We start from the raw sequence: 72,089 nt of genomic DNA, 5'->3' as shown, positions 1-72,089 counted from the left end.
CACATATATGAGACACACACACACATATATGAGACACACACACACATATATGGGACACACACACACATATATGGGACACACACACACATATATGGGACACACACACACATACAGATGAAGTCGAAAGTTTACATACACTAAGGTTGGATTAATTAAAACTAGTTTTTCAACCACTCCACAAATTTCTTGTTAACAAACTCTAGTGGGACACACACACACATACAGATGAAGTCGAAAGTTTACATACACTAAGGTTGGATTAATTAAAACTAGTTTTTCAACCACTCCACAAATTTCTTGTTAACAAACTCTAGTTTTGGCAAGTCGGTTAATTAAGACAAGTACTTTGTGCATGACACAAGTCATTTTCCCAACAATTGTTTACAGACAGATTATTTCACTTATAATTCACTGTATCACAATTCCAGTGAGTCAGAAGTTTACATACACTAAGTTGACTGTGCCTTTAAACAGCTTGGAAAATTCCAGAAAATGATGTCATTGCTTTAGAAGACTCTGATAGGCTAATTGACATCATTTGAGTCAATTGGAGGTGTACCTGTGAATGTATTTCAAGGCCTACCTTCAAACTCAGTGCCTCTTTGCTTGACATCATGGGAAATTCAAAAGAAATCACCCAAGACCTCAGAAAACAAACTGTAGACCTCCACAAGTCTGGTTCATCCTTGGGAGCAATTTCCAAATGCCTGAAGGTACCACTTTCATCTGTACAAACAATAGTACGCAAGTATAAACACCATGGGACCACGCAGCCGTCATACCGCCCAGGAAGGAGACGCATTCTGTCTCTTAGAGATGAACGTACTTTGGTGCGAAAAGTGCAAATCAATCCCAGAACGACAGCATAGGACCTTGTGAAGACGCTGGAGAAAACAGGTACAAATGTATCTATATCCACAGTAAAACGAGTCCAATATCAATATAACCTGAAAGGCCACTCAACAAGGAAGAAGCCAATGCTCGAAAACCACCCTAAAAAAGCCAGACTACGGTTTGCAACTGCACATGGGGACAAAGATCGTACTTTTTGGAGAAATGTCCACTGGTTTCATGAAACAAAAATATAACTCTTTGGCCATAATGACCATTGTTATGCTTGGAGGAAAAAGGGGGAGGCTTGCAAGCCGAAGAACACCATCCCAACCGTGAAGAACGGGGCTCGCAGCATCATATTGTGGGGGTGCTTTGCTGCAGGAGTGACTGGTGCACTTAAAAAAGATGGAATTATGAGGTAGGAAAATGATGTGGATATATTGAAGCAACATCTCAAGACATCAGTCACGAAGTTAAAGCTTGGTTGCAAATGGGTCTTCCAAATGGACAATGACCCCAAGCATACTTCTAAATGTCACGCCCTGGCCATAGAGAGGTTTTTTATTCTCTATTTTGGTTAGGCCAGGGTGTGACTAGGGTGGGCATTCTATGTTATTTTTTCTATGTTTTTGTTCTATGTTTTGTATTTCTGGTTTTGGCCAGGTATGGTTCCCAATCAGAGGCAGCTGTCAATCGTTGTCTCTGATTGAGAACCATACTTCGGCAGCCTGTTTTCCCACTATGGGTTGTGGGTAGTTCTTTTCTGTTTAGTGTGTTTTGCACCTGACGGAGCTGTTTTGGTTGTTCTTTTGTTACTTTTTTGATAGTGTTCAGTTTTCCATTAAAATTATGAACACTTACCACGCTGCACCTTGGTCCTCACCTTCTTCCCACGACAGCCGTTACACCAAAGTTGTGGCAAAATGGCTTAAGGACAACAAAGTCAAGGTATTGGAGTGGCCATCACAAAGCCCTGACCACAATTCCGTAGAAAATTTGTGGGCAGAACTGAAAAAGCGTGTGCGAGCAAAGAGGCCTTACAAACCTGACTCGGTTACACCAGCTCTGTCAGAAGGAATGGGACAAAATTCAAAACTTTTGTGGGAAGCTTATGGAAGGCTACCCGAAACATTTGACCCAAGTTAAACAATTTAAAGGCAATTCTACCAAATACTAATTGAGTGTTTGTAAACTTCTGACTCACTGGGAATGTGATGAAGGAAATAATAATAATAAATAAAGTGGTGATCCTAACTGATATAAGACAGGGAATTTTTACTAGGATTAAATGTCAGGGATTGTGAAAAACTGAGTTTAAATGTATTTGGCTTAGGTGTATGTAAACTTCTGACTTCAACTGTACATACACCCCCCCGTTTACACCCATCCCCATATCCTCCTCTTAACTACACTACATACCCCTCGCGTCTGTTCCAGACCTGCAACACACAGAGTGTTCTGCAGTAATCTAATCAAGACAACCCCCCTTGGGTTGTGCTGTGGCGGAGAACTTTGTGGGCTATACTCAGCCTTGTCTCAGGATGGTAAATTGGTGGTTGAAGATATCCCTCTAGTGGTGTGGGGGCTGTGTTTTGGCAAAGTGGGTGGGGTTATATCCTTCCTGTTTGGCCCTGTCCGGGGTGTCCTCGGATGGGGCCACAGTGTCTCCTGACCCCTCCTGTCTCAGCCTCCAGTATTTATGCTGCAGTAGTTTATGTGTCGGGGGGCTAGGGTCAGTTTGTTATATCTGGAGTACTTCTCCCGTCCTATTCGGTGTCCTGTGTGAATTTAAGTGTGCTCTCTCTAATTCTCTCTTTCTCTCTTTCTTTCTCTCTCTCGGAGGACCTGAGCCCTAGGACCATGCCTCAGGACTACCTGACATGATGACTCCTTGCTGTCCCCAGTCCACCTGGCCGTGCTGCTGCTCCAGTTTCAACTGTTCTGCCTTATTATGATTGGACCATGCTGGTAATTTATGAACATTTGAACATCTTGGCCATGTTCTGTTATAATCTCCACCCGGCACAGCCAGAAGAGGACTGGCCACCCTACATAGCCTGGTTCCTCTCCAGGTTTCTTCCTAGGTTTTGGCCTTTCTAGGGAGTTTTTCCTAGCCACCGTGCTTCTACACCTGCATTGTTTGCTGTTTGGGGTTTTAGTCTGGGTTTCTGTACAGCACTTTGAGATATCAGCTGATGTACGAAGGGCTATATAAATAAATTAGATTTTGATATTGTCTCTATATGATTTTTTCTTCCCCCTGGCTGCTTGTCGTAATATTTCCTCTGGCAGCGTGTTGTAATATTCCCCCTGGCAGCTTGTCGTAATATTTCCCCCTGGCTGCTTGTCGTAATATTTCCACTGGCAGCTTGTTGTATTATTTTCCGTGTCTGCTTGTCATAATATTTCCCCTGGCAGCGTGTTGTAATATTTCCCCCTGGCTGCTTGTCGTAATATTTCCCCTGGCAGCTTGTTGTAATATTTCCCCTGGCTGCTTGTCATAATATTTCCCCCTGGCTGCTTGTTGTAATATTTCCCCTGGCTGCTTGTTGTAATATTTCCCCCTGGCTGCTTGTTGTAATATTTCCCCTTGCTGCTTGTTGTAATATTTCCCCCTGGCTGCTTGTTGTAATATTTCCCCTGGCAGCTTGTTGTAATATTTCCCCTGGCTGCTTGTCATAATATTTCCCCCTGGCTGCTTGTTGTAATATTTCCCCTGGCAGCTTGTTGTAATATTTCCCCTGGCTGCTTGTTGTAATATTTCCCCCTGGCTGCTTGTTGTAGTATTTCCCCCTGGCTGCTTGTTGTAATATTTCCCCTGGCTGCTTGTTGTAATATTTCCCCTGGCAGCTTGTTGTAATATTTCCCCCTGGCAGCTTGTTGTAATATTTCCCCCTGGCAGCTTGTTGTAATATTTCCCCCTGGCAGCTTTTTGTAATATTTCCCCCTGGCAGCTTGTTGTAATATTTCCCCCTGGCAGCTTGTTGTAATATTTCCCCCTGGCAGCTTGTTGTAATATTTCCCCCTGGCAGCTTGTTGTAATATTTCCCCCTGGCAGCTTGTTGTAATATTTCCCCTGGCTGCTTGTTGTAATATTTCCCCTGGCTGCTTGTTGTAATATTTCCCCTGGCAGCTTGTTGTAATATTTCCCCCTGGCAGCTTGTTGTAATATTTCCCCCTGGCAGCTTGTTGCAATATTTCCCCTGGCTGCTTGTTGTAATATTTCTCAGCTCACACACAGATCATTACTGACCAGGACAAGAGCTGCTTCTGTTACCCACCAGCTGAAGATGATTGTGACTGTACAATCACGCACACACGCATGTACACACGCACGCACACAAGCACGCACGCACACACGCACGCACGCACACACGCACGCACACGCACGCACGCACGTACGCACGCACACGCACACACGCACGTACACACGCGCGCACGCACGCGCGCACGCACGCACGTACGCACGCACGCACGCACGCACGCACGCACGCACGCACACACATACACACACACACACACTGCATTCACATGGCTCAGTCAGGGTTAGGAGCTCTCTGTAAACATGCTGATTGCAGGGGGTGGGAGGGGCATGTGTAGAGGGGCATGTGTAGAGGGAGTCGAGTGATAGAAGTGGTGTGTATAGAGACTAATAGGATTGTGTGTGTGTGTGTGTGTGTGTGTGTGTGTGTAAGCAACTGTTTCAACCTAAAACTAAAACCACCGGGTGCAGCTGTGGAGAAGGTGATGACAGAACCAGTGACAAGACTGGGCAGTCATGACAGACGGTGATGATGATGGTGATGAAGATGACATAAGCGTCACATGAATATTCCTATGATGGTAATGTGTTCTACTTAGTTCAGCAGGAACATTAACCGCAGCCTCAACCCCAATTCTAGCACATCATAGAAAGTACCCCCTTTTGCAGCCTATTATTTGACATGTGGAAGTGTTGTTCTACTGTGAAGTTGTAGATTTAGCGTTGGCCTTTGGTCATGGACTCTTAACTGGCATACGGGCCACCACAGATGGAGGAGACTGGTTGCCATGAATGTTGTGTGAACGTTTGATGCCCAGAGCAAAGCGCGCCACAGGTTCCCACCGTCTCAACACCCAGACCCTCTTTCATCTCAGCGCCATATGCCGTCCCATACCCTTCAGCACGTCTCGTACCCCAGACGCAGCACACTCGATCCTGCCTGCTCTCCCCTTCCTCCAATCTTCCCTATTTCATCCATCCATCCCACTCTCCTTCAATCTCTCCATCACTGTCCTCACCACCCCCACTATCCAGCCTGCTGTGGCTTCCCTTCCCTCCCTCTATTTTTCTCTCCCTCTTTCCTTAATTCCCTCCCTCCTTCTATCCATCCCTCCCTTCCTCCATATATCTATCCGTCCCTGCATCCCTCCCTGCACTGGCTGCACAAATTAGCACAATATACAGGCAGGGTGTCTCAGCTGGCCTCCACACCCCACTTGACACAGGCCTGACCTCTGTTGTGTGTGTGTGTGTGTGTGTGTGTGTGTGTGTGTGTGTGTGTGTCTGCCTCCCTGTTTGGCTGGACCTACTCAGGGTGGGCTGTCACCTCCCTGTTTGGTTGGACCTACTCAGGGTGGGCTGTCACTCCCTGTTTGGCTGGACCTACTCAGGGTGGGCTGTCACCTCCTTGTTTGGCTGGACCTACTCAGGGTGGGCTGTCACTCTCTGTTTGGCTGGACCTACTCAGGGTGGGCTGTCACTCCCTGTTTGGCTGGACCTACTCAGGGTGGGCTGTCACCTCCCTGTTTGGCTGGACCTACTCAGGGTGGGCTGTCACTCCCTGTTTGGCTGGACCTACTCAGGGTGGGCTGTCACTCCCATCTCCTCTTGTTGCCAACAACCCAACAGGATGAGGACAAGAGGGAGGGTGAGGAGGGGAGGGGAGGGAGAGAGCCATAGAGGAGGGAGGGAGGGGGAACAGTCCACCCTGCCTTGGCAATTCAGGGAGGCATGGGGATAGCTTCCTGGGGTTGCTTGGTCAATTCAATTCACATTGAGGATAAATAATATACAAACAAGTAAATGTCTGACTAGATGGGACTCCTTGGTCATGGGGTGTCGACATACTGTATGGCTGTCCACAATGACTTATAGAGCTGTCTGTGTTATGTTTAGATTCACTTAGGGGAACAACCACATAATAGCGAAAAACATTTCTGGGTTGAATTGAACTTCATTTATAATAATGCATTTACTTTGTTTTTTTTTGTTTTTGTTTAAACCTAGCAATCTATCAAAAGATAGTAGGAGAGATCAATATCAGGATATACTGTATTTGTTTGTGGTGTTAGGCCGTCTCAGATTTATGACCTAATTTTATGATACTGCCTCATACTGTCAGTTGAAATCAGCTGTATTGCCACGCAACTCAAACACAAACCCAGATGTTCCAATGAGCCCGTCTTACTCTATAGGGGTGTGTGTGAGTGAAAGGCATGTAACAGTCCTCCTCTGTCCATCGTTCTCTGAGGAGTTGATGATACTAAAGACACGAAACAGAGCCCCGGCTGTGACAGAGAGGGAGGGGGGGGGGGGGCGGGGGGTCCGGGTGTCCCTCTCCCCCTCAACCATTCTGTTCTCTTTACAACTTTACAAAATAGGCTTTTAATTTTGCTGGGCGGCTGGGGCGTGTCCTTCCTGCATCCATCATCATCATGAGGCTTCAGGCTGGGGCTTCTCCCTAGGGCCCTCACACCGCAAGGATGTCCCCATGCGCGCACACACACACACACACACACACACACACACACACACACACACACACACACACACACACATAAACACAGACACATGTCTGGGTAGCCTTCAGGACGGGGGAAAAATAGGAAGAAAGCAAACGTTACAAAATAAACTAAATGAATAAGATAAGACGTAGTTGAGCATTTTAAGTTGGACTTCTACCAGACTAAGGAATATATCAGAAAGGATACATTTCTGCCTCCTTTACTTTCATCCCTTTTTCATCTCTCTCTCCCTGCTGGATGGTGTAATCTGATAAATCGTGCCGAGAGGTATGATAAGGCAGGGCCCCGGAGCGCTGTGTACCCCCTCCTCCCTCTCCTCAGCCCCTTCTCACCCCCAACTCACCCCCTCTTGCCGCCGGTGTGTGTTTAGTATGCATAGAGCTTGGCTATCTGCTCCATTGCACCTTGACACCCCCACCACCCCAACACCTCCTTCTGATGAACCCCAGCGACAACACCCTTACACCAGCCCCCCATCACCTCTCACACTCCACCTACCCCCCCCCTCCCAGTCACCAGCACCACTATACCTTGTCCCTTATCCCCTGAGAATAGTTGAGCCATTGGGGGAGAAAAAAATACAAAATAAGTCCTGTTTTCCCCCCACTCACTGTTTCAGCTGTCTCCCCTCTCTCTCATTCTTCTCTTTTTTCCTTCTCTCATCTCTCTCTCCCTTTCTCTCTTTCTCCCCCTCTCGTCTCTCTCTCCAACCCCAGAGGCGTGCCACGCAGTGATAATGGACCTGGGAGAGCCGAAGGCTGGTATCTACCGGCCATGCCGCTCAAATGGGATTGTGTGTGTGTGTCTGTGTCTGTGTGTGTGAACTGGGTGGATGCAAGTGGTTATTAAAGATCAGGGGAGCCCAGGATTTTAGACAGGGTAGGATTGGCGGGCTTGAAGGACGGAGAGGAGAGAGAGAGAGAGACGGTGACGGTGGGCATATTTGTTAGCCTTCCATGCTAACAGTGAGAGATAAGACAAAGCAGGTTGTTTGCAGTCCCTCTGCATGAAGAGCCGTTAAAGGTGGAGTATTATCTGATGAACGGAATGGTGAGGGGCAGGGTGTGTGCGTGCATGCATGGGCATGCGTGTGTGTTTGTACGTGTACAGTTGGGGGTGTTTGTACGTGTACAGTTGATCTGGCCTCAGAGAGGACATCTCCGCCAACCATGCTTTGCGTCGCTTTCTGATGACCTCATTCACTCCACTAGACCCTCAGCCAGCCAGCTAGCTAGACAGCCTTGTGTGAGAGAGAAAGATAGTTCCTTTGTGTGTGTGTGTGTGTGTGTGTGTGTGTGTGTGTGTCTGGACGCATTGGAGTGTAGAGGCAGCTAACCCCCTGTTGGATTGCTTGTTTTGTGCCTCGCGCTGCGCTGCCTGTTTTGTTTGGGTCCCGATCGAATGCTCTTCCCTGGCTTATTTCCCTTTATTTTTATTGTTCCATCTGGCTGCTAGTCACACATTAATCAACATTGTGAACGGGGCCTACCTCCCTCTGCCAGTGGTGTTATCAACTCACAGTTGATGTGAGCACCGGCCCAGGAGAGAGGGCTCTGGCAAGGGGAGAGGAAAAACAACACAGCCAACGTGTGGGGTTTTTCAGGTGTGTGTGTGGACCAGCGGCATGGCAGTGTGCATGTTGATGCCTTTGTGGACAGCAGTCGACAATTTTAAAGCCTGGCCTCAAACGTCTCACACAGGCAAAACAGTTGCTGAAACAACCACAATCCAGGGACCAAGGGCAAGCTTGTTGTAGCAGGATTTAGATGTAGTTGTACCTTACACTCCTTATCAGAACTGTGTTTCAATTCAAGTTGGACAGACTCAGGTGGGCTTTAACCAGATATGATTAGTGGCACCAGAGAGAGTGAGCAGCAATGGTAGCTGCAGTGTGTCCTGCTTGGCCACTGTCCTGTCCCCCTTGAGCCCCAGGCTCGGCCCGAGCCGAAAGAAAACAGCCCTAGTGGTTAGAACCCTAGTGTTAGCCCTGGTGGTTAGAACCCTAGTGTTAGCCCTGGTGGTTAGAACCCTAGTCTTAGCCCTGGTGGTTAGAACCCTAGTGTTAGCCCTGGTGGTTAGAACCCTAGTGTTAGCCCTGGTGGTTAGAACCCTAGTGTTAGCCCTAGTGGTTAGTGTTAGCCCTAGTGGTTAGAACCCTAGTGTTAGCTCTAGCGGTTAGAACCCTAGTGTTAGCCCTAGTGGTTAGTGTAAGCCCTAGTGGTTAGAACCTTAGGGTTAGACCTAGTGGTTAGAACCCTAGTGTTAGCCCTAGTGGTTAGTGTAAACCCTAGTAGTTAGAACCCTAGTATTAGCCCTAGTGGTTAGTGTAAGCCCTAGTGGTTAGAACCCAAGTGTTAGCCCTAGTGGTTAGTGTAAGCCCTAGTGGTTAGAACCCTAGTGTTAGCCTTAGTGGTTAGAACACTAGTGTTAGCCATGGTGGTTAGAACCCTGGTTGTGCCCTAGTGGTTAGTGTTAGCCCTAGTGGTTAGAACCCTAGTGTTAGCCCTAGTGGTTAGTGTTAGCCCTAGTGGTTAGTGTTAGCCTTAGTGGTTAGAACCCTACTGTTAGACCTAGTGGTTAGTGTTAGCCCTAGTGGTTAGAACCCTGGTGTTAGCTCTAATGGTTAGTGTTAGCCCTAGCGGTTAGTACCTTAGTGTTAGCCCTAGTGGTTAGAATCTTTGGGTTAGCTCTAGCGGTTAGAACCCTAGTCTTAGCCCTAGTGGTTAGTGTTAGCCTTAGTGGTTAGAACCCTACTGTTAGCCCTAGTGGTTAGTGTTAGCCCTAGTGGTTAGAACCCTGGTGTTAACTATAGCGGTTAGAACCTTAGTGATAGCCCTGGTGGTTAGTGTTAGCCCTAGTGGTTAGAACCCTAGTGTTAGCTCTAGCAGTTAGAACCTTAGTGTCAGGCCTAGTGGTTAGTACCCTAGTATTAGCCCTAGTGGTTAGTGTAAGCACTAGTGGTTAGAACCCTAGTGTTAGCCCTAGTGGTTAGTGTTGGCCCTAGTGTTTAGAATCCTGGTGTTAGCTCTAGCGGTTAGAACCTTAGTGTTAGCCCTAGTGGTTAGAACCCTAGTGTTAGCCCTAGTGGTTAGTGTTATCCCTAGTGGTTAGAACCCTAGTGTTAGCCCTAGAGGTTAGTGTTAGCCTTAGTGGTTAGAACCCTAGTGTTAGCCCTAGTGGTTAGAACCCTACTGTTAGCCCTAATGGTTAGTGTTAGCCCTAGTGGTTAGAACCCTGGTGTTAGGCATAGTGGTTAGTGTTAGCCTTAGTGGTTAGAACCCTAGTGTTAGCTCTAGCGGTTAGAACCTGAGTGTTAGCCCTAGTGGTTAGAACCCTAGTGTTAGCCCTAGTGGTTAGTGTTATCCCTAGTGGTTAGAACCCTAGTGTTAGCCCTAGAGGTTAGTGTTAGCCTTAGTGGTTAGAACCCTAGTGTTAGCCTTAGTGGTTAGAACCCTAGTGTTAGCCCAAGTGGTTAGAACCCTACTGTTAGCCCTAAAGGTTAGTGTTAGCCCTAGTGGTTAGAACCCTGGTGTTAGGCATAGTGGTTAGTGTTAGCCTTAGTGGTTAGAACCCTAGTGTTAGCTCTAGAGGTTAGAACATTAGTGTTAGCCCTAGTGGTTATAACCCTAGTGTTAGCCATAGTGGTTAGTGTTAGCCCTAGTGGTTAGAACCCTAGTGTTAGCTCTAGCGGTTAGAACATTAGTGTTAGCCCTAGTGGTTAGAACCCTAGTGTTAGCCCTAGTGGTTAGTGTTATCCCTAGTGGTTAGAACCCTAGTGTTAGCCCTAGAGGTTAGTGTTAGCCTTAGTGGTTACAACCCTAGTGTTAGCCTTAGTGGTTAGAACCCTAGTGTTAGCCCTAGTGGTTAGAACCCTACTGTTAGCCCTAATGGTTAGTGTTAGCCCTAGTGGTTAGAACCCTGGTGTTAGGCATAGTGGTTAGTGTTAGCCTTAGTGGTTAGAACCCTAGTGTTAGCTCTAGCGGTTAGAACATTAGTGTTAGCCCTAGTGGTTAGAACCCTAGTGTTAGCCATAGTGGTTAGTGTTGGCCCTAGTGGTTAGAACCCTAGTGTTAGCTCTAGCGGTTAGAACATTAGTGTTAGCCCTAGTGGTTAGAACCCTAGTGTTAGCCCTAGTGGTTAGTGTTAGCCCTAGTGGTTAGAACCTTAGGGTTATGCCTAGTGGTTAGAACCCTAGTGTTAGCCCTAGTGGTAAGTGTAAGCCCTAGTGGTTAGAACCTTAGGGTTATGCCTAGTAGTTAGAACCCTAGTGTTAGCCCTAGTGGTAAGTGTAAGCCCTAGTGGTTAGAACCCTAGTGTTTTAACCACTAGGTGTAAGCCCCAGTGGTTAGAACCTCAGTGTTAGACCTAGTGGTTATTACCCTAGTGTTAGCCCTAGTGGTTAGTGTAAGCCCTAGTGGTTAGAACCTTAGTGTTAGGCCTAGTGGTTAGTACCGTAGTATTAGCCCTAGTGGTTAGTGTTAGCCCTAGTGGTTAGAACCCTAGTGTTAGCACTAGTGGTTAGTGTTAGCCCTAGTGTTTAGAATCCTGGTGTTAGCTCTAGCGGTTAGAACCTTAGTGTTAGCCCTAGTGGTTAGTGTTATCCCTAGTGGTTAGAACCCTAGTGTTAGCCCTAGAGGTTAGTGTTAGCCTTAGTGGTTAGAACCCAAGTGTTAGCTCTAGCGGTTAGAACCTTAGTGTTAGCCCTATTGGATAGAACCCTAGTGTTAGCCCCAGTGGTTAGTGTTAGCCCTAGTGTTAGCCCTAGTGTTTAGAATCCTGGTGTTAGCTCTAGCGGTTAGAACCTTAGTGTTAGCCCTAGTGGTTAGTGTTAGCCCTAGTGGTTAGAACCCTAGTGTTAGCTCTAGCGGTTAGAACCTTAGTGTTAGCCCTAGTGGTTAGTGTTAGCCCTAGTGGTTAGAACCCTAGTGTTAGCTCTAGCGGTTAGAACCTTAGTGTTAGCCCTAGTGGTAGCCCTAGTGTTTAGAACCCTACTGTTAGCCCTAGTGGTTAGTGTTAGCCCTAGTGTTTAGAATCCTGGTGTTAGCTCTAGCGGTTAGAACCCTAGTGTTAGCCCTAGTGGTTAGTGTTAGCCCTAGTGTTTAGAATCCTGGTGTTAGCTCTAGCGGTTAGAACCTTAGTGTTAGCCCTAGTGGTTAGTGTTAGCCCTAGTGGTTAGAACCCTAGTGTTAGCTCTAGCGGTTAGAACCTTAGTGTTAGCCCTATTGGATAGAACCCTAGTGTTAGCCCATGTGGTTAGTGTTAGCCCTAGTGGTTAGAACCTTAGTATTAGCCCTAGTGTTTAGAATCCTGGTTTTAGCTCTAGCGGTTATAACGTTAGTGTTAGCCCTAGTGGTTAGTGTTAGCCCTAGTGGTTAGAACCCTAGTGTTAGCTCTAGCGGTTAGAACCTTAGTGTTAGCCCTAGTTGTTAGAACCCTAGTGTTAGCCCTAGTGTTTAGAACCCTACTGTTAGCCCAAGTGGTTAGTGTTAGCCCTCTGGTGTTAGCGGTTAGAACCATAGTGTTAGCCCTAGTGGTTAGAACCCTAATGTAAGCCCTAGTGGTTAGTGTTAGCCCAAGTGGTTAGAACCCTAGTGTTAGCCCTAGTGGTTAGTGTTAAACCTAGTGGTTAGAACCCTAGTGTTAGCCCTAGTGGTTAGAACCTTAGGGTTACACCTAGTTGTTAGAACCCTAGTGTTTGCCCTAGTGGTTAGTGTAAGCCCTAGTGGTTAGAACCTTAGGGTTACACCTGGTAGTTAGAACCCTAGTGTTAGCCTTAGTGGTTGGAACCCTAGTGTTAGCCTTAGTGGTTAAACCCTAGTGTTAGCTCTAGTGGTTAGAACCCTAGTGATAGCCCTAGTGGTTAGAACCCTAGTGTTAGCCCTAGTGATAAGTGTTAGCCCTAGTGGTTAGAACCCTAGTGTTAGCCCTAGTAGTTAGTGTTAGCCCTAGTGGTTAGAACTCTATTGTTAGCCCTAGTCGTTAGTGTTAGCCCTAGTGGATAGAACCCTAGTGTTAGCCCTAGAGGTTAGTGTTAGCCTTAGCGGTTAGAACCCTAGTGTTAGTCTTAGTGGTTAGAACCCTAGAGTTAGCCCTAATGGTTAGAACCCTAGTGTTAGCCCTAGTGGTTAGTGTTAGCCCTAGAGGTTAGTGTTAGCCCTATTGGATAGAACCCTAGTGTTAGCCCCAGTGGTTAGTGTTAGCCCTAGTGGTTAGAACCCTAGTGTTAGCCCTAGTGTTTAGAATCCTGGTTTTAGCTTTAGCGGTTATAACCTTAGTGTTAGCCCTAGTGGTTAGTGTTAGCCCTAGTGGTTAGAACCCTAGTGTTAGCTCTAGCGGTTAGAACCTTAGTTTTAGCCCTAGTTGTTAGAACCCTAGTGTTAGCCCTAGTGTTTAGAACCCTACTGTTAGCCCAAGTGGTTAGTGTTAGCCCTAGTGTTTAGAATCCTGGTGTTAGCTCTAGCGGTTAGAACCATAGTGTTAGCCCTAGTGGTTAGAACCCTAATGTAAGCCCTAGTGGTTAGTGTTAGCCCAAGTGGTTAGAACCCTAGTGTTAGCCCTAGTGGTTAGAACCTTAGGGTTACACCTAGTGGTTAGAACCCTAGTGTTTGCCCTAGTGGTTAGTGTAAGCCCTAGTGGTTAGAACCTTAGGGTTACACCTGGTAGTTAGAACCCTAGTGTTAGCCCTAGAGGTTAGTGTTAGCCTTAGTGGTTGGAACCCTAGTGTTAGCCTTAGTTGTTAAACCCTAGTGTTAGCTCTAGTGGTTAGAACCCTAGTGATAGCCCTAGTGGTTAGAACCCTAGTGTTATCCCTAGTGATAAGTTTTAGCCCTAGTGGTTAGAACCCTAGTGTTAGCCCTAGTGGTTAGAACCCTAGTGTTAGCCCTAGTGGTTAGTGTTATCCCTACTGGTTAGAACCCTAGTGTTAGCCCTAGAGGTTAGTGTTATCCCTAGTAGTTAGAACCCTAGTGTTAGCCCTAGAGGTTAGAACCCTACTGTTAGCCCTAATGGTTAGTGTTAGCCCTAGTGTTTAGAACCCTGGTGTTAGGCATAGTGGTTAGTGTTAGCCTTAGTGGTTAGAACCCTAGTGTTAGCTCTAGCGGTTAGAACATTAGTGTTAGCCCTAGTGGTTAGAACCCTAGTGTTAGCCATAGTGGTTAGTGTTAGCCCTAGTGGTTAGAACCCTAGTGTTAGCTCTAGCGGTTAGAACATTAGTGTTAGCCCTAGTGGTTAGAACCCTAGTGTTAGCCCTAGTGGTTAGTGTTAGCCCTAGTGGTTAGAACCTTAGGGTTATGCCTAGTAGTTAGAACCCTAGTGTTAGCCCTAGTGGTAAGTGTAAGCCCTAGTGGTTAGAACCTTAGGGTTATGCCTAGTAGTTAGAACCCTAGTGTTAGCCCTAGTGGTAAGTGTAAGCCCTAGTGGTTAGAACCCTAGTGTTTTAACCACTAGGTGTAAGCCCCAGTGGTTAGAACCTCAGTGTTAGACCTAGTGGTTAGAACCCTAGTGTTAGCCCTAGTGGTTAGTGTAAGCCCTAGTGGTTAAAACCTTAGGATTACACCTGGTGGTTAGAAACCTAGTGTTAGCCCTAGTGGTTAGTGTAAGCCCTAGTGGTTAGAACCTTAGTGTTAGGCCTAGTGGTTAGTACCGTAGTATTAGCCCTAGTGGTTAGTGTTAGCCCTAGTGGTTAGAACCCTAGTGTTAGCACTAGTGGTTAGTGTTAGCCCTAGTGTTTAGAATCCTGGTGTTAGCTCTAGCGGTTAGAACCTTAGTGTTAGCCCTAGTGGTTAGTGTTATCCCTAGTGGTTAGAACCCTAGTGTTAGCCCTAGAGGTTAGTGTTAGCCTTAGTGGTTAGAACCCAAGTGTTAGCTCTAGCGGTTAGAACCTTAGTGTTAGCCCTATTGGATAGAACCCTAGTGTTAGCCCCAGTGGTTAGTGTTAGCCCTAGTGTTAGCCCTAGTGTTTAGAATCCTGGTGTTAGCTCTAGCGGTTAGAACCTTAGTGTTAGCCCTAGTGGTTAGTGTTAGCCCTAGTGGTTAGAACCCTAGTGTTAGCTCTAGCGGTTAGAACCTTAGTGTTAGCCCTAGTGGTAGCCCTAGTGTTTAGAACCCTACTGTTAGCCCTAGTGGTTAGTGTTAGCCCTAGTGTTTAGAATCCTGGTGTTAGCTCTAGCGGTTAGAACCCTAGTGTTAGCCCTAGTGGTTAGTGTTAGCCCTAGTGTTTAGAATCCTGGTGTTAGCTCTAGCGGTTAGAACCTTAGTGTTAGCCCTAGTGGTTAGTGTTAGCCCTAGTGGTTAGAACCCTAGTGTTAGCTCTAGCGGTTAGAACCTTAGTGTTAGCCCTATTGGATAGAACCCTAGTGTTAGCCCATGTGGTTAGTGTTAGCCCTAGTGGTTAGAACCTTAGTATTAGCCCTAGTGTTTAGAATCCTGGTTTTAGCTCTAGCGGTTATAACCTTAGTGTTAGCCCTAGTGGTTAGTGTTAGCCCTAGTGGTTAGAACCCTAGTGTTAGCTCTAGCGGTTAGAACCTTAGTTTTAGCCCTAGTTGTTAGAACCCTAGTGTTAGCCCTAGTGTTTAGAACCCTACTGTTATCCCAAGTGGTTAGTGTTAGCCCTAGTGTTTAGAATCCTGGTGTTAGCTCTAGTGGTTAGAACCATAGTGTTAGCCCTAGTGGTTAGAACCCTAATGTAAGCCCTAGTGGTTAGTGTTAGCCCAAGTGGTTAGAACCCTAGTGTTAGCCCTAGTGGTTAGTGTTAAACCTAGTGGTTAGAACCCTAGTGTTAGCCCTAGTGGTTAGAACCTTAGGGTTACACCTAGTGGTTAGAACCCTAGTGTTTGCCCTAGTGGTTAGTGTAAGCCCTAGTGGTTAGAACCTTAGGGTTACACCTGGTAGTTAGAACAATAGTGTTAGCCTTAGTGGTTGGAACCCTAGTGTTAGCCTTAGTGGTTAAACCCTAGTGTTAGCTCTAGTGGTTAGAACCCTAGTGATAGCCCTAGTGGTTAGAACCCTAGTGTTAGCCCTAGTGATAAGTGTTAGCCCTAGTGGTTAGAACCCTAGTGTTAGCCCTAGTAGTTAGTGTTAGCCCTAGTGGTTAGAACTCTATTGTTAGCCCTAGTGGTTAGTGTTAGCCCTAGTGGATAGAACCCTAGTGTTAGCCCTAGAGGATAGTGTTAGCCTTAGCGGTTAGAACCCTAGTGTTAGTCTTAGTGGTTAGAACCCTAGAGTTAGCCCTAATGGTTAGAACCCTAGTGTTAGCCCTAGTGGTTAGTGTTAGCCCTAGAGGTTAGTGTTAGCCTAAGTGGTTAGAACCCAAGTGTTAGCTCTAGCGGTTAGAACCTTAGTGTTAGCCCTATTGGATAGAACCCTAGTGTTAGCCCCAGTGGTTAGTGTTAGCCCTAGTGGTTAGAACCCTAGTGTTAGCCCTAGTGTTTAGAATCCTGGTTTTAGCTTTAACGGTTATAACCTTAGTGTTAGCCCTAGTGGTTAGTGTTAGCCCTAGTGGTTAGAACCCTAGTGTTAGCTCTAGCGGTTAGAACCTTAGTTTTAGCCCTAGTTGTTAGAACCCTAGTGTTAGCCCTAGTGTTTAGAACCCTACTGTTAGCCCAAGTGGTTAGTGTTAGCCCTAGTGTTTAGAATCCTGGTGTTAGCTCTAGCGGTTAGAACCATAGTGTTAGCCCTAGTGGTTAGAACCCTAATGTAAGCCCTAGTGGTTAGTGTTAGCCCAAGTGGTTAGAACCCTAGTGTTAGCCCTAGTGGTTAGAACCTTAGGGTTACACCTAGTGGTTAGAACCCTAGTGTTTGCCCTAGTGGTTAGTATAAGCCCTAGTGGTTAGAACCTTAGGGTTACACCTGGTAGTTAGAACCCTAGTGTTAGCCCTAGAGGTTAGTGTTAGCCTTAGTGGTTGGAACCCTAGTGTTAGCCTTAGTTGTTAAACCCTAGTGTTAGCTTTAGTGGTTAGAACCCTAGTGATAGCCCTAGTGGTTAGAACCCTAGTGTTAGCCCTAGTGATAAGTTTTAGCCCTAGTGGTTAGAACCCTAGTGTTAGCCCTACTAGTTAGTGTTAGCCCTAGTGGTTAGAACTCTATTGTTAGCCCTAGTGGTTAGTGTTAGCCCTAGTGGATAGAACCCTAGTGTTAGCCCTAGAGGTTAGTGTTAGCCTTAGCGGTTAGAACCCTAGTGTTAGCCCTAATGGTTAGAACCCTAGTGTTAGCCCTAGTGGTTAGTGTTAGCCCTGGAGGTTAGTGTTAGCCTTAGTGGTTAGAACCCTAGTGTAAGCCCTAGTGGTTAGAACCCTAGTGTTAGCCCTAGTGGTTAGTGTTAGCCTTAGTGGTTAGAACCCTAGTGTTAGCTCTAGCGTTTAGAACCTTAGTGTTAGCTCTAGTGGTTAGAACCCTAGTGTTAGCCTTAGTGGTTTGTTGTCGCCTTAGTGGTTAGAACCCTAGTGTTTGCTCTAGCAGTTAGAACCCTAGTGTTAGCCCTAGTGGTTAGTGTAAGCCCTAGTGGTTAGAACCCTAGTGTTAGCCCTAGAGGTTAATGTTAGCCTTAGTGGTTAGAACCCTAGTGTTAGCCCTAGTTTTTAGAGCCCTAGTGTTAGCCCTAGTGGTTAGTGTTAGCCCTGGAGGTTAGTGTTAGCCTTATTGGTTAGAACCCTAGTGTTAGCCCTAGAGGTTAGTGTTAGCCTTAGTAGTTAGAACCCTAGTGTTAGCCCTAGTGGTTAGAACCCTCATGTTAGCCCTAGTGGTTAGTGTTAGCCTTAGTGGTTAGAACCCTAGTGTTAGCTATAGCGGTTAGTGTTAGCCTTAGTGGTTAGAACCCTTGTGTTAGCCCTAGTGGTTAGAACCCTATTGTTAGCCCTATTAGTTAGTGTTAGCCCTAGTGTTTATAACCCTAGTGTTAGCCCTAGTGGTTAGTGTTAGCCCTAGAGGTTAGTGTTAGCCTTAGTGGTAAGAACCCTAGTGTTAGCCCTAGTGGTTTAGAACCTTAGTGTTAGCTCTAGTGGTTAAAGCCTAGTGTTAGCCTTAGTAGTTAGAACCCTAGTGTTAGCCCTAGTGGTTAGAACCATTTTGTTAGCCCTATTAGTTAGTGTTAGCCCTAGTGTTTAGAGCCCTAGTGTTAGCCCTAGTGGTTAGTGTTAGCCCTAGAGGTTAGTGTTAGCCTTAGTGGTAAGAACCCTAGTGTTAGCCCTAGTGGTTATAACCCTAGTGTTAGCCCTAGTGGTTAGAGTTAGCCCTAGTGGTTAGAACCCTAGTGTTAGCTCTAGCGGTTACAACCCTAGTGTTAGCCCTAGTGGTTAGTTTTAGCCCTAGTGGTTAGAACCTTAGGGTTAGACCTAGTGGTTAGAACCCTAGTGTTAGCTCTAGCGGTTAGAAACCTAGTGTAAGCCCTAGTGGTTAGTGTTAGCCCTATTGGTTAGAACCCTAGTGTTAGCCCTAGTGGTTAGTTTTAGCCCTAGTGGTTAGAAACCTAGTGTTAGCCCTAGTGGTTAGTGTAAGCCCTAGTGGTTAGAACCCTAGTGTTAGCCCTAGTGGTTAGTGTATACCCTACTGTTTGAACCCTAGTGTTAGCCCTAGTGGTTATTGTAATCCCTAGTGGTTAGAACCCAAGTGTTAGCCCTAGTGGGTTAGTGTAAGCCCTAGTGGTTAGAACCCTAGTGTTAGCCCTAGTGGTTAGTGTAAGCCCTAGTGGTTAGAACCCTAGTGTTAGCCCTAGTGGTTAGTGTTAGCCTTAGTGGTTAGAACCCTAGTGTTAGCCCTAGTGGTTAGTGTTAGCCTTAGTGGTTAGAACCCTAGTGTTAGCTCTAGCGGTTAGTGTTAGCCTTAGTGGATAGAACCCTTGTGTTAGCTCTAGTGGTTAGAACCCTATTGTTAGCCCTATTAGTTAGTGTTAGCCCTAGTGTTTAGAACCCTAGTGTTAGCCCTAGTGGTTAGTGTTAGCCCTAGAGGTTAGTGTTAGCCTTAATGGTTAGAACCCTAGTGTTAGCTCTAGCGTTTAGAACCTTAGTGTTAGCTCTAGTGGTTAAAGCCTAGTGTTTGCTCTAGTGGTTAGAACCCTAGTGTTAGCCCTAGTGGTTTGTTGTAGCCCTAGTGGTTAGAACCCTAGTGTTAGCTCTAGCGGTTAGAAACCTAGTGTAAGCCCTAGTGGGTAGTGTAAGCCCTAGTGGTTAGAACCCTAGTGTTTGACCTAGTGGTTAGAACCCTAGTGTAACCCCTAGTGGTTAGTGTTAGCCCTATTGGTTAGAACCCTAGTGTTAGCCCTAGTGGTTAGTTTTAGCCCTAGTGGTTAGAACCCTAGTGTTAGCCTTAGTGGTTAGTGTAATCCCTAGTGGTTAGAACCCTAGTGTTAGCCCTAGTGGTTAGTGTATACCCTAGTGTTTGAACCCTAGTGTTAGCCCTAGTGGTTAGTGTAATCCCTAGTGGTTAGAACCCTAGTGTTAGCCCTAGTGGTTAATGTAAGCCCTATTGGTTAGAACCCTAGTGTTTGCCTTTGTGTCAGGCCATGGGATCCTGTCTGTAATCTTCCGATTTAGCAGTGGGGGTGCACACACACTTACAGTACTCACACACACAACAACACAAACATGTGCGCACACACACAAACAAACACACTCATATGCGTACACACACATGCACATACAAACAAACACACATAAGCCAGCAGACATACAACACACTCTCACTGTCCGTGGTGCTGGCGTGGCTCTGATTCATGCGCAGAGAACAGGACCACCTCTGCTCTGCATGCAATGTTTCATTTCACACTCGCTTTGCGCAGACAAACCAGTTGATTTGACAGCCGAGCCAGAGATTGAATTAACCCCATTGTCGTCGACCGAAGCTTTTAAACGCCTTTTTGTTTATTTGTTTGTTTAATTTTCTCCACTCCTCCCTCCCTTACTCGTCGTCGCGGTCCGAACAGGGAATAATTAGCATGGTATTGAAAAGTAATAATGCTATGGATTAACGTGGGAGAAGTTGACGGAGGCACATCATTGAGTGAGACAAATCCATGCTCGGAACTGGCAGACAAAGCAAGAGGCAGTCAATACGGATTATGGCTAAGCCGCCCCACTTTGGCGAGGCACTTTGGACTGGCATCGATAGGCTCTCGCAGGTCTGCCAGCACCCCCAGCCAGCCCCCACTCAGTCTTACCAGGCATGGGGGAGACATTGGGTTGGAGGAGGGCTGGCGGGCAGGCGGGCGTTGGCATGGAGGGTGGGGGAGGGTAAGGAGGGGGAGGCAGAAGGGAGGCTGGGCATCATTCCACATCTACCCCTCCCATTCTCCCTCTTTCTATTCTCCTCCCCCACTCCTCCCCCAAGCCCTTGATCCCTCTCCTCCCGGGCGTGGGGCTGGCACTGCCATGGGCTAGGGTTTGGTGCCAGCTGGGCAAACACTCAAGTCGTTGACAAAATAAACACCTTGTAAATAGAGGCAGAGGTGACACCCAGGCAGCTCCAAGCACTAAAGCAGAGCAGTAGAGAAATACATTGACTAGATTTTGCCTGCTTGCAGATGGTGATGGATGAAGGAGCATCACCTCAACAACTAGTCTGAAGTCTATCCATTCTATCTGGTCTTTCCCATAGTTGTTGTATACATATTTTATTTTGCTGATATGGGTTTAGTTCAGAGTATTGTCTCATGTTGCTATGCTTCTCTAGAATCCCAGGGTGACCTCATACACTCTTAGAAGAAAAGGTTCTATCTAGAACTTAAAAGGGTTCTTCGGCTGTCCCCATAGGAGAACCCTTTTTAAGAATGTTTTTTAATCTTCTGAATGTTTTAGACAGGTGTCTGTGTTTGGGAGTGTGTGTATGGGTTTGTGTGTGTGGGAAGGGGGGTGCAATATGTGGACATGGGATTGTTGACAGTGTGTACGTGTGTACGAGTGTGTTAATATGTATGAGCGTGGTTATCTCCAATGTTGTTGTGCAGGTGTTTGTAAGTATGCATGTGTGCTCGTTTTGATTTAATTTGATTTGTTAGGATCGCCATTAACCAACGCCGATGCCGACAGCTAGTCTTACTGGGGACCTGACACATAACGATAAAGGCATTACAGACAAGAGACTTTCCAATTTACGCTACCGTTCAAAAGTTTGGGGTCACTTAGAAATGTCCTTGTTTTTTAAAGAAAATCACAAAAAACATGGTCCATTTAAAATAACATTCAATTGATCAGAAATACAGTGTAGACATTGTTAATGTTGTAAATGACTATTGTAGCTGGAAACTGCAGATTTTTAATAAGAATATCTACATAGGTGTACAGAGGCCCATTATCAGTAACCATCACTCCTGTGTTCCAATGGCACGTTGTGTTAGCTAATCCAAGTTTATCATAATAAAAGGCTAATTGATCATTAGAAAACCCTTTTGCAATTATGTTAGCACAGCTGAAAACTGTTATGCTGACTACAGAAGCAATACAACTGACCTTATTTAGACTAGTTGAGTATCTGGAGCATCAGCATTTGTGGGTTCGATTACAGGCTCAAAATGAACAGAAACAAAGACTTTCTTCTGAAACTCATCAGTCTATTCTTATTCTGAGAAATGAAGGTTATTCCATGTGAGAAATTGCCAAGAAACAGAAGATCTCGTACAGCGCTGTGTACTACTCCTTTCACAGAACAGAGCAAAATGGCTCTAATAGAAAGAGGAGAGGGAAGCCCCGGTGCACAACTGAGCAAGAGGAAAAGTACATTAGAGTGACTAGTTTGAGAAACAGAGTCCTCAAATGGCAGCTTCATTAAATAGTACCTTCAAAACACCAATCTCCACGTCAACAGTGAAGATGCGACTCGGGGATGCTGGCCTTCTAGGCAAAGTTCCTCTGCCCAGTGTCTGTGTTCTTTTGCCCATCTTAATATTTTATTTGTATTGCCAGTCTGAGATATGGCTTTTTCTTTGCAACTCTGCCTTGAAGGCCAGCATCCCAGAGTCGCCTCTTCACTTTTGATGTTTTAGACTGGTGTTTTGTGGGCCCTATTTAATGAAGCTGCCAGTTGAGGACTTGTAAAGCATCTGTTTCTCAAACTAGACACTCTAATGTACTTGTCCTCTTGCTCAGTTGAGCACCGGGGCCTCCCACTGCACTTTCTATTCTGGTTAGAGCAAGTTTGCATTTCTTTCAAAAACAAGGACATTTCTAAGTGATCCTAAACTTTTGAACTGTAGTGTATGTACATTTAAAAACAGTAACATGTAGTGTGTGTGTGTGCATCTATCAGTTACACATACATGTCAGTACATACACACAGCAAGTAGGTCACATGGAGGAGAGGAGTTGTGCTGTGAGGTGTTTCTTTATTTGTTTTTTAAAACCAGGTTTGCTGTTCACTTGCACTATATAAGATGGAAGGGAGTTCCTTGCACTCATGGCTCCGTATAATACTGTACATTTCCTTTATTTTTTTCTGGACCTGGGGACTGTGAAAAGACCCCTGGTGGCATGCCTGGTTTGTTAAGTGTGTGTGTCAGTGCTGTGTGTGAGTTGACTATGCAAACAATTTGGAATTTCCAACACCTTAATGTTTCTTATAAAACAAGATGTGATGCAGTCAGTCTTTCCTCAACTCTTAGCCAAGAGACTGGCATGCATAGTATAATATTAGCCATACAATGAAGAGCAAAACTTGTTCTGGGCCAGCTGCAGCTTATCTTATCTGTCTTTCTTTGCAGCACTTGACCATATGACTGGACAATAATCAGATAAGACAAAACTAGAGTCTGTAGGACTTGTGTGGTGCCAAAAAAGCAACACATATTTTTATTATGGACAGACATTTCCCCATCTTTACAACCATTGAATCTATATGTTTTGACCATGACAGTTTACAATCTAAGGTAATACCAAGTAATTTAGTTCCGTCAACTTGATCTACAGCCACACCATTCATTACCAGATTCAGCTGAGGTCTAGAACTTAAGGAATGATTTGTACCATACACAATGCTCTTAGTTTTAGAGATGTTCACGGCCAGTTTATTAATGGCCACCTATTCCAAAACAGACTATAACTCTTTGCGTATATGCTTATATATAGTTGAATCATCAGCATACATGGACACACATGCTTTGTTTAATGTCAGTGGCATTAGAGGACCTAGAGAGCTGCCCTGTGGTACACCACACTTTAAGTATTTGACATTAAAAAGCTTCCATTAAAGAAATCCCTCTGACATGTTGAGTTCCTTATTATGTGGTTCTTTGAGCAATATCTTCAGTGTATATGTATTACGGCTCAGTACTCTGTACTGATTGTGGTTGTGAGTGTGTATGTTTCTGTCTTCACATATGTGTGTCTTTTGGTATATTTTGTATATCTGCATGTATGCAGTTGTTCCCAAAGCCCTGCTAAACTGGTTACTATAGCTGAAACCCTCAAACCCTTACTATGGCACCATTACCCCCCCTCCCCCCATCCCCTTCATCAGTCAGACCCCCAGTAAAGCATCATATTCATCCCTCCACTCCACCCTACTCCAATATCTGTTTACACCTCTAAACATGCACAGCTCAAGTGGCGAGAACACCCACCATGCATCCCCTGGCCCCCTTAAGTCAACATATGTTTAGGCCCAAATCAAAACAAATAATCCATTAAGAAGAAGAATCACCCAATGATCCACTGTTGTGTGTGGAGTGAATGGACGGGGACGAACGTCGGACATTGTCGGAGATATGGACATTTGTGTGTGTGTGGATATTTTGTATTCATTTTATTCATTCATTTTTCCTCATTCTTTCGCATGTTATTCTTAAATGATTATGTTAATGATGGCGGGGGATGGAGAGAGAACGTTTTTTTTGATGCCATATCTCCATTGGAGATCCTTTGGATGGCTTAGCTCCACGTCCAAAAATAGCGGTGAAATCCGGCGGAATAATGGTGGGGGGTGAGGACAGGGGGGAGGGATTTGGTGCAACTGAGGCTTTGCATTCAAATCGGTGTCCGTCTCGGCAGAGGGCTCTGCGCACTACGCTTTATCGTGTCCGTACAGCCAGCCCCGCTTGTTTATGAATAAGAAATGTGGCACGGGACCAGAGGAGTGAGTTGTCTTTGTTTTGTCAAGTGTGCCGCGACAAAATGCTTCCCCCCTCCGCCCTCTTCCCTCTCTCCCCCTCCAGGGACTAAAGAGGGCAGCTCAGAGCCCATGTCGCCTGCCTACCTGACGCACTGTTGCCATGGGAATGGCGGTTCCTCAATGATACCAACACACACACACACACAGACACACACACACACACACACACACACACACACACATACAACCTCTATCTTATTTCCTCACTCCAACAAGTTCTGTTAAATATTCATGAGGTGTGACTACAGGAGCTCCCCCCCCCCCCCTCTCTCTCTCTCTCTCTCTCTTCCATCTCGCTCTCTTTCTTTCTCTGACTCACTCACTGTCTTTCACTCTCTGACTCTCTCGCTCTGACTCCCTCTCTCTCTTCCATCTCTCTCTTTCTCTCTCCCTGCTGGCCTTTGTCTTAGACTCCTGTCCTGCCTTGAAAGCCGGAGCGAAGCTGTGAAGTCAGGCAGTCTTTGAAGGATTTATTAGACCCTACCGGTTGTCTTTAAAGACAGGCCTGTGGAAAGGTTGATGCTCTGCCTGTCATCTCTGCAGTGAGCATCCACCCCAGCACACACAGCAGCCAGGTCACCCGTGATGCAAGTCAGTATTCAACATCCATTCATGTCTGAGGGCATCGGGAGATGACATGGAAACTGGCTACCAGGGGCAACAGTGTGCGCTCTTACCTTCAAGTAGGTTTCGATTTTGCTAGGCCGTTATGGGATGGCGGATGGGCGTTGTGGATGGGCGTAAGTATCTGCCTCTGATTCCAAGCCTCTGATTCCAAGCATCTGATTCCGAAGGTTGCAAGTTTGAATCCAGCGATAGAACGTTTTTGAGATTTTTGTTTTAAGCCTATTCCAAACCTTAATGCTTACCTCAACCATTCAGAGTTGATGCCTAAACTTAACCCTAACCTTACCAAAATACCCCCAAAATATCAACCTGGGCTAAACATGAAATGGACAGAGATGGACATGATTAAAAAATGACAGAAATCCACCCAACAAGAGACCAATAAACATAACATCCAAAGCCAAAGACACAGGACAGGACTCAAACTACAAATGCCTGTGGTGATTTGCTGCATGACATCCTCACTGTGCACCAGTGTGATCTCAGCCCCTGGGCTGGTGTGTGTGTGTTTGTGCGTGCGTGTGTGAATGCGTGAGTGTGTCTATGTGAAACTAGCTCTCACAGTCTCATGTCAGAATTAGACATTCATCCATGTTTCTCAAACTTCAAATTTCAAAGTTGTTAAAACATCAAAATTCAAAGTGTTTAAGGTTAAGTTTAGGCTTTAACTCCCAATTTGTAGAGTTAGGCTGTCGTAACCAGTTTGAAGAGAGACTTTTATTTTCAGTGGACAGTTTGTGTGTATTTTCCTCGTTTTCAAGCAGTCTTTTCAGCATGTCCAGAGGCAAGGTGTTCCCCCCTGTATTTGTGCGCATGTGTGTGTCTACTCTAACCCCCATGCTGGGGGCTGAGCCATGGGGGTGGGGGTGGGTTGCCGTCGGGGTGTTTACCCAGGAGGGTCATCACAGTGTAGGCAGGTTTAGCCCTGCTCCCTCTCCCTCCAGTGGGATCATGGTGGTGCCCGCTGCTAGTCTGCCCGCTGAACCATCTGACACACATTCACACCTTGCCTTGCGGGCACTGCCAGCTTCTGCCAACATGCCTGGGAGCATGTGGCTCTGAGTACACACTCGCCACAGTGTCAGGCTTTACAGTGTCAAAGTCAGTCTTGGTGGCACAGGTGACACTAGGTTTGCAGCCAAGTACAGTACAGGCCTGTCTTCCCTCTTCGTCTATCGCTCTCTTTGATTTCCCATCCCCTTTCTCATGTTCTTTCTGTGCTCTGCTTTCATTTTTTATCCCTTTCCCTCTGTTTGCTTTTATTCTCTATCCCACCCTCTCTGTTTTATTGGGTTCTCTCTCTTTATCTCCCCCTCCTTCTCTCTCTCTCTCTCTCTCTCTCTCTCTCTCTCTCTCTCTCTCTCTCCCCCTCTCTCTCTCTCTCTCTCTCTCTCTCTCTCTCTCTCTCTCTCTCTCTCTCTCTCTCTCTCTCTCTCTCTCTCTCTCTCTCTCTCTCTCTCTCTCTTTTCAGCTCTATTTTCTCTCGCTCGACTGGGAATCACCTCAGTCTCTGACGTAGTGTCCTTCTCCAACAGTCTGTCTGTCCATATGCCCAGAGCCTGACACCAAAATATGGTCTGCCCAATGTGTGTCTTTGTTAGCTAGTTGCTAGCTGTTTAAATGTGGCTAATCTCATGCAGCCATATAGCTCAGCTGCTGTCTCTGTCTCACTCTCTTCTCCACACTCCATTTTCAGCTGTCATCAAGCATTATATACCCTCTCTCTCTCTCTCTCTCTCATTGTCACTTTCTTTCCCTTGTTCCCTCCTTTCTCCATCGCCACAGAAACTCTCTTCCTCCCTCTTTTCCTAATTTGTCTCATTCCCTCTCTCCTTCTTTTTACTCAATCTCCTTACACACTCTCCTCTTCTTTTAGCAATTCTCTACACCTCCTCTCCCTTTCTCTTTCTCCCTGCTCTCTCTCCCTCTCTCTCTTTCTGTCTCTCTCCCTCTCTCTCTCCCTCTTGTCTCTCTCCCTCTCTCTCTCCTTCCTGTCTCTCTCACTCTCTCCTTCCTGTCTCTCTCCCTCGCTCTCTCCCTCCTGTCTCTCTCCCTCTCTCTTTCCTTCCTGTCTCTTTCCCTCTCTCTCTCCATCCTCTCTCTCCCTCTCTCTCTTCCTCCTGTCTCTCTCCCTCCTGTCTCTCTCCCATTATCTCTCTCCTTCCTGTCTCTCTCCCTCTCTCTCTCTCCCTCCTCTCTCCCCCTCTCTCTCCTTCCTGTCTCTCTCCCTCTCTCTCTCCCTCCTTTCTCTCTCCCTTTCTCTCCTAACTGTCTCTCTCTCTCCCTCCTGTGTCTCTCCCTCTCTCTCTCTCCTTCCTGTCTCTCTCACTTTCTCTCTCTCCCTCCTGCATCTCTCCCTCTCTCTCTCTCCCCCCTCCTGTCTCTCCCTCTCTCTCTCCCTCCTGTCTCTCTCCCTCTCTACCTCCTATCTCTCTCCCTCTCTCACTCTCCCTCCTGTCTCTCTCCCTGTCTCTCTCTCTCCTTCCTGTCTCTCTCCCTCTATCTCTCTCCTTCCTGTCTCTCTCCCTCTCTCTCTCTCCCTCCTGTCTCTCTCCCTCGCTCTCTCCCTCCTGTCTCTCTCCCTCTCTCTCTCCTTCCTGTCTCTCTCCCTCTCTCTCTCCCTCCTGTCTCTCTCCCTCTCTCTTTCTTCCTCCTGTCTCTCTCCCTTTCTCTTTCCTTCCTGTCTCTCTCCCTCTCTCCTTCCTGTCTCTTTCCCTCTCTCTCCCTCTCTCTTCCTCCTGTCTCTCTCCCTCCTGTCTCTCTCCCATTCTCTCTCTCCTTCCTGTCTCTCTCCCTCTCTCTCTCTCTCTCCCTCCTCTCTCTCCCTCTCTCTCTCCTCCCTGTCTCTCTCCCTCTCTCTCTCCCTCCTTTCTCTCTCCCTTTCTCTCCTTCCTGTCTCTCTCTCTCTCCCTCCTGTGTCTCTCCCTCTCTCCCTCCTGTCTCTCCCTCTCTCTCTCTCCCTCCTGTGTCTCTCCCTCTCTCCCTCCTGTCTCTCCCTCTCTCTCTCCCCCCTCCTGTCTCTCTCCCTCTCTCTCTCCCTCCTTTCTCTCTCCCCTTTCTCTCCTTCCTCTCTCTCTCTCTCCCTCCTGTGTCTCTCTCCTTCCTGTCTCTCCCTCTCTCTCTCTCCCTCCTGTGTCTCTCCCTCTCTCCCTCCTGTCTCTCCTGTCTCTCCCTCTCTCTCTCCCTCCTGTGTCTCTCCCTCTCTCCCTCCTGTCTCTCCCTCTCTCTCTCTCCCCCCTCCTGTCTCTCCCTCTCTCTCTCCCTCCTGTCTCTCTCCCTCTCTACCTCCTATCTCTCTCCCTCTCTCTCTCTCTCTCTCCTGTCTCTCTCCCTGTCTCTCTCTCTCTCTCCTGTCTCTCTCCCTCTATCTCTCTCTTTCCTGTCTCTCTCCCTCTCTCTCTCCTTCCTGTCTCTCTCCCTCCCTCCCTATCTGCCTCCTCTCTCAGTGGTAAATCCTCTAATCTCTCCTGCTCAGACTGTGTGGCACACGCTGGCCTCTCGCGGGCACACAGATGCCCTCTGTCCGCCGCCATCGTGGGGACGCTTCCTGCGCAGGTGTGCCATGGGGCGCAGTCGGCAGGGGGGCTCCGGGCCTGCGGGCATGGATCAGGGAGGGGAGTGGGGGTGCAGTCAACGTTCCCGATCTTTCCCAAACGCTCCAGACTGAGAAGGAGAGGGCAGACCAGCCAGACAGATGCTACTTGATAATACTACCTCCTGCCTCAGTCCATGACGTTCCCGACATGTGCCGTTCCTTTTTTCCTGCTGACTCCATAGGATTTTTTGGGGTTGGTTTGTACTTTTTCCCCATCACTGGCATCTCTTAATCAATGTTAATTGGCTGTAATTAGTATATGTTAATTAATGATATTTACTACAAATTAAGGTATGAACAGTCCCAGAGGGTTTCCTGTTCATCTCATTAAAACCAATTAGCTGCAATTAACACGTGTAAATGAGACGCCACTGAGTCCAAAACAGTGTGCAGGCTGCCTGCTTCCCATGTCGTTTAACCTGGCCTGTGTGAGTGTGTGAGTAAGCACTGATGGCTAATTGGACCGCTTGAATCAAACACTACAGAACAAATATCAGATGCACACATTTAAAAGACATACTCCACATTTAAAAGACATACTGTACATTTAAAAGACATACTCCACATTTAAAAGACATACTGTACATTTAAAAGACATACTCCACATTTAAAAGACATACTGCACATTTAAAAGACATACTGTACATTTAAAAGACACTCCACATTTAAAAGACATACTGTACATTTAAAAGACATACTCCACATTTAAAAGACATACTCCACATTTAAAAGACATACTCCACATTTAAAAGACATACTCCGCATTTAAAAGACATACTCCACATTTAAAAGACATACTGTACATTTAAAAGACATACTGCACATTTAAAAGACATACTGTACATTTAAAAGACATACTCCACATTTAAAAGACATACTCCACATTTAAAAGACATACTCCACATTTAAAAGACATACTCCACATTTAAAAGACATACTGTACATTTAAAAGACATACTGTACATTTAAAAGACATACTGTACATTTAAAAGACATACTCCACATTTAAAAGACTTACTGTACATTTAAAAGACTTACTGTACATTTAAAAGACATACAAGACATGCTGTACATTTACAAGACATGCTGTACATTTACATGACATACTGTACATTTGCATGACATACAAGACATGCTGTACATTTACAAGACATGCTGTACATTTACAAGACATACTGTACATTTACAAGACATGCTGTACATTTACAAGACATACATGACATGCTGTACATTTACATGACATGCTGTACATTTACATGACATACTGTACATTTACAAGACATACATGACATACTGTACATTTACAAGACATACATGACATACTGTACATTTACGAGACATACATGACATGCTGTACATTTACAAGACATACATGACATACTGTACATTTACAAGACATACATGACATGCTGTACATTTACATGACATACTGTACATTTACAAGACATACATGACATGCTGTACATTTACAAGACATACTGTACATTTACAAGACATTCATGACATGCTGTACATTTACACTACCGGTCAAAAGTTTTAGAACACCTAATCATTCAAGGGTTGTTCTTTATTTTTACTATTTTATACATTGTAGAATAATAGTGAAGACATCAAAACTATGAAAAAAAACCATGGAATCATGTAGTAACCAAAGAAGTGTTAAACAAATCTAAATGTATTTTATATTTGATATTATTCAAATATCCACCCTTTGCCTTGAAGACAACTTTGCACACTCTTGGCATTCTCTCAACCAGATTCATGAGGTAGTCACCTGGAATGCGTTTCAATTAACAGGTGTGCCTTGTTAAAAGGACATTTGTGGAATTCCTTTCCTTTTTAATGCATTTGAGCCAATCAGTTGTGTTGTGACAAGGTAGGGGTGGTATACAGAAGATGGCCCTATTTGGTAAAGACCAAGTCCACATTATCGCAAGAACAGCTAAAATAAGCAAAGAGAAATGACAGTCCGTCATTACTTTAAGAGATAAAAGTCAGTCATTACAGAACATTTCAAGAACTTTGAAAGTTTCTTCAAATGCAGTTGCAAAAACCAACAAGTGCTATGATGAAACTGGCTCTCATGAGGACCATCACAGGAATGGAAAACCCAGAGTTACCTCTGCTGCAGAGGATGTTCATTAGAGTTATCAGCCTCCGAAATTGCAGCCCAAATAAATAGTTCAAAGAGTTCAAGTAACAGACTCGTCTCAACATCAACTGTTCAGAGCAAACTGTGTGAATCAGGCCTTCATGGTCGAATTGTTGCAAAGAAACCACTACTAAAGGATACCAATAAGAACAACAGACATTCTTGGGCCAAGAAACACAAGCAATGGACATTAGACCAGTAGAAATGTGTCCTTTGGTCTGGAATTTGAGATTTTTTGGTTCCAACAGCCTTGTCTTTGTGAGACGTGGTGTGGGTGAACGGATGATCTCCACATGTGTATGTCCCACCGTAAAGCATGGAGAAGGAGGTGTTATGGCATAGGGGTGTTATGGCATGGGGGTGCTTTGCTGGTGGCACTGTCTGTGATTTATTTCGAATTCAAGGCACACTTAACCAGCACGGCAACCACAGCATTCTGAAATGGTACGCCATCCCATCTGGTTTGGGCTTAGTGAGACTATCACTTGCTTTTCAACAGGACAATGATCCAACACACCTCCAGGCTGTGTAAGGGCTATTTTACCAAGAAGGCGAGTGATGGAGTGCTGCATCAGATGACCTGGCCTCCACAATCCCCCGACCTCAACCAAATTGAGATGGTTTAGGATGATTCGGACCGCAGAGTGAAGGAAAAGCAGCAAAAAGTGCTCAGCATATGTTGGAAAAGCATTGTTGGAAAAGCATTCCAGGTGAAGCTGGTTCAGAGAATGCCAAGAGTGTGCAAAGTTGTCTTCACTATTATTCTACAATGTATAAAATAGTAAAAATAAAGAAAAACCCTTGAATGAGTAGATGTTCTAAAACTTTTGACCGGTAGTGTACAGTACATGACATGCTGTACATTTGCAAGACCATATGACTCCACATTGTCATCAAACACAGTTATGTAGTTACCTTTTCCTTACATATTCACAGAATCCCTTATTTTGAACGTGTTTTTTCAGTAGTCTAAGTCCTACATTATGGGAACCAATATTGTTGTTTTACAACAGACCTCTTCCACATGTAGCATCCAGCAGCTTTATTAATTGAAATTCAGTCGACAACGTATCTTGTTTTTGTCTGAGAAACCACCATCCGTGTTGAGTAGGGAGAATAAACCCACGGGGGGAAAATTGCCAGGAAATGAGGTGATGTAAACGAGGAAGGGGAGAGCAAAATAAACACAACTCAGTCAAGCATCTATGGCCTCACAGTACAGCCACTATACACTATTAAACTATGTTGTTCTGTTTACATTTAAGGTGACACAATCATTTCTGGACAGTTTAATATCAAAGAAGCATTTACCCCACATTCTAACAATGGCTTCTACTTAGCCTATGCAATCTTCTCTCTCCCACTGCCCTCAGGCTTTGTAAGAGACCAACAGAGGGGGGAATACATTTCTACATTTCCACAGATACAACAAGACATCTTTTTCATTTTACCTGGGTATTAAAACTCTCAGTATTCCCATTACGGATGTATCCCAAACCTCAGACTTCATTTACCCCCATAACACAGCCCAGGTATCAATAAAGCAAAGTTGACATCAATAACTTTGGACGCCTTTCTAAACGGTGGAATAGATGCAGATTATTTCTCATTGGAGTTTTTATTTGATTTATATTCCCACCCTCTTAAGGTTGAATGAAGAGAAAAAAGACATCTTTTGAAATCCCGGTTCAGAGCAAAGCCCTAATCTGAGTTCTGTGGTTGTGTCAGGCAGCGTTGACAGGCATCTTTCTGGGTGTAGGGAGCGTCTATGGGAGTGTGTGTTGCCGTAGTCTCCAGGTTTAGCAGAAGGAACCATCGTAAGCAACGCCTGCCATACTTACTGCTGTAGCAATCAGGGGGTTTCAGGGGCTTTGCGGCTGAGAAGATGGCGCTTTGTTCGGCGATAAGAGTGTGTGTGCGTGTGTGTGTGTGCGTGTGTGTGTGCGTATGTATGTGTGTGTGTGTGTGTGTGCGTATGTGTGTGTGTGTGTGTGTGTGTGTGCGTGTGTGTGCGTGTGTGTGCGTGTGCGTGCGTGTGCGTGTGCGTGTGTGCATGCATGCGATCCTTGGTGATGAACAAAAATGTGTGCTGTATTGTGGGATGGTAAACACGGCTGCAGTAAGAGGCACCGGATTTACTGTTTCTTATTTTGAAGGGTGAGAGGAGTGGGCAGGGGGGGTGCTGTATTTGGAGTGGAGCACACAATGAAGAGATAGAGGAATTTGGGGCAGAGAGGAGGAGCGAAGGAAATAAAGGTGTAGGAAGAATTTCAGGAGTGCCCCGACATGAGACCATGTTGATAAAGGAGAGAGAGAGAGAGAGAGAGAGAGAGAGAGAGAGAGAGAGAGAGAGAGAGAGAGAGAGAGAGAGAGAGAGAGAGAGAGAGAGAGAGAGAGAGAGAGAGAGAGAGAGAGAGAGAGAGAGAGAGAGAGAGAGAGACTGTGTCTGTCAAAGGAAAGTTCAGGCTGCTCTGAGTCCTCATTACTCTTCAGATCTGCCCTCTAAACTCAAACACAGAGAGTGTCACCCCCTTTTCTCTCCATCCTCTCCCTTGCCCCCTCTCCAGACTCAAAGACCCTGATGGAGTCAGCTTGATGTTCCATGGTGTCACACAGCAGTTTTTAATCAGGGCCAGACAATCAGTCAGACTTTGTCTCATATTCATTACTTTTTTTCATCAATGTTCTTTGATAGGTTCTCAGAGACAGTTCTACAGATGGAGCTTCATTTAAAAGAGTGTTATCCATGTGTCGTACATATGAATTTCACTTTACTTTAAGCCACTTAAATGTATGGGCATTAAAGGGATAGCTCACCCAAATTACAAAAGGACACATTGGTTTCCTTACCCTGTAAGAAGTCTATGGACAAGGTATTGACATCAATCCATGCTTTGGTTTAGCTACCCTGGCACTGTTTCCAAATGCTAATATTTGTGCATTTGTGGCACAAGTCATGGGACAGATATTAGCAGTTTTCGCCATCATGTCCAAATAATCCGAAAGCATCTAAAATTGATTGTGACGCTCAACAAAGTCACAAATATATCATTTGAACATGATGAGCAAAAAATGCTAATATCGGTCCCATTACTTGAATGGAATTTTTGCCACAAATCATAATAACATTAACATGATGTGGATGCTACACTACAGGACTGTTTTGCTAGCACAGACTGGAATGTTTTCCGGGATTTATCAAATGGCATTGAGGAGTATACCACCTCAGTCATCGGCTTCATCAATAAGTGCATCTACGATGTTGTCCCCACATCCCAACCAGAAGCCATGGATTACAGGCAACATCCGCATCGAGCTAAAGGATAGAGCTGCAGCTTTCAAGGAGCGGGACACTAATCCGGACGCTTATAAGAAATCTCGCTACGCCCTCAGACAAACCATCAAACAGTCAAAGTGTCAATACAGGATCAAGATTGAATCCTACTACACTGGTTCTAATGCTCGTCGGATGTAGCAGGGCTTGAAAAATATTACAAAGGTAAACGGACTACAAAGGAAAATCCAGCCGCGAGCTGCCCAGTGACACAAGCCTACCAGATGAGCTAAATGCCTTTTATGCTCGCTTCGAGGCAAGCAACACTGAAGCATGCATGAGAGCACCAGCTATTCCGGATGACTGTGTGATAATGCTATCGGTAGCCGATGTGAGCAAGACCTTTAAACAGGTCAACATTCACAAAGCCGCGGGGCCTCTCCCTGACCGAGTTTGTAATATCTACATGTTTCAAGCAGACCCCGTAGCACTCACGTCGGTAGCCATGAAGTACTTTGAAAGGCTGGTCATGGCTCACATCAACAGCATCATCCCGGATTCCCTAGATCCACTCCAATTTGCATACCGCCCCAACAGATCCACAGATGATACAATCTCAATCGCACTCCACACTGTCCTTTCCCACCTGGACAAAAGGAACACCTATGTGAGAATGCTGTTCATTGACTAAAGCTCACCGTTCAACACCATAGTGCCCAAGCACCCTTGGACCAAACACACCTCCTTCTGTAAATGGATCCTGGACTTCCTAACGGCCACCCCCAGGTGGTAAGGGTAGGCAACAACTTGTCTGCCCTGAGGAGTGCATGCTTAGTCCCCTCCTGTACTCCCTGTTCATCCACGACTACTTGGCCAAACACGACTTCAACATCATCATTAAGTTTGCTGACAAAACAACAGTGGTAGGCCTGATCACTGATAACGAGGAGACAGCCTATAGGGAGGAGGTCAGAAACCTGACAGTGTGGTGCCAGGACAACAACCTCTCCCTCAATGTGAGCAAGATAAAGGAGCTGATCATGGAAAAGGCAGGCAGAACAGGCCCCCATTAACATTGACGGGGCTGTAGTGGAGTGGGTAGAGAGTTTCAAGATCCTTGGTGTCCACATCCCCAACAAACTATCATGGTCCAAACAAACCAAGACAGTCGTGAAGAGGGCACGACAACACATTTTCCCTCACAGGAGACTCAAAAGATTTGGCATATCTTCTGTGAGGGAAAAGGTGTTGTCGTGCCCTCTTCACGACTGTCTTGGTGTGTTTGGACCATGATAGTTCATTGGTGATGTGGACACCAAGGATCTTGAAACTCTCGACCCACTCCACTACAGCCCCGTCAATGTTAATGGGGGCAGATCCTCAAAAGGTTCTACAGCTGCACCATCGAGAGCATCCTGACCGGTTGCATCACTGACTGGTATGGTAACTGCTCGGCATCTGACCCTAAGACACTACAGAAGGTAGTGCTTACGACCCGTACATCGCTGGGTTCAAGCTTCCTGTCATCCAGAGCGTACAGTATATTCTAGGCGGTGTCAGAGGAAAGCTAAAAAAAAATTGTCAACGACTCCAGTCACCCAAGTCATAGACTGCAATCTCTGTTACCACACGGCAAGCGGTGCCGGAGTGCCAAGTCTAGGACAAAAAGGCTCCTTAACAGCTTCTACCTGGCACCAGAGGGTGGTGCGGTCTGCACAACGCATCATCGGGGGTAAACTACCTGCCCCCCAGGACACCTATAGCACCCAATGTCACAGGAAAGCCAAAAAGATAATCAAGAACAACATCGACACGAGCCACTGCTTGTCCACCCCGCAACCGTCCAGGAGGCGAGGTCAGTACAGGTGCATCAAAGCTGGGACCGAGAGACCGAAAAATAGCTTCTATCTCAAAGCCATCAGACTGTTAAACAGCCATCACTAACACAGTGAGGCTGCTGCCTACATACAGACTTGAAATCATTGGCCACTTTAATAAATGGATTACTAGTGAATTTAATAAGGCCACTTTAATAATGTTTACATAACTTGCATTACTCATCTCTTATGTTTATAATGTATTGTATACCATCTGTTGTATCTTGTCTATGCCGCTCTGTCATTGTTCATCCATATATTTATGTACATATTCTTATTCTATTCCTTTGCTTAGATTTGTGTGTATTAGGTAGTTGTTGTGGAATTGTTAGATGACTTGTTAGATATTGCTGCACTGTCGGAACTAGAGCACAAGCATTTTGCTACATTCGCATTAACATCTGCTAACCATGTGTGCTAACCATGTATATGTGATTTTACCACCAAGCCGTAAGACTGCTGAACAATTAATCAAATGGCCACCCGGACAATTTACATTGTTTTTACACTACTGCTACTCGCTGTTTAATATTTATGCGTAGTCACTTTACCCCTACCTACATATACAAATGAACTCGACTTACTTGTACCCTCGCACAATGACTAGACTATTCATGGGTTGTACGTTTTGTCACAGTATTGTTTTGACCGTTCTCTTAACGACTGGTGCCCGACTGAACATTCTACCTAATGCATTCTCAATTGGCCCTGATGAAGATTTTGTCATTTCGTTATCAAGTGCATTATTGTGGCTTAGAAACACAATCACATCTTTAAAGGATGCACATATTGGTCGGAAATCCTTTTGTCATCATTGTGATGTCGCCAGATTGACTTTAGATGTAGTATAACATTGGCTAGCTAGCTAGGAATGAGGGGAGGGCAACTTAATTGTAACTAGCTAATGTTGGCATTGCTAGCTGCTATGTTTGACACTTTTTGATAGATATTGACAACATTGCCATCTCTCTAAAGTCAATTTGACATCATCGGAATGATGGCAAAGTTGTTTCCTACTAAATATTTATAATATTTAGCAATGTCATTGTATTTCCATGCAACTATAGTGTAATTTCAATGAAACAGTCATTAACCCCCATTCAGAATGAGTGGGCACGACTGAATTTTTGGTCACCACGATGGCGGGCGTCGTTTTTAGAACGTTCTTAACAATGGCATGGCGACCGAGTGACGGAGATGCAACCCATGAATACCCTTTCTACTTTAGAACAAAGTTTCCCAACTCCAATCCTTCACTCCACCCCCAACAGCACACATTTTTGTTGTAGCACTGAACAAGCACACCTGAGTCAACTCATTGAGGGCTTGATGATTAGTTGACAAGTTGAATCAGGTGTGCTTGTCCAAGGCTACAATAAAAATGTGTACTGTTGGGGGTACTGGAGGACTGGATTCGGGAAGTACTACTCGTAGAGGGTAAGAACAAAGTTGGTACATAACTGTAACATGCAGTGTGACACTAGTATCATATGTGACCAACAGTTTGGCCTGGGAGCCCACCTCTCCACCCCACCGACAAACCTCACACAAGTCATTCTGTCTTGTTTAAGGACTTTTACATTCAAATTGGTCATTTAGATTTGAAGCATGAAAAATGCATCTAATCCTTTCAAAAAACAGTGAATTAGTGAGACAGACCCCACACACCAACAGACAGAGGAGAGGAGAATACGTCTGGAGTGGCGTCTGATGGCACTGTGGCTGTCTGGTGTGTCTGCTCTCTTCCTCCAGTCTCTAGATTAGAGCTAGTGGAGGTCTGGCCAGGCCTAGGTAAAGCCTGCTTCCTCACTAATGTTCTCTGTGTTTCCCTGCTTAGGGGGAAGCAACCTGTCACCCCTTCCCTCGGCTGCCTGGCAGAGATAAAAGTTTACAGCCATTTATTTTTTCCTTCCCATCCCTCTGTATCTGGGAATTACACGGGGAGTCCGTCCGTCCCTAACACGGCCACAATCAGCCTCTCCTCAGTGAGTAGCGTGTTCTTCTTTCAGAGCTGTCATGAAGGAAAGACAATGCAGCACACCTGTACGGTCTCAGAGAGGCCTCTCCGTCTTATTGTCAACATGCCTCTATGGGAAGAGGGGATTCTCAATGAGGATGATGTCTGTTCTGCAGATCAAAGAACTAACTACAGCTATTCTCTCTATTCAGAGCCATACAAGTTACTCATCCCCATGTAGGCTATGCAGTGATGTTGACTACTGGAAGAGAGCCTATTGGAAATCAATCAATTTCTATTTGTCAAGTGTCTTTAACGATTTGAATGAGGCAGTTTGAGTATTTAGCAATTCCCTTCAAAGACGTGTCAGTAGCATGGTGAGAGAAAAAAAAACGGTTCAGGTGTGTGGACTCTTCAGCCAATCAATTAAATTAATTTATCAGTCAGAGACTAAGGGGGAGCTAAAACCACTGGGGATGAGGAACTCAGGCGCTAGAGATGTCCACCCCTGTTATATAAGGCATTATGAGAGTGGTCTGTGGAGAAATATTTTGCTGTAATACCAGGTCTTTATATGGTTCATTACACTGGTTAAGGGGATCTAAAGTTTTCTAAATGTGTTTGTTTACAGTAATTATTAAAGTACTTATTTGGTCACACCACCTTCTGTGGTATAGTTTTAGCAGGATGGGCTGTTCATAGCATCACCACTTTAAGCAGGGCAGGGAAGTGCTGAAAAGTTTTAGGCAAGGGGAGATTTGGAATTGGAGCGGAGTCAACAAGATACAAATAAAACAAAATAACTACAGGAAATTGAATTAGTATATCAGAGAATTTGTTTCTAGGGACCAGAACCACTTACTTTTGTAAATAAACTAATTTACTTTTTTCCTTCATTTCACTTCTCTTATCCTTTTCTTTTTCTTCCCTCTATATTCAACTCTAAGCGGAATTCCATCCTTTCTCTCTGCCTTATAATCATTCCAAGAAAACCTGTGACTTGTGAACTTGAAGAACATTGCGCCCCACAAAAAGGATCTTTAGCATTCACAGGCTGATGATTCCGATAATCCAAGTTCAAATACAACTCCTGGATGACGGGATTTAAATGACATTATATAGAAATTAGATTGCACATCTAAAGGAACTAAACCTCCCTATCCCAACCTGCTTTAATTATACTATGCCCCCCTTTCCTCCCTCCTCTTCCCATTCTCCTAGCAATTCTTCCACTCTTTTTGTTCATTCTGCTTGAATACAAACTGCTATATTCTTTGCCGGCACAATGCATGTATTACAATACAAAGTAACCCAGGAACTGCATATATTCCCAGTGATGGTACCTCAGTGGTTAGCACCCCAGTTGATAGAATGAGGCTTGATTCATGGTGGGCCACAGGGCAGTTAAAGTGCTTTCTCTTGCTTACATTATCTACCTAGCCATCTACCTGTACCCTATACTGTATATAGGTCATCTCAATGGGGAGAGTGTGTAGTGGGAAACGATGAATACGTAAAGAGATAGGGACGGGACAAATGCATGTGTCCCCACACTAATGGAACATCAGTGGATGTTTCCGAGGTCTTCTTCAATGGGAAGTGTGGGGGGGGGGGATTCTCCAGTGGGGAAATAGATGATCAGATATGGACTTGTTCGCTACAGGGGCAAATTAGCTGCTTCCCTGTGTAAATAGATCCCAACTACTTAATATGCATGGAGTTTAATGGAATGCCCTTCCTTTGGGTGTGGGCGGGGAGTTAGCACCCGCCACCGCCACCCGCCAACAAATCTCGCTCTCGAATAAATAATGTAATCCCTGATACTGGAAGACAAACATGCCCCTGATCTAATCAGCTCTTTAGGATCCTTCTTATCACACCATTCCAGGGTGATGATCACACACATGTATACATCCTCCATACCATACCGCTAGAAGGAAGCTCAGCTGGACCGGGCCGCGAGCCAGGGTGATAAGGGGGATAGAGCTGGGCTGGACTGGCTGGCTGGGCAGGGCTGGGCTGGGCTGCCTGGCTGGCTGGGCTGGGCTGGCTGGGCTGGCTGGGCTGGCTGGCTGGCAGGCTGGGCTAGCTGAGCTGGGGTAGATTGGTTTACATCCCTGGTTCTCAAATCCATGCAGTGCAGGCTCAGCTGGGGCCTAAGCACACGAGGTCAGGGTGGATGCCATTCCCTGAGATCACTGGCCAACCATCAGCCTGCCAGCCCAGTTAATTTATAGCCTCCCCTCCTCCTCTTTGTTCCCCACCTCTGCCCCACCCTGCCCTGCAACTCAAGGGTGTGAAGATGCCAGTGGCACGCTCCGGCGAAGACAAACCCTGCCGTAAAACACCCGGAGGCCACAACCTCCTCACATTTTCAGCTCATTGGCAGGCAGAGCATGCAGCGAACTACCTAGTCTCCCCGCACCAGCATATCAACAACCAACACAATAACCCAACAAAGCCACCGATGACCCCCCTCTATGCCTTTCCACCCCCCCTCCCCTCCTCACCCCAGACCCCTCAGTGTGGCTCCCTGCTGCTCCTACCTGATGGGCCTATCAGGACCAGAACCATACAGGGAACAAATCTCTCTCCTCCATCGCATCACTGAGGCCCCTGGTCTCCTCATCATAGAGGAGAAACAATTTGTGCTCCCACCCACAGTCTCAGCTCTAGCAGTTGAGCAGGGGATGGGAGGGGGGGGGGGGGGGGGGGGGGGGGGGGGGGTAGAGATCCTCAAGTCAATGAATAATGGCAGTAAGGAGTCCCACATATATATTCATTTGACACATAGTGCTACCAACATGGAGAACAGTGTCTATTCCTGCAAGGAAACTATCTGAAAGGGATATGACAGTGAGTGTAACTAAATAGTAGCATATATAGGGCTTCCAACGCCCACTTTACATCTCCCGTGCGCCAGGCCTGGATAGACCCGTGCATGACTGCAATCCCATTTGGCGGATTTGTGTCCTCCTTTTACGAAATTCGGTAAGCACATGGAGACAAGGAAAGGTGTTTAGAATTTAGAAATGTGTCTGTGGAAGTCATTGCCAAAGTCAATGTTTGACGCCTCTGTCTGTTTGCCTGTGTCTGCCTGTGTCTGCCTGTGTTTGGGAGCTAGGTAACACCCAGCCCCTGACGCGCCAGTCCTCTGATATAAACAAGGTTGTAGCCTACTATTCTAATGCTGAAAATGTACAGACTGGTGTAGTTTCAGCGCTGATAATCCCTTCCCAGAAATAAATTGTCCCATTAAAATGAAATGTTGCCCATATAGGTTTAATAAATTGAAAACATTGGTTTGAATACTCCATAATTTGGACGGAATCCCATGCATGTCGCAAGGCTTGTGCCAAATAAGATTATTTGCTGTGTATTATAATGTATGCACCGGTTTTATATGGCCAAACAGTGTCAGTGAACCCACCAATGAAATGGGTGCTTATTTATATGCAGTTATTCAGGTATGCAGTAAATTCCAATTACTTCTTTAGATTTATATTTATCATGGAGGGAAATATGACAGAGAAGCTCTGTTTTTGAGCAGCATTGTAAATCTCGTTAACTCTTTCTCTTCCACCTAATAAAGGAGAAATCTGAATGTATGCATACAAGGAACAGTGAGTCAGATTTTAATGGCTAATGCTCCTAGAAAAGTGTGAGGTCGATATCGTGTGTGTGTGTGTGTGTGTGTGTGTGTGTGTGTGTGTGTGTGTGTGTGTGTGTGTGTGTGTGTGTGTGTGTGTGTGTGTGTGTGTGTGTGTGTGTGTGTGTGTGTGTGTGTGTGCTTGCGTGCGTGCATGTGCGCGTAAATGTGCGTGTGGGCGTGTGCTTGTGCGTAAAAGGGCGTGCGTCCTGGTGTTCATGTGAGTATGAGCGCGTGCGTGTGTGTGTGACGGGACCGAATACATTATATGCCCAGCCAGCGCTCAATCCCATGCCTGGCTCGGGTCCCACCGGCCTTAAATCCCCGGCTCTCCCCCTGCGAACAGCCGCTGACGTGCAGCATGTCGAGGCGAGGCGTTTTGCCTATGCATTAGCCATCCATTTCCTTCGGCTGACACCTCTCTAACATAAAACCGTAAGGCAGAGGTAAAATATCTCTCTCCTGGCGAAAATAAAGCTTTGTCTCCATCCTGATCTGTAGGATATAAAATAAAGCCACGGCTTTGATGCGGGCTTTACCTTATGCACACGGGTTGCTTTTTGTGCACACAAAAGGCAATGAAGATGAATGGAGCGGTATTGCCCATTTTGCGTCTCCTGCGGTCCAGCAAGATTCTCTACCTCCCCCCTCAATCTCTTCTCTCTCTCTCCTCTCCCCTCTTCTATCCTCTGCATTCATCCACAGAAGTTTGTACGGACGGGGACGGCGTTCTTATTGATCAGTGCATTTCGATAATTATGCAGCGTTTCCTCGGTAAAAATCGGATTTGTAAAAGTCTTGAATCGAAATTATTGAGATAATCAGTCATTCGAAATCATCTTCCCTTACTTTCCTCTCCATAGGCCTATTTGATCTAATGAGCATTGTCTTCGATTGTGTAGTTTCATGCACAAATTACTTTATGCTCAAACCATGTTTTTGAGGTATACATCTAGGCTATATGTATGTGTCTTTAGATGTCTATACCTCTCATGATATCACCGCTTTTAGTGTTCATGTTCCCTGGCAGAACAACAACTCTCATTCGTTTTGTTCAAACACTACCAATTGCTCAAATTGAGACCTGCTTCAGATCCCTGTTGTTAAACTCAGAGATAAAGAATGTTTGAGATTTTTTAAGAATCATTGGCTGTACATTATGTAATATATATTTTTCTGTCTTTTTACATAAAACAAATGTAGGCCTACATTGGAGAACGTTTAAACTCCATTCTACTTTTAACTTTAAGCATTATTTGTTAAACTCTTCAAACTTTTTTTGCATTTTATATATCAAACATTATCATCTACCATGTGTGCACATTTTCTAATTTAACAACAAAAAAAACGAGAGAGAAAAAATAAGTCGAAAAATAAATCTTACATCCTACCGTCCCTGTAGCCCATTTTAATTCAACCCGGGGCACTTGATATCAGAGCCGGCCAGGCTTGCGGGGTTTTAACGCAGAAATCCGCTCCCGTGCAGAAGCTATCTGCCGCTTTTCAGCCTTGCAGGCCGTCCCCAGAGCATTGCCCACTGCGCGATAATATCTCAAAGGGAGTGGTTATCACCACACATTATATTAGAATCATTAGTGATCCTAGCCCTTTCACCCGTATTGGAGAATGCATTGAGAATCATTCATCTAAACTAGACCAACTGTTCCCAAAGACCCTTTCTCTAAACATTTCATAAGGGATTCATAATAATGTAATTTCTATAACGTAAATTCCCTCTGATTTAAATTTCAGTTGAGAGTATACTAGAGTAGGCCTAGGCCTATATGTTTGAAATATATTTGTTATATATGAGAAGAAGGAAGGAAGGAAGGAAGGAAGGAAGGAAGGAAGGAAGGAAGGAAGGAAGATGAATAATTTGATGAATTGTGCTTTACATTGTTTCTGTCACTTCAGAACTTTTGGGATTCAGTAATACTCCAACTACAAGTGCATGGGCCTATAATACTACATCAGAGCTGGTGTGGGGTGGGCCTATATCTTTATCCAGATTGAATTCGCCCCCTAGTGTTGCATGTATTGCCTATACTCGAATAAAGGTCAGTGGGATATCACAAGTATTGTGAGGTTATTCAATGAGTAAGAGAGATTACTTAAATATGGTCCATAATAGGCCTACATAGATCCCACGTCAGTATCTCTCTTTAAATTACTCATGAGATATGAGAATGGTTTTGGAACAATTGAATTGCATTCTGCATTATTGGAAGAGGCTGGAAGATGATGACTGGAGGATTCGCCCCATCCTTCCTCCGTATAGAAAGTTGCATTTAGGCCTATTTCACGCTGAGAACAGACCAGTTCCATGGAAGCAGCACAGTTGTCGTGTCAGCGTGTTGATTATCGGGTTGGGGAGAGCAGCAGCAGCTGTTCCGGTTATGGGACGGTCAGAGCAGATCTATAAGTTCCATCGAATTTCTCTCTCTGCGATGGAGTTGGAAAGTCAGGAAAATGTTTATGTAGAGTTTGGGGTCAATATTCTGCGAGGTCATCATTGGCATATGTTTGTGCCGATTCCAACAAATCCAAGGGAAAATCAACGGATCTTTGGAGTAGGCCTAGGTAGGCTATCTAGTCTATGTGTGGCCTGTTTACAGTTGACAATTTATTGTTTTGATTAACAATTCAACATTTCGATTTCTAACAATGGACCGTTGAGCCATAGCCTATTATTTTAGTTTGTTCTCCCTTTCTTTATTTTTCTTTGGGGGTGGGGGGTATTTGGTCTGTGGTGTATGATATTGCTGTGCTGTGATTCTACTCAGGCTTTGTTTCTATACTTTTCTAATCAGTTTTGTCACGCTGTTGGCTGCAGCTGAGCGGCAGGCCCTCTCCTCAGGTCGTGTACGCGCACGGTGGCCCGCGCTCTGTTTGAGATGTGGTGAGTGACAGCACACTCTCTCGCCTGCCTCCTTGTCCACGCGGTGAAAATAAATACGTTTTATGAATACAACATGCTTGATGGTGAACCTATTAGAATGATGCCGCCCTGCCCCTTACCCTTAACTCCGTGACGCACGTGCACAAAAAAACATGATAAAGGCTACCTTGTCTGAAGTAATTATCTTGCGATCTTCCAATACCATTTATTATTTTTAGTGTGTGAGAAATAATATTTTGTGAGGAAATATATGAACTCTTAATGGCAAAAGAGAGCATATGGTTTATTTATTTTGTTAAGGTATGCAATTAAAAATAATAAACATGGACTTTGTTAAACTATGCTAGCATTGTCAGATGTTTCACTTTGTGTTAATTATTTTTCTCATGACAGCAACAGGATTTTTTTTATTTGTATGCATGTATTATAATAATTCAAAACATTTCCAAAATGTCGGTTTTATTCATGTATTTCGTTTAAAGTGAATGGGAATCTAACAATAATAACCAGTCATTCAAGATTTAATAGGAATGAATAACACATTCATGATAAATACTGCATTTGTCATCAGTGTTTTCTTCTCATGCAACATAAGGAATAATTCTGATAGTAGTCCAGTTACAGACTTAGGTACTACTAAAACGAGCATTTTAGTTTTCTTTTGTTACCAACATTTTAATCTGCAATTAGGTTGTCCCACCATTTTAGAAGTCTAAAGTTTTGTAATCGTAGGCCTACTGTTAAATTATTTCATATAACCTATATCCCTTTTTCATATTTGATCAGGAAGGCTGAGGTCTGAGAAAGAGGCCTCATCTTTATATACTCTTCAATTGTAATCCAAACGAATTACATGAGAGCAAAAACAACAACACATTCATTTCTATGAGCTCAATATGGATTTATGAATGGGACGTGCCTATCGGAAATCCCAACTGGATGGTGATTGTACCCAAACAGGGCTGTGGAGCGGTGGGGGCTATAGGGAAAGCCTGCCCGCCCACGGCTCCTCTCTCCCCCCTCCGACAGTGCTCTCGGCGGTCCTCGGTGCGCTCAGCTGATCAAAGCTCAAGTCAGAGGTAATATTTCTCACTTTATTACCGGAGTCACGGCGTGTCTGCACGCCTAGCGATCAGAGTCCACTGCCACTTTCAACTCCCACTTGCCCGGTCACGTATCAGCAGCACACAAAAATACAACTTATTTTGTTAAATGTATAGGCGTATTTCGAATATGTAGGCCTAGTAAATAGCCTAAAATAAAATAATGTGTTTGTTGATAATAAAAAAATACATTTCAGAAAAATATTTTTATTAAACCTGAAAGTAGGCTAATCATTATCTTCGACGAAATTGCGTTATTATCTGCATCTAGGATGAGTGGCGCTATTTAGAATATTAATGTATAATTTATTTTAGAAAACAAGTTAAGAATTATTTTAAAGTGGGCTCTATTTAGGTTTAGGAAATTACACAGGGCCAGGGCCTATAGAAGCCAATGTTGGCTACATTACGTTACATTACATTGTATTAGGGGATTGTCTGATTGTATGACGAGTATGAATGTAATAGAATAGAATATAAATACAGACAAAAGTGCTCAAAATAAGAATAGCTTACACCTGTCACATGAAAAATATTTGTATATCTAGGCCTTACCACCGCTGACAATAGGCTATGCATTCAACACAGTCAAAAACAGATGCTTCGAAAAAAGTTAGTTGCCAATCTGACATATCCTACTCAACAGAGCAGGTCTCATCTTTTGACTGGAGGAGAATGTGCAATGAGATTTAGTTCATGCTCGGTGCCCGGTTTAGTGCCCGGTTTTTTCCCCGGTTTAGTTTGGTTTTGTGTTGTGCGTTTTTCAATCGATGGCTCCCTCTAGCCTTGCCCCAACGTTGCTCCCTGCATGTACTGCAAAAAAGCAGTAGTAAAACCAAGCTCCCCTTGGAGCAGTCTGTCGCTGAGTATGGACATAAAGTGAGGACATATACTGTAGAGGCAGATATTAAATTATATAGAGGCCTGCCTTCGTATTGTTTTGTGGTGCCTATCTTAGATTTTTGGAGAAACTAGGACATCTTCAATTGTGCCAATTGTAGCACATGGTTAGGCCCATACTTTTTCTTTGGTTAAATACAATTCGAATTTACCCTTTCTGGATACGAAACGAAAATGCGTTGACTGGGTGAAAAACATCACTCCTATACGTATTACAGCAGTAATCCTTTTGCATTTAATCGCGTCATTGCCTCGAGGGGTCCTGAGATATTCATATATGTCTGATTTAGTTTTTATTCATGAATTAATCTCATTCTGTGGGTTATGCTGTACTGAATGGGTTATTCTTCTAAATCAGGAAAGATTAGTCCCTGTGTGACAAGTCAGATTTTACTGGTGCTGAAAATAACATGTAATTTATTTACAGCTATTTAGTATGTATGTACTTCCCATATGTTAGTATCCAAGTTTAAGTGTAAGAAGACTTTATATCCCTCAGTCAGAGCTTGTGGTATAGACTATAAAATCATTTTTGTAAGGCTAGATATCTCACATAATAGCCTCTCCCTTTTATGCTCCCCTGAAAAGTCTGAACATTCCAAGCTGTCATTTGTGGCTGAGTTAAGTTTCATCGCCTAACTGTCAAAAGTCTTCTTCAGACAATTTTCGAACCCATTCTCTCTCTCTCGCTCATTTTACATTTAACATTTTAGTCATTTAGCAAACGCTCTTATCTAGAGCGACATACAGGAAGGAGCAATTAGGGTTAAGTAACCTAGGGGCGGCAGGTAGCCAAGTGGTTAGAGCTTTGCTACGGTTGCTATATCGAATCCCTGAGTTGACAAGGTAAAAATATGTCGTTCTGCCCCTGAACAAGGCAGTTAACCCACTATTCCTAGGCCTTCATTGTAAATAAGAATTTGATCTTAACTGGACTTGCCTAGTTATATATATATATGAAGTGCCTTGCTCAAGGGCACATCACATATTTTTCACTTAGTTGGCTCAGGGAATCGTTCTATGACTGTACAGGTACATATGTATTTGTCTATATTTATGGGTAACAAAAAATCGAATTTCATCCAATTACTTCAAATCCCAAATTGAGACTATAAGATCAAGTTATATGAGGATGACTATAAACATCTATATATTTATTATTTATGTGAAAGAGTTGACCAAACTATATGGTCTGAAGTGTTTCCGCTGGGTCATCGAAGCCCCCAAATTCTTGGTGGGTTTGTGTAATCTGAGGGAAATATGGTCATACATTTGGCAGGAGGTTAGGAAGTGCAGCTCAGTTTCCACCTCATTTTGTGTGCAGTGAGCACACATCCTGTATTCTCTTGAGTGCCAGGTCTGCCTTCGGCAGTCTTTCTCAATAGCAAGGCTATGCTCACTGATTCTGTACATAGTAAAATATTTCCTTAATTTGGGGTCAGTCACAGTGGTCAGGTAATATGCCACTGTGTACTCTCTGTTTGGGCCAAATAGCATTCTAGTATGCTCTGTTTAAAAAAAAAATGTATTTCCAATGTGTTGTAAAGTCTTTCCAAAGTAATTCTATTTTAGTTTTCTCATAATTTGGTTGTGTCTAATTGTGTTTCTGTCCTGCGGCTCTGTAGGGTCTGTTTGTGTTTCTGAACAGAGCCCCAGGACCAGGTTAATCTCTCTCTAGGTGATGGCTTGTTATGGAAGGTTTGAGAATAGCTTACTTTTAGGTGGTTGTAGAACTTAACGTCTCTTTTCTGGAATTTGATAATTAGCGGGCATCGGCCCAATTCTGCTCTGCATGCATTATTTGGTGTTCTACATTGTACACTGAGGATATGTTTCAGAATTCTGCATGTAGAGTCTCAATTTGGTGTTTGTCCCATTTTGTGAATTCTTGGTTGATGAGTGGACCCCAGACTTCACAACCATAAAGGGCAATGGGTTCTATAACTGATTCAAGTATTTTTAGCCAGATCCTAATTGGTATGTTCCTTTTGATGGCCCTTCTTTCCTTGTCTCTCAGATCGTTCACAGCTTTGTGGAAGTTACCTGTGGCGCTGATGTTTAGGCTGAGGTATGTTTCATTTTTTTTGTGTGCTCTAGGGCAATGGTGTCTAGATGGAATTTGTATTTGTGGTCCTGGCAACTGGGACTTTTTTGGAATACCATTATTTTTGTCTTACTGAGATGTACTGTCAGGGCCCAGGTCTGACAGAATCTGTGTAGAAGCTCTAGGTGCTGGTGTAGGCCCTCCTTGGTTGAGGACAGAAGCACCAGATCATCAGCAAACAGTACACATCTGACTTCAGATTCTAGTAGGGTGAGGCCGGGTGCTGCAGACTGTTCTAGTGCCCTTGCCAATTAATTGATATATATGTTGAATAGGGTGGGGCTTAAGCTGCATCCCTGTCTCACCCCCAGTCCCTGTGGAAAGAAATGCAGGCCCTCATGCCAAATGGAGTTGAGAATGAGAAGACTTTGCTTTTGTTTTGTTTGTTTATCAATTAGGGTGTGCAGGGTGAATACATGGTCTGCCATGCAATAATGTACAAGTCTGCTGTTAATGCAGAGGATTTTCCCAAGGTTGTGGTTGACAAATATCCCACTGTAATTATTGGGGTCAAATTTGTCTCCACTTTTGTGTATTTTTTTTATTTAACCTTTATTTAACTAGGCAAGTCAACAATTTCTTATTTACAATGACGGCCTAGGAACAGTGGGTTAACTGCCTTTTACAGGGTCCGAATGACAGATTTTTACCTTATCAACTCAAGGATTTGATCTAGCAACCTTTCGGTTACTGGCTCAATGCTCTAACCACTAGGCTACCTGCCGCCCCAAATTGGGGTGATCAGTCCTTTGTTACATATATTGGGGAACATCCCAGAGGTGAGGATGGTGGTAAAGAGTTTAAGTATGGCCAATGGGAATTTGTGATCTGTTTATTTTATCATTTCATTTAGGATACTATCATCTCCCCAGGCCTTTTTGGGTTGGAGGGTTTGTATTTTGTCCTGAAGTTTAGTCAATGTAATTGGAGAATCCAGTGTGTTCTGGTAGTCTTTAATAGTTTATTCTAAGATTTGTATTTGACCATGTATATGTTTTTTGCTGTTTGTTCTTTGTTATAGAGACAAAAAGATTGTAGAAGTGGTTTATCCATACATCTCCATTTGGATAGATAGCTCGTTGTGTTGTTGTCTTTGTTGTTGTTGAGTTTTCCAATTTTCCCAGAAGTGGTTAGATTCTATGGATTCTTCAATTACATTAAGCTGATTTCTGATCTGCTGTTCCTTTTTTCCCATAGCGTATTTCTGTAATGTTTTAGTGATTCACCATAGTGAAGGCATGTGCTCAGGTTTCCATGGTCTCTTATGTTATTGGTTGGATAGGTTTCTCAATTTCTTTCTTAGGTTTTTGCATTCTTCATCAAACCCTTTGTCATTGTTGTTAATTTTCTTAGGTTGTCTGTTTAAAATCTTTAGATTTGGTAGGGAAGCTGAGAGGTCAAATATACTGTTTAGGTTTTCTACTAAGTTTACACGTTCACTATTAGAGTGAAACATTTTGTCCAGGAAATTGTCTAGAAGGGATGGAATTAGTTGTTGCCTTGTTATTTTTTTGGTAGACTTCCACACTACTTTCCTTCCATCTATAGCATTTCTTAGTATTATTAAGTTCCTTTGGCTTTGATGCCTCATGATTGAGCATAGCTCTCTCTCAGTGAGTTATTGATGGAAATGTAACCAGATGCTTAGCATATGAATTAAAATCTCTCATAGTCACACGTAGAGAGAGAGAGAGAGAAGGGGAGATACCAGGTTGCGGGGATGTTGTGTGTGTGTGAGAGAGAGAGATGCCAGGGTTCGAGGATGTTGTGTGTTTGTCTCTTATCTGTTATTCTTCCCCGGGGACAACACATGTCATTGAAAGGGTGCCGCAGTCAAAATAGGCGCTCCCCAGACGCTCTGAGGCAGCTGTCACCGTGTTTTTATAGTATGGGGCCGGTCGCGGCCCTGTCCTGCCCGCACCTCCATTTTACAAGAGAAGTAGCCCATATGCACGAGGAAGCGTGCTATTGATTCCAGATTTCAGACTGTAATGTTTGCACAAAAAATCTGCCGCTGCCCAAAAGTGTGTGTGTGTGTGTGTGTGTGTGTGTGTGTGTTTATGTGTGTGTGTGTGTGTGTTTGTGTGTGTGTGTGTGTGTGTGTGTGTGTGTGTGTGTGTGTGTGTGTTTATGTGTGTGTGTTTATGTGTGTGCGTGCGACGAGCGTGTGACCGCGTGTGAGTGCGTGTGAGAGTGAGAGAAGTGAGATAGTGATGATGTAAGATTAGGTGTCATGAAGAAATGTAATCTCATAGGTTAGGAGAGAGTGAGAGAGGAGGCCTTTAGGATGATGGCTCCCTGTTGTGGTGTCACCCCATGACAATTGCGAATGGCATCACTTTCCCTCCCAATGTCTGAAAGTATCCAATCAGTCACAAAGCATTTAGTGTCAACACTTCACAAATAAAACTATTACAACTTCTTTACTATTAATACTATATTTATTAAGCTATCATTTTACAGATGTTAATTTGTGAAAGCAAGAATTCAAAAGATTCAAAGAGGATTCAACTTCCATCGAGCTTTAAAGACAGGTCTATGAAGGATGATTTAAAAACAATTGCAAAACTAAGAAATGTGATGGCTGAATATATGAAGTCACCATGAACCTAACTAAAAACTCATCAATAGTAAGAACATTTAGACATTCCTAAAAAAAATTGTTTTGGTCCTGTAAAACACATGAATATTTATCTTTATTAGGTCTACATAATGCATAATGTTTTCAATATGTCTACATAATGCATAGCCCCAACTACTTTGGAGTCTGCAAGCTTCTAGAGGTATAGTTTTCTGCTCATCTTCTGGTAAGTGGATTGAAAGGCCTTAATTAAACATCCTAAGGTGTTGAAGCAATCAGCAACTGTCACAATGATCTAGCAACCTCTAAACTGTTGAGCCTCTTCGTCTTTCACATCACCCATGCTCCACAAAAGATCAAAGAGAGTACAGCACTGCTGAGATGTATTGGTGGGCAACGTGGATTGAAATAGTGATTCAATTATGATCATGGCAAATAAATGATAACATGCATAAAAGGTAAGAAGAAGGCTATGAGCAGCTGTCAAGAAAAACATTTCAAGTAAAAGCATATGATGAAAAAAGTTATAACAGCCACCAGGACATAGGCTATACCTCGGATTATTTCGAATTGTGAAACATAATTCCTGTTTTGGGTAAATACTGATTTCTAGCCCATGACAATTTAATTTCCCATAGGTAATTTAAACATAATTGCGAATGTGTCTCTAAACTATTATCTAAAACGTTTTAATTCTGAACCACCACATTCGTCTTGGCACATTGGAGAGGCTGTCCATTCTAATAAAAAACATTCTGTCAATTTAAGTCTGAAATCAGACCTATGAATTATCTCGTCATTGATAATTGAATAACCTATTGTATGGCAAAAGTCAAGTCACTTCTGTAGCCTATATACTATATTCAAAAATGTAGTCAAAATTAGATTTTTCCACTAAAAAGAAAGAAAAAAGCAACAAAAGCATGCATTCCATCCCATTTTGTTATATCAATATAAGATTGACATGCTACTGTTTTTAAAACGAAGACCAGCTCTCTCTCGCCCACGGGGAGGATCCATGCAGGATCCGGAGAGAACGTTAAGATGCCCATATCTACCTTATCAAATGATTCTTCATGTCCATTCCCTCGCCGCAGACAATTGATAAGCGGATGATTGTGCTGTTTTTACCTCAACGGTCGTCGTCTTTCCGCCCACATACATTCACTAACATATAACCATTTCTGGGAATATTTGACAATTGGTTTCTTTAGTTCCCCATAAATAGTACAGAATGCACCGGCTTGGCTTTGAAGGGATTGCTAATGGTTACTTGCATGGCGCGCTGCTGATTGGCTTCTCCACTGCCTGACGTCACTAGCCTGTGAATAAGGCTGGCTCGTGTGCTTTCAGGAACATGCAGAGTACTAGAGACTGTACACGGAGGTGTCACACGCATCCTACCATCACTAGCATAATTTACCAAAAGAGAGCTCGAGGGGACAGCTAGCCAACAGAGCAGGAGGAAACCCACTTTTCCTTGAAATATTTTGGTGGTTAATTGTTTCGATTCTTATCGGGTGCTCAACAGTGGATAAGCGGTCATGTCAAAGAACCTTGAATTATTTATAGGCACGCGCGTCTTGTTGTGTGACAGTATTGCCCCAAACCCATTTTGTTAGATGTGCGTCTTCAGCAGTGACTGGCACACATAGCTTTTTCGGCCAATGCTTCACTTTGACGACCACGGATGCTTGCTGATAGGCTATGGTGCTCGCAGTATAACCAATCTTCAGAGGTGGCTTGATCATTTTTGCCATTTGGTTGGCTTCATTTAAGCCGATGTGTGTTGGGTGTAAAGAAGAGGATCCAAAGGACTGATTTTCGAGGCGTCAAAGGCTTTGGCACTACCTCGCCCGGGAGGACGCATCCTGGCTAACGGTCGCCATCCCGAATTGCATCCTGGCTAACGGTCGCCATCCCGAATTACATCCTGGCTAACGGTCTCCATCCTGTACTTGGATCCTATAAACCTCCATGCTGACCACTTCAGAGGAGCGAAGAAGAGGCGACCAGGCTACCCATCGACTGTTTATGTGAATACATTGATCCAGGACCTCCGAGCGAATAAGGAACCAAATACTCCAAAAACAAAACATCCAATGATCCGTGTGTGTTGTTGATTTGTTTTCTGCTCAAGTCAGAGTGTGAGTGAGACGACCACAACCTCAGGAGACTGAACAGACCACGGTTGCAGAGTGGGTGCAATTCCAAAGACGATGGTCCACTGTGCCGGGTGCGAGAGGCCTATACTGGACAGGTTTCTCCTCAATGTTCTGGACAGAGCGTGGCACGTCAAGTGCGTACAGTGCTGCGAGTGTAAATGCAATTTAACAGAGAAATGCTTTTCTCGAGAGGGGAAACTATACTGCAAAAACGACTTCTTTAGGTAAGCTTGACCGGTGGGAGCTTGCTCCCTTTCATTCGTCCTTTACTACAGGAATTCTTATTTCAGATGTACAGTCTTGGATTAACATTTGCCATGTTTCTGTTTAGTAAACAATACTATCCTAATGTTCCCAGTCAAATGCACAATTTTCCCCAAAAAGACTCATAAGGATATATTTCAAATACAAATATATATATATATAACATATAATTTATAAACACAGTTATTTGTTTAGTGTAACAAAAACAACACAGATGTGAATTTCTAACTACTGAACTAATAAACTCAAAAGTAGAGCCTATAGCTAATTTTAAAATAAATGACATACGATAATTACACCTCATTCCTTCAAATTGTACTTTAGACAACTGTTAAGACAATACTTTTCTGCCTTTTTCTATCAAAACATTTACCATTATCATTTGCTTATACAAAATGATAGGCATACTCAAGATTAAATATTTTCATTAAATGTATTATATATAGCATTTATAATTACATGAACCACTCTAAATATCAGTTTAAAAAAAGTATAATATCGTTCAAATAGATAAATAATTCCTCCAGAATTTCTAATAAGTGCTAGGTGTGAAGGTGGATTTGGAGGTGGTGCTTCGGAAGTTTTGATTAGGACAGCCAGTAATTAAAGGCATGTTAATTTGTATTCTTATGCTAAAAAGGGGACAGCAACATTAAACGCGTGTGTACTCGTCCTCTGTATGGGGTATGAAAGAAATCACACGTTGTTTATAACGGCATAGAGGTGAAGAGGAGCGGCTAGAATCAATACTTCATCAGAATAGTGTGGAGGAAGTGTGTCTCGGCCCAGTGGCAAAACTATCTGCCCAGTGGCAAAACTATCGGCCCAGTGGCAAAACTATCTGCCCAGGCTCCTGTGTTTGCACGGTTCCGGTGAGAAGGACGTGATACGTGGATTTAAATAATAAACCTTTTTTAAAAGATCAAACAAGCAGACAATGCAATCACAGACTTGCAGTCAGTGTACACCATCTCAATACACATTAGTTTATGTTACAATCAACAAACATAGGATCATTACACATTAAGGTAATAACTTGTATATTGCAATCTATATTATGGTGTATAAGTCTTTATTTTCCCAAAACCCTACGGAACATTATTGCCTAATCGTGTTCAACATTTAGGCTTGTTGTTTTGTGCAATTACATGATGTATTCTTTGGTCATAATGATCAGCTAAATTGCGGAATGGACAACACAATATATTTTTTTTTATCCAAATAGGTCTTAATAGGCTTAAAATGCAAATCTAGGCAATTATCTTATTTACACAAAAATATATTTATAATGGAACTGGTCATTTTGGATTGGGAAACGTAAGACAAGTTTTCCGTTGACAATGAATGCAGAAATATAAAATAAGGACACGGCCTATTACAGTCAACCATAATAATAAAGAACAGGACCACATATGGCTATTATGGAATCATTCTCATCGTGAAACATTGTAATTGGGAGCCAGCAGGCCTATTCATACACTTAGAAAAAAGGGTTCCAAAATGATTCTTCGGCTGTCCCACAGGAGAACCCTTTCTGGTTCCAGGTAAAACCCTTTGTGGCTCCAGGTGGAACTCTTTTGGGTTCCATGTAGAACCGTTTGTGGAAAGGGTTCTACATTGAACCCAAAACGGTTCAACCTGTAACCTAGATTGAAGAAGGGAAGGTTAAGACAACGAAGTAATTCCATACGGAAGTGTCCTGAAATAAACAAATGAATGTGACCAGCTCCATTGATAACTAGTAGCGCCGTTTCTAAATAGCAACGCTTGTCCGGTGAATTGCAAAGAGTTATGAGGTATTAGAATCATCTTGTCTTAACCTGTATATTTTGAACATAGCCTGCAACCGAAACGGTTCTACATGGAACCAAAAAGTGTTATTCAAAGGGTTATCCTATAGGGACAACCGAATAACCTTTTTAGGCTCTAGATAACACCTTTTCTTAACAGTGTTGACCAAGCTCTGACCTCTATTTAAAAAAATATGTATTTATTCACACTCTCAATATGCAATCGTTGTATATTAACATATATTGTTTGGTTTTGTGCCTAAACACATTTTAATAATCATGCATTATTCCTGTGTACCCTCGCAGGAGGTTCGGGACAAAGTGCGCGGGCTGTTCTCAGGGCATCTCGCCGAACGACTTGGTCCGGAGGGCAAGGAGCAAAGTGTTTCATCTCAACTGCTTCACCTGCATGATGTGTAACAAACAGCTGTCCACGGGAGAGGAGCTCTACATCATAGACGAAAACAAATTTGTCTGCAAAGAAGATTATCTAACCCATAGCAATGGGAAAGACACAAACCTTCTCTCAGGTAGGCCTGCCTATACGGCCAAATTGGCTTTATAATTTTGGGCGAATGGATACTAAATTGTGATGGATGTGACGTGTTCCACCCATCGTTTGATGTTGAATGATCATGCATCAATTCAATGTTTTGTTGAAGAAAATGGCCGTACTCTTGCATATATTGTAGGCCCGACGCCTAAATTATTTTATTTTATGGTAAAAACTGAAAAATGGATTTGCGCAATTGCATAGCCTATATTTTCACAAGATTGCTAGAGATTTATTTGGATTTGAGGTCTATTTCTGAGCCGAAATATCAAATTCTATTTGCATTGATGTTAATTATCGGCCTTTGGTTGTATGTCTATTGTAGACCCATAAGCCTATTGATTTTATTGTAGGCCCATTTTATGACATTTAATGAATTGGTCGCTGAAAAGTAACTGATGGACAAATAGTGTTCATAAAAATAAGTGTAATCTGCATATGTTATTATTAGGCCTATAGTGCAATAAGCCAACATAAATGTCTAAAAAGGCAAAATAGGCCTACACAAACAGGGCAATATTAATCATTCACATTCCTCATTTCATTGAACTTATAGGGTTACACATGGACTGTGTGTCTAAGCTTTTCGTGTCCTTTTTCGTTTTTACAGTAACAGCATGTAGCGATCCAAGTTTATCACCAGATTCTCAAGACCAGTTACAGGACGATGTAAAGGACACTGAAATAGCCAATTTGTCGGACAAAGAAACGGGTAGTAATGAGAACGATGGCGAAAACCTCGGCGGTAAACGACGTGGACCGCGAACCACCATCAAGGCAAAGCAACTGGAGACCCTGAAAGCGGCCTTCGCTGCCACCCCCAAACCCACAAGACACATCAGGGAGCAGCTCGCGCAGGAGACGGGGCTGAACATGAGAGTAATTCAGGTAATGGCAACGACAAATGCACTATAATGACGCAAATATAATTCCTGATACAGCTCATGTCTTATTGGAATGAGAGTGGATGAGGACGGTATATTGCAGAGGGAACGGGCGGCTGTGAGAGGAGGGCAGTTGGGAGACCCTCACCTTGTGCGCTTTCAGGGTTACGCACTTATTAAAACGTGTGATATAGCAGATTATATTTTATGGAAAGTATCTCTCTGAGCGCCTGATCAACAAAAAAATGGCGGGGGCACGTGGTTGGCAATTGTTTCTCCATGTTGGGCACGGTGTCAACAGTTCGCCACAAACAGTGAGGCTTCATCACAATCACTCCGCTCCTTTCTCATCTGCCTTCCCGCTTAAAGATGTGGTTGCCTAGAAATTGCATGGTCACATTGAATTGAACGAGCGAAAAATTGGCTGCCATCGAGGTTTATTTGGAAAGCGTAATTTATATGGGTATTTTTGATTCTTGGCGTGCAGGCTGGGTTAACACGCCAACTGGACTGAGACTGGTGAGAGCAATGGGAGACTTGGCAACGCTGTGCAATCACGTTTTGCGACCACATTTAGCCATGCTGTGAACATTTTCAGTCAAGTGTAAACGCATAAATCTGTTTCAGGAGAATTAAAAATGCCTCCTTATCCCCCAGTCTAGTCTAGGCTAAATCATTTGAAATAGGGTAAATCATTTGAAATAAGCATGCCTTATGTTGACATATAATAATAACAACAACAAACTCAATAATTATGAATAGTTTTAGTATCAATATTAGCGTTGTTGTTGTTGTTGTTGCTGTCGTTATTATTATTATTGTTGTTATTATTACCAGTGGTATTTATTTGACATGTTTAATTTGGACAAATTGCTCAACATAATTAAAAACAGTAGGCCTGGATGGCTTTTTTGTCTGGTGGCATTATTTGTGGCCTATTTTCAAGAGTTTAAAATTAAGCTACTAAAAATGAGGCTACTGAAGATGAACCCCTGATTTTAAATAGTTTAGTTGCTCTCTGTATCGTGTCACCTAAGTTAGAAAAATAAATCGTATGTGCACACAAATAAGCGCATCAACGCAGCTGAGTCTCCCATGATGGTGCTAGTGCTGCGGAGACGCAGAAAACTATTAACAAAAGATTGAACGGCATATCAAGTTTAAAAAAAATAAGGTTTATGGAGATTAATACAATGCCGAGGTTGGATATATAAGAGCGTCAGGGAAGAGCATAATTCGCACAAGGAATTCAAGGGTGGATATATAGATTACGAAATAATAACCTCGCGGAGCCGGTTAATAAATCGGTAACAACCCTCCTATTAAGAAATTAATTAGAGATTTTAAAGGTTCCCGCTGCTGCCCCCTTCACTCGGGTTAAATGGAGGGTTAAAAGATCATTACACCGAGGTTAGATCTGTGAGTCTGGAGTGACGATAATTAGTAGTAATCTTGTCCTTGCATAAGACATCACTCCATCACGTAACCACGCACCGAACCTGACCATGAGGTGCAGCGCGCGCACGGGCACAAAAAAGGCACCCAGGTTATGAGTGGCCTAGCCCTAGGTGCTGCTTTGATGTTGATCACGGATCTATAAACAAAGCAATGATATTAAAACGGTAAAGGAGTAATAATTCTAAACAAACTGACACCATACATAATGCTTATATTGTTGGAATAGATCTGATATCAAAGTTAGGCTACTTTTGATATAGGCTACCAATCTGTAATGATACTTCAACAGAAAAAGTTATTCGATCTGTAGTGAAGTAGTGTTTGTTTTTATTTTACTTTTTATTTTACAATTTCGATTCTGTACATTTACATCATGTGTGTAGTCAATGCTTTATCCTAATTAATATATTCAGATTTGTGGTCAAACGGCCATCTTTGGTGTGAGCCTCTCTTTGTCTCCAACTCTCCAGAAGTAATATGTGCACTTAAATTCTTCCAATCCATTTAATTTTCATTAACGTTGCTCTATGCTGACTTGTGTGCTCCGTAGGTATGGTTTCAGAACCGGCGGTCTAAAGAGCGACGCATGAAGCAATTGAGCGCCCTGGGCGCGAGACGGCACGCGTTCTTCCGGAGCCCGAGGAGAATGAGAACGCTAGTGGACCGGCTGGAACCCGGGGAATTAATTCCAAACGGTCCTTTCTCTTACTACGGAGGTAAGACGAGTGATGACACGGCTTGCGTGTCCCAGCGAGTTTATTGGTTTCACATGTTTTTCTGAAATGTCGAATAATTGTACGTGTCCATCAAGTGCTGTTTCCGTTTGTCGCGCTGCCCCAGGACGCCTTTGATGACTATCATGGCTTATCAGTTGAGCACAACAGACATCATTGGAATATGACCTGCACGGAGAGGAGTGCTTTTAAATGTTTCGGTATGGATGGACATTATCTAGAGATGGATTAGTTAGGATGCTGTGCCAAATCTTCACGTGTTAAAAAAAGTGATTTACAATGGGAGATAATTAACCATTACGCACGATTATACATGTGCCAAAACACCACAAAAAGGTCTGAAGTGATTCTAAATTGAGTTTGTTAAATTACAATGTTTAAATAACGTGTCTCTTTAAGTATTGTCTCAAATTATAAACTCCAATCATCTGACCCATGTGTCCAAACTAGAAAATAAAAATAAATCAAATAGTGCCAATGAAAAGAACAGTTACAGTAGTATGGAGAATCAATCTTCATATGGTGTCCATGTAAGCCAAACAGCGCGCAATAACAATTAATACAAGATGCCTGAATGAGTCCTTAAATATGAATGAATAATCACTAGTACACTATTAATATTGTTCTCTGTATGTCAGGTATATTACGTCAACATTCAAACTGTATTAAGAGGGGAAGATGCTCATTACCAAATCCCCGCGGCCTTCTCTGGGATCCCTGTCTGGAACGGGTCTGTTAATAAGTAATACATCCATTTAATTTAGGTCAATGAGTTAGTTCGAGAGGGCTCCAAGCCATAGCGTTATCTCACTGACCGAATTTTCTTTACTTTTTCCCTGACAAGATGACATTCACATGCAAGAACGGTGCATTTGTAGGCCTACTCTTTCCCTAGGAAGTACTTGAACATTTGGTTGTGACATGCATTTTGCGTTTCTTTGAGGAATATTTAGAATGTTGATGCTTGGAGAGGGTATTTGCATTTGAGAAATAAACTCACGTTAAATTGTGAAGAATTTAGAAAAATGATTAATATACAAAGTCAATTGAATATGTTTATCTTCTTTTCAAAGGATACTGTTTTTGGGCAGTTCACAGATTTTTTACCTTGGGGATTGAACTAGCAACATTTCAATGTCCTCTGAATGTAATAATGTAGAATTCTCTTGATTGTAGTGTGCATCCTTATTTCAATTTTCCTATCATGTTTTGTGGATATCAATAGTGTATGGTGGACTCTGGTCCTTTGTGGTGTACAGTGGGCCTAATAGTATTCTGCAGAAATAAAGAAATGGATCTCTGATTAATCTCTGATTAAATGGTCCCCATTTTAATTAATTATGCTGCTGCGTTGTTCTCCCCACCCAATTGCAGTTTTGATTTAAGTGTAACATGCTTTGACTAATGTGCCTCGGCGAGGGGTTCTCCTGATGCAACTTCAGGCTATGTATATTCAATGAATTCCTGAATATTTCTGAGATAATTTGTTCCCAGTCTAACCCTGATTTTTTTGTCGATCTGCAGATTATCAGAGCGAGTACTACGGTCCAGGAGGGAACTACGACTTCTTTCCTCAGGGGCCTCCATCGTCGCAGGCACAGACCCCCATAGACCTCCCCTTCGTGCCCTCCTCAGGCCCCACAGGCACCCCTCTAGGTGGTATGGACCATCCCCTGCCCGGGCACCACCCCTCCAGTGAGGTGCAGCGCTATTCTGACATCATGTCCCACCACCCTGGGGACTCACCCAGCCCGGAGCCAGGCATCCCGGGGCCCATGCACAGCATCTCCTCTGAGGTGTACGGCCCCAGCCCACCCTTTACCTCACTATCCCTCAATGGCAGCGGATACGGCAACCACCTGTCCCATGCACCCTCGGAAATGAATGAGGGCACCGTCTGGTAGCTCTAAAGAACAGACTGTACCATCAAGAGATTCAATAGGGGAGGACAGGAGAGTGGGCATGGGTATGGGCAGGGGTAGGGACACCAGTCAAATCATTTTTTGTCAATCATATTTAATTATTTCATTTCCCCATATGATATTTTTTGCAGGGAAAAAAAATATGGCGAAAAACAAAACGTGGACAATGTGGTTGTAAACATTTACCTTGGTATTGTGTTGATGTTTCGATTGCTTCTTTCTCTAAACCCGAATAAAAAGATTGTCACACATAAAATACTGAGTGTGACTGTTGACCCTGTGGGCCCTTGGCTGCCCCAGGCCCCTGCTCTCCATGGCTGTGACCCTTCCTGACTCCTGTCAGTGGCCTAGCACAGCGACGCCCCTCCAAACACACGCCACTGGGAAAACAACTATTCTGAAAACAAGTAATATGTCCCACATCCACAAAAACATCATTAGCTACTGTCAAAGACTCAACAGCTTTACAGAAAAAGAAGGAAGGGTGGTTGGTCTGAACGCTAACCTGCGCCGCTGGCATTAGAAGAAGGCTGAAAGGCGTCAGACTCTATTTATGGCACTAGACGTGTCCCTTGTATTTATTCAAAAGCTCCTCAGACCTCTTTGCCTCTCAAGGCTCTGCCATATTGACACTTAAACAACCTTTTTGACACTAAATATATTTCTGAAGGCCAGGGGAAATACATTTTTTTCGCTCCATCTGGACAGTTTCCTTTTTTTGGTTAAAAAATCCAACCACCAAATCTGAAGAAGTTGGCCTTCAAAAGGAAAACAAAAGGCAAAGTTATATTTAAATTGAACAGAACTTGAAATGTTGCTAAATGAAGTCTACCTTCTAAAAATCGTTTAATGGGGGTCTGAAAGGGACTAGAACAGTCAACTGTTTACGTAATATATTTAATTCAGGAGTTAAAAGTGTCAAACCATGTTTTAGAATCTCTTGATCCAGATAAAATGTTCCAAGCAACTAACCAAACTTTTGTATTGATTTTATTTATATTGTATGAAGACAAACACGTTTGCTGGGGTTGTGGTTCACTGTGCTAGTTTGTACAAGATGTTGTTTACAAAAACAAAAAAACATAAAAAAAACACACAAGTAGACAGTTACCAAATAAAAAATAGCACAAATACTGTAAAAGTGCTTTGCACCATCATCTGCAGAACGTGTTGAGTTAAAAAATGCTGAGGAGTCATTTACTTCTTCATTTTGTAGTCTGCTGAAAAACATTCATAAAGTTGTTAATATAACATACTTAGACAGGTTTTATTTTTGTGTCTTCAAAGGAAATCCAAACGATTAAATTAATTGTCGAATATGCAGCTAGCGGCTGCTACTTTCTTTAAATATCAAACCCTCATGGTATGTCTGTTATTGTTCTAATAAACCTAAGCTTATGTGACCTCCAGTGCATATTAGACCATTCACTGTATAAATACAACATGTTGAAAACAATTGTGAGTTTTTAATAAAACTAGAAAATATACAATATGAATGATAACACATTTTCTTTGGACAGATCATCTCTTACCTTAGCTGCATTTTATATATTTAATATTTAAAAATGATAAAACTTACGTGTGGGTTATTTCTCTTATATGTTCTTTTCAATTTAGTATGAGGGAACTGTTTATGTGTCTCTTTACTGAAGTCAATTGAACAGGTTTAGGATAATAAACGATTCAGTATAGTATTTACTAAATGCAAGCAGTTTGATCTGATTTGCACATCCCATACAGTGAATGGAAATCCCACATCCCACACACACACACACACACACACACACACACACACACACACACACACACACACACACACACACACACACACACATGCATACACACACACATATACACAGTAATAACCACATAACAACTGGATGCCGTGCTGACTAGCACTGTAATCATACCATAACAGTAATGCCATGCAATGTGTTGCTATATATGGCGGTGCTCGTCACACACCAATCAGAAGGGACATTTTCTCCAGTATCACAGCAGAGCATGGAACATTGTGCTTGCAATTTTGTGTCTCTCTCTGTTTATAAGAACAATTCATATATGCATTACTGCAGAGATTCGAATAACAAGGAAATCCTGCTGCCTTGAGTTATCCCAGTAATAGAAATGGTTGACAACGTTACAGCAGCCAACACAACGGGAACTTCTTCAGTAATTCCACAGAATTCATTGATAAATTATGCTGAAATCATTTCTTTTCCCACAGTCCTGCCAATGGTTTTGACCTCTTGGAAATTATTCAATTTCTTGGGGTCATGGAAGAACTGTGATGATGAAGAAACTATGAATCTGGGTCTCTTGCAGTTTTAGTAATCCTACCTCATAGGAAGGGATACCTGGTCAGTTGCACAACTGAATGCATTAAACTGAAATGCGTCTTCCCAATTTTTACCCAACCCCTCTGAATCAGAGAGGTGCAGGGGGCTGCTTTAATCAACATCCACAGCACACGGGAAGCAGTTGTTGTTGGGGGTTAACTGCCTTGCTGAATGGAGATTTTTCCACCTTGACCGGCTCAGGGATTCGAACCAGTGACCTTTCAGTTACTGGCCCAACACTAGGCTACCTGCTATTATAGGGGGCTTCTAATCCTTATGTAGACCACATACAAACAAACAAACAAACAAACATAAGCAAACAGACATCAACAAACAATAAACAAAGTGAAACAAAATAACTTAAAACATGTACTGGAAGTGAAACATTCTCATACTTCTGATTTATTTCAGTGTATAAAACATCAATTCAAACAATAAACAAAGTGAAACAAAATAACTTAAAACATGTACTGGAAGTGAAACATTCTCATACTTCTGATTTATTTCAGTGTATAAAACATAATGACCAAAGGAATGAAATGCATTGAAATGATCTGGTGTTAAAATGATTCATAGGTGCGGGTGGCGTGGCGGTGGGTATAGGATTGTGGGATGTATCCAGGGGAAGAGGCCTTTATCTATGACAGCCTGGACCTTAGCGGGATCCATCTTAATGCCTTCAGCGGAAATAACAGAACCGAGAAATGTGACGGAGGAGGCATGAAAAGTGCACTTCTCAGCCTTCACAAAAAGACAATTCTCTAAAAGGCGCTGGAGGACACGTCGAACGTGCTGAACATGAATCTGGAGTGACGGTGAAAAAATCAGGATATCGTCAAGGTAAACGAAAACAAAGATGTTCAGCATGTCTCTCAGGACATCATTGACTAATGCCTGAAAGACAGCTGGAGCGTTAGCGAGGCCGAAAGGAAGAACCCGGTATTCAAAGTGCCCTAACGGAGTGTTAAACGCCGTCTTCCACTCTTCCCCCTCCCTGATGCGCACGAGATGGTAAGCGTTACGAAGGTCCAACTTAGTGAAAAACCTGGCTCCCTGCAGGATCTCGAAGGCTGAGGACATAAGAGGAAGCGGATAACGATTCTTCACTGTTATGTCATTCAGCCCTCGATAATCTATGCAGGGGCGCAGGGACCCGTCCTTCTTCTTAACAAAAAAAAACCCCGCTCCGGCGGGAGAGGAGGAGGGGACTATGGTACCGGCGGCAAGAGCTACAGACAAATAATCTTCGAGAGCCTTACGTTCGGGAGCCGACAGAGAGTATAATCTACCCCGGGGGGGAGTGGTTCCCGGAAGGAGATCAATACTACAATCATACGACCGGTGTGGAGGAAGAGAGGTGGCCCTGGACCGACTGAACACCGTGCGCAGATCGTGATATTCCTCCGGCACCCCTGTCAAATCACCAGGCTCCTCCTGTGAAGAAGAGACAGAGGAAACAGGAGGGATAGCAGACATTAAACATTTCACATGACAAGAGACGTTCCAGGAGAGGATAGAATTACTAGACCAATTAATAGAAGGATTATGACAAACTAGCCAGGGATGGCCCAAAACAACAGGTGTAAAAGGTGAACGAAAAATTAAAAAAGAAATGGTTTCGCTATGATTACCAGAGACAGTGAGGGTTAAAGGTAGCGTCTCACGCTGAATCCTGGGGAGAGGACTACCATCCAAGGCGAACAAGGCCGTGGGCTCCCTTAACTGTCTGAGAGGAATGTCATGTTCCCGAGCCCAGGTCTCGTCCATAAAACAGCCCTCCGCCCCAGAGTCTATTAAGGCACTGCAGGAAGCTGACGAACCGGTCCAGCGTAGATGGACCGACAAGGTAGTGCAGGATCTTGAAGGAGAGACAGGAGTAGTAGCGCTCACCAGTAGCCCTCCGCTTACTGATGAGCTCTGGCTTTTACTGGACATGAAGTGACAAAATGACCAGCGGAACCGCAATAGAGACAGAGGCGGTTGGTGATTCTCCGTTCCCTCTCTTTAGTCGAGATGCGGATACCTCCCAGCTGCATAGGCTCAGCACCCGAGCCGGCAGAGGAAGATGGTAGTGATGCGGAGAGGGGGGCAACGGAGAACGCGAGGCTCCTTTCCACGAGCTCGGTGACGAAGATCAACCCGTCGCTAGGAGACTGTATGGCTGCCTGCTAGCCTGAACGCTGCCTGACTGCCTGCTGGCCTGCTAGCCCCCTGGCCTCTCCAAGGGCCCGGCCCCTGGACCATAATCCACCATGAATTAATCATGGTCCTAAGAGTTAACCAGGCCTGGGGGGCCGAGGGCTCGGGGCCTGTGTGTGTGTGTGTGTGTGTGTGTGTGTGTGTGTGTGTGTGTGTGTGTGTGTGTGTGTGTGTGTGTGTGTGTGTGTGTGTGTGTGTGTGTGTGGAGGATAGGACTCTCCTGAGCCCCAGGGCTTAGCCCCAGCACTAACACTACGCACTGCCACCCACACTGGGGCCATGGCTCTTTAAATTCAAATATCCTATTGATCGTGCATTGGCTATTGGTTCAAACTGACCTTGTAGTCGAGTTAAAAATAAATGCAGCCTTAACTGCGTTGAATGATTTTAAATGACACTTCGAATTCCTTGAACGAGTGGATTTTAACATACGTAGCTCACACTTTATTAAATGGGTCACTAGTCACTTTAATAAAGCCACTTTAGTAATGTTTACATATCATGCATTACTCATCTCATATGTATATACTGTATTTCATACCATCTATTGTATCTTGACCATGATGCTCGGTCATTGCTCATCTCATATGTATATACTGTATTTCATACCATCTATTGTATCTTGACCATGATGCTCAGTCATTGCTCATCTCATATGTATATACTGTATTTCATACCATCTATTGTATCTTGACCATGATGCTCGGTCATCGCTTATCCATATATGTATATGTACATATTCTTATTCCATTCCTTTACTTAGATTGGTGTGTATTAGGTAGTTGTTGTGGAATTGTTAGATTACATGTTAGATACTGCTGCACTGTTGGAACTAGAAGCAAAAGCATTTCGCTACACTCGCAATAACATCTGCTAACCATGTGTATGTGACCAATAAAATGCGATTAGATTTGATTTGAGCCTCTGGAGCTTGGGTTAGGAAGGGAGGAAGCAGAGAGACGGGTGGACATGATGGTTTACAGTAGTGCAGGGCCAGGATGGAACAACCAAAGACGATATGCCCCAGCAGACAGATGCCACGATAGTTCTGCACTGTAGCCAAACTGAGAGGTTTTTACAGCTCCGCTCCATATGAGTAGCATTTGGCTTGTGCTTTTAATGCAGAGGGGCTCGGCTGGAAGTGCACTCTCCTCTGAGTGGACTGGGTAAGCAAACAAACACATGGCATGGCGCACGTCTTCATTTTCTGCCTCAAACAAATGACATGTCTAGGAATGGATTCTGAACCAAACCAGAATACTAATCAATGGAACAGGCCGGTTGAGCAGACTGATTTTCTTAGTTGTGTTTACATATTGAGCTGCTGGGCCAGGGTGATGTCCAGCCATGCAGCTGCCTGGCAGGCTACTGCTGCTTTCTGCTGACTGGCAGGGCAGGCAAGCAGGCAGAGAGAAGGAGGGCGAGAACAGTCTGCCTCGCTATCTGCTGCTTGTGGTCCTCAACTACAGATGTAGGATCTTAATTTGATTACTTTGTTGCAGGAAAAAAAGACTAGCTTTGTGATTTACATAAATTCACTGAAAATGGACACTAACACATGGTTATATTAACAATATTGCACTTTTCATGTTTACTACTTTTGGCCAGCTAATTGCCTAACCACTGATCAAGCAACATTATGGACTAAATGTTAAAATCCGGTTACTGCAGAATTATTTTGCCGTGACAATATAGGTCAAATTAAGATCTTACATCTGTACTGAGCGCTAGCTAGCTGACTGCATTCATATGTACACAGTAACTGTAGCAACATCATTTGATAGACCTAATGAAGCCTGTACTGGATTCTGATGATCTTCTAAAGTCACATATCTCACTCAAGGACCACTGATGTAGATAGAGCTAAGGCAACTATAATGCAACTTTTTTTCATGGATACCAGTAGACAAATACTCACCAGTACTCATGACACGTGAAAGGTAAAATGATGAGATAGCTGTCATCATCTACCAAGAAGACCTTTAATACTCGTGGTCAGGAAAGATGGACATTTAAAAGGAAGCACTGATGTGACCTGTAAAAGCTACAGCGTATAGCAACGATACATTGCTAGTAGATGCTTCTAAAAGTGGAGGATATAGTCATTGGTTTCACCCTGGGGTTGTCCTGATGGCACAGTATGTTAGCGTGGGGTTGTACTGATTAACACAGAGCATGGACTGTATCTGCACCATCTGACAGACTAGAAGAGAGATTCATTTGTCATTCAGCACTTGGAGAGGGACTGCTGTGTTGTAGCTAGGGGCAATGGTTCCCTCGATGAGTTGGTGGTTTCTTTGTACTGTGCCAGTAACATTTCCACTAATACAGTGAAGTTCTCCCTATTCAGTCATATTTGAGAACATCATATGAATGTAGGCCTACACAGAACAACACCCCCAGCAGTCTGGCAGATAACATACTGCAGATGTGATGGGATTGTGTTCATGAGAATTGCATTGTCTTTATTTATTTATTTTGTATGAGTAAATATTTCTTGAAATAAACACCGGTAAGTAATCTAAGTATTCATATTTTTCATATTAATATTTCATATTAAGTCAGTAGACTTGGTTGAGCTTTTCAGCAATATAAAATATCCGCTCCAACATTATCAGAGTGTATTAATTGAAGCAGGTAAGCACAGCTACAGAATGCCCTTATCACCCCGTGACTGCTGTGTGGTAATGTGAGGCTCCAGGTGTTTGTTGCCATGTTAATGTACAAAGGCACATGGCAGCACAGCGTGTTTAATTAAAGCAATCCCTGATTATCCAAAGAGGCAAATACCTGGATTAGAGAGAGATTTGCAACTCAAACCTGAGACATTGCTAATCAATTTAAAGCCATTAGACAATTAATTTACTTTTGTGAGTACTGCGGATATTGCATGGACTAATCTGGCCTGTAGTTGTCACTCGGTGTACTGATGAGTATTGAACACACGGTGTACAAGGTTGACTGGAATGGGTCTGAGCACTAAGCATGTATGCTGGATGGGAATAAACTACACCAACACTGTTTCCTGTTTGGTACCTGTATGTATGTATGTGTGTGTGTGATTGAGTTTGTGTGTGTGTGTATGCATGTGTATGCATGTGTGCGTGCATGGAAACAAGAGGATGCTCATATAAACATGCTGAATAACAGCTTTCAGAACATTTAGGCTAAAAATAGAAAATGGTTTGTACATAATCCCTAACCAATAAATGTTCTTTATTTTAGGTATCTGAAAGCATCCACTTTGATTTGCTTCTGCAAGCGGAAACAGTTCCTCCAATTTTAACACGAACTCCCAGCAGTTTTGGGGAATGTGCTCTTTGCTCAACACAGTGTCCTTTACCTTAGAAAAATCTGACAGGATATTTCGCCCTTTTTTTAAACATTCATTCCAATTAAAGCAGGCTTGTGCAAGTGCAGCCAAGCAGCTCTGTTATTCAATTCTATTAGAATGCATAAAGCAGTGGCATGCAACCATGCAGTTAACAGGAATTAAAACCATAGGCAAGATGACGGATTACACAGAACATTGTGTGTGTGTGTGTGTGTGTGTGTGTGTGTGCGTGCGTGCGTGTGTGTGTGCGTGCGTGCGTTTGTGCGTGTGTGTGCCTGCGTATTGTGGCATGTATCTACTGTTTGTCAGTATTTATGTTATGTGCAAATGAATAATACATAAAGTCAATATAGTCTAAACACAAAATATATCAGTAGGGGCATTCCTGTAGCATTTCTTTGAATGCACTTGTCATTTCACAACGTTCCTCAGCTACAGTCATGTGTGATGTATGTTAAAAGGTTTTTAGAGGAGTAGAAGGAGCTGTATGATTCTACTTGTGCTGCAGTGGAGGCTGGTGGGAGGAGCTATAGTAGAACAGGATCATTGTAATGGCTGGAATAGAATAAATGGAACAGAGTCAAACGTGGTTTCCATATGTTTGATACCGTTCCATTAATTCCATTCCTCCGATGTGCTCTGTTTATGGGAATATGACAGTTGGCTGTCATTAATCATAGCAACTGTAGAAGACCTGAATAGCAGATCCTTATGGTAATCTTTAATTTAAACATATTTTGTCATTTTTATTTATAGATACCGTGAAGAAGTGATTGAGATGGGGAGATTGAGGAGAGGGGTATAGAATGGAAAGTGGCGCAGTCAGAGTTTCAACATGCCAGTGTGTGATTTGGGGGCAGCAGCATTACCTACCACTAGATCAGAACCCAGCACTCATTATGCTGTTATAATTGTATAGTTTGAGCATTCAAGATATAATCAGCATTGTTATACTAGGCCCATATGTCTACAAGCACTAATACTGTATATAGGCCTCTGCAGATGGTTTGTAGACTGGCAATAAGTTGGATAACAACATGCGTGTGCAATGAGTGAGTGTGGCAGCATTGGGTTTTACGGGCGTCTCTAGACTCTACATCTGTAAAATGAGACTGTCCTGACACACCCCTTCTCAGCTACAGCAGAACCTTTACAGAGTGGACTAGCCATGCAGTTAATTAGAAACAAAAGCTGGAAATAATTAATTAGACTTCAATTCCTGTCTTTTTTTACCACTCCTGCCAAACTTTATAATGGGAAAGATTGGCTTCCAGAATTACTGTACATAGAAAATAAATCATTAAAGTTCAAGTCAGGGGGAGGTCTGTAAGATGAATGGGAATGATATTCCTCATCGTCGCTGTAGTCTTTCTGTGTGTGGTGGAGGGTCTGTAGGTGGTTTGCAGTCTTTCTGCGTGTGGTGGAGGGACTATAGGTGGTTTGGAGTCTTTCTGTGTGTGGTGGAGGGTCTGTAGGTGGTTTGGAGTCTTTCTGCGTGTGGTGGAGGGACTATAGGTGGTTTGGAGTCTTTTTGTGTGTGGTGGAGGGTCTGTAGGTGGTTTGCAGTCTTTCTGCGTGTGGTGGAGGGACAGTCTTTCTGTGTGTGGTGGAGGGTCTGTAGGTGGTTTGGAGTGCGTGTGGTGGAGGGACTATAGGTGGTTTGGAGTCTTTTTGTGTGTGGTGGAGGGTCTGTAGGTGGTTTGCAGTCTTTCTGCGTGTGGTGGAGGGACTATAGGTGGTTTGGAGTCTTTCTGTGTGTGGTGGAGGGTCTGTAGGTGGTTTGGAGTCTTTCTGCGTGTGGTGGAGGGACTATAGGTGGTTTGGAGTCTTTCTGTGTGTGGTGGAGGGTCTGTAGGTGGTTTGGAGTCTTTATGTGTGTGGTGGAGGGTCTGTAGGTGGTTTGGAGTCTTTCTGTGTGTGGTGGTCTGCAGGTGGTCTGGAGTCTTTCTGTGTGTGGTGGAGGGTCTGTAGGTGGTTTGGAGTCTTTCTGTGTGTGGTGGAGGGTCTGTAGGTGGTCTGGAGTCTTTCTGTGTGTGGTGGAGGGTCTGTAGGTGGTCTGGAGTCTTTCTGTGTGTGGTGGAGGGTCTGTAGGTGGTTTGGAGTCTTTCTGTGTGTGGTGGTCTGTAGGTGGTCTGGATTCTTTTTGTGTGTGGTGGAGGGTCTGTAGGTGGTCTGGATTCTTTATGTGTGTGGTGGGGGGTCTGTAGGTGGTTTGGAGTCTTTCTGTGTGTGGTGGAGGGTCTGTAGGTGGTCTGGAGTCTTTCTGTGTGTGGTGGAGGGTCTGTAGGTGGGAGTCTTTCTGTGTGGTGGAGGGTCTGTAGGGGGTTTGGAGTCTTTCTGTGTGTGGTGGTCTGTAGGTGGTATGGATTCGTTCTGTGTGTGGTGGAGGGTTTGTAGGTGGTCTGGAGTCTTTCTGTGTGTGGTGGAGGGTCTGGAAGGTGGTCTGGAGTATTTATGTGTGTGGTGGAGGGTCTGTAGGTGGTCTGGAGTCTTTCTGTGTGTGGTGGAGGGTCTGTAGGTGGTCTGGAGTCTTTCTGTGTGTGGTGGAGGGTCTGTACGTGGTCTGGAGTCTTTCTGTGTGTGGTGGAGGGTCTGTTGGTGGTCTGGAGTCTTTCTGTGTGTGGTGGAGGGTCTGTTGGTGGTCTGGAGTCTTTCAGTGTGTGGTGGAGGGTCTGTTGGTGGTCTGGAGTCTTTCTGTGTGTGGTGGAGGGTCTGTGGGTGGTTTGGAGTCTTTCTGTGTGGTGGAGGGTCTATAGGTGGTTTGGAGTCTTTCTGTGTGTGGTGGAGGGTCTGTAGGTGGTTTGGAGTCTTTCTGCGTGTGGTGGAGGGACTATAGGTGGTTTGGAGTCTTTTTGTGTGTGGTGGAGGGTCTGTAGGTGGTTTGCAGTCTTTTTGTGTGTGGTGGAGGGACTATAGGTGGTTTGGAGTCTTTCTGTGTGTGGTGGAGGGTCTTTAGGTGGTTTGGAGTCTTTCTGCGTGTGGTGGAGGGACTATAGGTGGTTTGGAGTCTTTTTGTGTGTGGTGGAGGGTCTGTAGGTGGTTTGGAGTCTTTATGTGTGTGGTGGAGGGTCTGTAGGTGGTTTGGAGTCTTTCTGTGTGTGGTGGTCTGCAGGTGGTCTGGAGTCTTTCTGTGTGTGGTGGAGGGTCTGTAGGTGGTTTGGAGTCTTTCTGTGTGTGGTGGAGGGTCTGTAGGTGGTTTGGAGTCTTTCTGTGTGTGGTGGTCTGTAGGTGGTCTGGATTCTTTTTGTGTGTGGTGGAGGGTCTGTAGGTGGTCTGGATTCTTTATGTGTGTGGTGGGGGGTCTGTAGGTGGTTTGGAGTCTTTCGGTGTGTGGTGGAGGGTCTGTAGGTGGTCTGGAGTCTTTCTGTGTGTGGTGGAGGGTCTGTAGGTGGTTTGGAGTCTTTCTGTGTGGTGGAGGGTCTGTAGGGGGTTTGGAGTCTTTCTGTGTGTGGTGGTCTGTAGGTGGTATGGATTCGTTCTGTGTGTGGTGGAGGGTTTGTAGGTGGTCTGGAGTCTTTCTGTGTGTGGTGGAGGGTCTGTAGGTGGTCTGGAGTATTTATGTGTGTGGTGGAGGGTCTGTAGGTGGTCTGGAGTCTTTCTGTGTGTGGTGGAGGGTCTGTAGGTGGTCTGGAGTCTTTCTGTGTGTGGTGGAGGGTCTGTACGTGGTCTGGAGTCTTTCTGTGTGTGGTGGAGGGTCTGTTGGTGGTCTGGAGTCTTTCTGTGTGTGGTGGAGGGTCTGTTGGTGGTCTGGAGTCTTTCTGTGTGTGGTGGAGGGTCTGTTGGTGGTCTGGAGTCTTTCTGTGTGTGGTGGAGGGTCTGTAGGTGGTTTGGAGTCTTTCTGTGTGGTGGAGGGTCTGTAGGGGGTTTGGAGTCTTTCTGTGTGTGGTGGAGGGTCTGTAGGTGGTTTGGAGTCTTTCTGCGTGGTGGAGGGTCTATAGGGGGTTTGGAGTCTTTCTGTGTGTGGTGGAGGGTCTGTAGGTGGTCTGGAGTCTTTCTGTGTGTGGTGGAGGGTCTGTACGT

General features: G+C 44.0%; 1 protein-coding gene across 1 annotated transcript; it reads left to right on the top strand.

Moving 5' to 3' along the window:
• The first annotated feature begins 52,441 nt into the window (after positions 1–52,441).
• LOC139385860 (LIM/homeobox protein Lhx1-like) lies at positions 52,442–61,648 on the top strand. Its single transcript, XM_071131132.1, has 5 exons — positions 52,442–52,816; positions 54,953–55,176; positions 55,810–56,087; positions 58,092–58,257; positions 59,800–61,648. Exons 1-5 carry the CDS (start codon positions 52,647–52,649, stop codon positions 60,177–60,179), a joined length of 1,218 nt encoding a protein of 405 aa, XP_070987233.1. The 5' UTR covers positions 52,442–52,646; the 3' UTR covers positions 60,180–61,648.
• The last annotated feature ends 10,441 nt before the right edge of the window (positions 61,649–72,089 follow it).

This window comes from Oncorhynchus clarkii, chromosome 27 (genome assembly GCF_045791955.1).
Source record: "Oncorhynchus clarkii lewisi isolate Uvic-CL-2024 chromosome 27, UVic_Ocla_1.0, whole genome shotgun sequence".
Classification (NCBI taxonomy): Eukaryota; Metazoa; Chordata; class Actinopteri; order Salmoniformes; family Salmonidae; genus Oncorhynchus; species Oncorhynchus clarkii.
This window is presented reverse-complemented; position numbering and strand designations above follow the sequence as displayed.

Coding starts and splice junctions, on each gene's coding strand:
- LOC139385860 (XM_071131132.1), top strand. CDS start 52,647: ATGGTCCACTGTGCCGGGTGCGAGAGGCCTATACTGGACAGGTTTCTC. Junction 52,817..54,952: donor TGCAAAAACGACTTCTTTAG/GTAAGCTTGACC, acceptor GTACCCTCGCAG/GAGGTTCGGGACAAAGTGCG. Junction 56,088..58,091: donor TGAACATGAGAGTAATTCAG/GTAATGGCAACG, acceptor TGTGCTCCGTAG/GTATGGTTTCAGAACCGGCG.